The 70,686-nt window shown below is 45.2% G+C and overlaps 2 protein-coding genes, 1 long non-coding RNA gene and 2 pseudogenes across 4 annotated transcripts; 4 read left to right on the top strand and 1 right to left on the bottom strand.

The window, feature by feature from the left end:
* Positions 1-5,019: 5,019 nt before the first annotated feature.
* LOC116558487 lies at positions 5,020-6,447 on the bottom strand (annotated as a pseudogene).
* A 15,107-nt stretch (positions 6,448-21,554) lies between these two features.
* On the top strand, positions 21,555-22,622 carry LOC116558210 (annotated as a pseudogene).
* A 14,898-nt stretch (positions 22,623-37,520) lies between these two features.
* Positions 37,521-39,507, top strand: LOC116558491. Of its 2 annotated transcripts, XR_004272025.1 has the most exons (3): positions 37,521-37,688; positions 38,275-38,306; positions 38,682-39,507. It is a non-coding gene; the product is annotated as an uncharacterized LOC116558491 (long non-coding RNA). The 2 variants fall into 2 exon arrangements; XR_004272024.1 differs by having other exon boundaries at positions 38,275-39,507.
* Positions 39,508-48,548: 9,041 nt separating this feature from the next.
* On the top strand, positions 48,549-57,564 carry LOC116558490 (tumor necrosis factor receptor superfamily member 10D-like). Its single transcript, XM_032288531.1, has 3 exons — positions 48,549-48,857; positions 52,152-52,254; positions 56,723-57,564. The coding sequence occupies exons 1-3, from the start codon at positions 48,798-48,800 to the stop codon at positions 57,013-57,015; spliced, it is 456 nt and encodes a 151-aa protein (XP_032144422.1). The 5' UTR covers positions 48,549-48,797; the 3' UTR covers positions 57,016-57,564.
* Positions 57,212-66,454, top strand: LOC116558209 (tumor necrosis factor receptor superfamily member 10D-like). Its single transcript, XM_032288025.1, has 7 exons — positions 57,212-57,290; positions 57,586-57,697; positions 58,763-59,028; positions 59,617-59,648; positions 60,058-60,240; positions 63,772-63,838; positions 64,026-66,454. The coding sequence occupies exons 1-7, from the start codon at positions 57,212-57,214 to the stop codon at positions 64,157-64,159; spliced, it is 873 nt and encodes a 290-aa protein (XP_032143916.1). The 3' UTR covers positions 64,160-66,454.
* Positions 66,455-70,686: the final 4,232 nt, after the last annotated feature.

Here is a 70,686-nt window from a genome sequence, read left to right as displayed (position 1 = left end):
GGATCTGTACCCCTTGGACTCCAGGGCTTACACCAGTAGCCGCCCCCCTGCCCCCCACCCCCGCCGCGAGGTTCTAAGAACTTTGGCCTTGACCTGAGAATTACACTATTGGCTTGGCTTCCTTGGGTCTCAGGCTTTTGGACTGAATTGAGCCCTGCTTCCAGCATTCCAGGGTCTCTACTGTGCAGATGGGCTGTCGTGGAACCTCTCACGTTCCCTGTCACATGCATTAATTCCTCCAATAAGTCCCATCTCACGTACAGTCGTTTGCCTCATAACAACATTTCAGTCAAGGGAACAGCATATAAGATGGTAGCCATCCAGCAAGCTAAGGTTAATTTATTAATTATGTGTTTACCTTGAGTTCAAGTCACAATTGAAGTACATGTACATTTGGAGATTTGGACGTTTCCGTATAAAAATACTTTTTTTTGGAGGGGGAAGCTCTCGTCCTAAACAAATGTGTTATTTGGTACCTATGCAAAGATTTATCTAAGGAAGAAAAGAATTGCTCCCATAAATGAAGCATTTTCGTAGAAAAATGGGAGCTTACCTAAATGTTTTTCAAGTTCACCTGATCTGAGATAATCTTTAGTAAATAAAAAGGTAGTTTAAGTTTCTTGGTTTAATTAAAACAGACAAATCTTCAGAGTTGTCAGCATTTACAGTGCACACATACAACTTCTACCTGGATTTACTAATCAAAACACTTAACATGTGTTTACGATCATAAAACTGTACATTCAACTAAGGAACAAAATGTACAAGGAAAAGATAAATTTCTTGATGTATATGAAACGCGAGAAGGAAAAAGGGAATTGAAAAGAGCCACATATTTTCAATGTGGTTATTTGTATTTTAAAAATATTTTTGTGCTTTTTATGTGTTATGTGATGTTTGTATCTTTTTGATACAATGTTTATAAGATGTCTATTTTTAAGAATTTTTTATATCTAATATTTGGTAACTTAAAAATCTAAGTTAAATGACGGTTATTTGTAGTAGTCTATTTTCTATTGCTATAAGTGAATACCTCGGAGTGGGGAGTGCGTAATTCTTCTAAGGAATATAAATTCATGTATTGTTTTGTGGGGCCAGGAAGTCCGAGGACAAAGGGCCAAATCTAGGGAGAGCCTTCTTGCTGATGGGGTCTGATACGGTTTGGGTCTGTGGCCCCACAAAAGTCTCATGCTGAATTGTAGTCCCCAGTGTTGGCAGTGGGCCTGGTAGAGGTGATTGGATCATGAGGGCAGGTTTCTCATAAACAGTTTAACACCATTCTCCTTGGGACTGTCCTTGTCGCAGTGAGTTCTCATGAGATCTGGTTGTTAAAAAATGCGTGGCACCTCCCCACTCTCTCCCTCCTGCTCTGGCCATGTGAAGTGCTGTCTCTCCCTTTGCCTTCTGCCGTGATTGTAACTGTCCTGAGGCCTCCCCAGAAGCCAAGCAGATGCCAGCCTCATGCGTCCTGTACAGCTTGTGGACTTGTGAGCCAAATAAACGTCTTTTCTTCATAAGTCACCCAGTGTCAGGTAATAATTTATAGCAATATGACAACAGACTAATGCGGGGTCTCTCTGCAGAGTCCCAAGTTGGTACAGGGCATTATATGGCAAGGGGACACACTAAGAAACAAACAGGCTTTTATAAGAGAGCCACACTGTATTAGTCTGTTTTGCGTTGCTATAAAGAAATACCTGAGCCTGAATAATTCATAAACAACTGACAGTTAATTAGCTCATGGTTCTGCAAGCCGTACAGGAAGTACAGCAGCTTCTGCTTCTAGGAGGCCTCAGGAAGCCTCTGATCATGGCAGGAAGAAAAGGGAGAGTGAGCTGTCTCACACGGCCACAGCAGGAGGTAGAGAGAGGGGGAGGTGCCACACACTTTTAAACAATGATATCCGGGCTTGGTGGCTCATGCCTGTAATCCCAGCACTTTGGGAGGCCGAGGCAAGCAGATCAGGAGATCAGGAGATCAAGACCATCCCGGCCAACATGGTGAAACCCCATCTCTACTAAAATACAAAAAGGTAGCGGGGTGTGGTGGTGCGAGCCTGTAGTCCCAGCTACCTGGGAGACTGAGGCGGGGAAATCGCTTGAACCAGGGAGGTGGAGATTGCAGTGAGCCAAGATCACGCCACTGCCGCACTCCAGCCTGGCAACAGAGCAAGACTCTGTCTCAAAAAACAAAAACAAAAGCTAGATTTCTTTGAAATCTATGAAATATACCGTCTGGATGGCTCATGCCTGTAATTCCAGCACTTTGGGAAGCCGAGGCGGTAGATCCCAGGACAACTCACTCAGTATCGGGAGAACGGCACCAAGCAATGGCGGCAAAGGATTCATGAGAAACCTCCCACCACCCAGTCCCCTCCCACCAGGCCCTACCTCTAACACTTGGGATTGCAATTCAACACACAGATCCAAACCCTATCACGCACAAATTATAACTACTCCACATCCATGACAACGCATTAATCTGTAAAGGATTAATCTGTTCATGAAGGCAGATCCCTCATGATGAAATCATATCTTATAGCTCCTACCCCTTAGTACTGTTCAGTGGGGATTTCGTTTTAATATGATTTGCAGAGCAGGAAAACATTCAAGCCATAGCAATATGTATTGAATATTTAGATCATTTCTAAATATTAATCTGATACTGAAATATTTATTGCTGAACATAAATTTAGAACTTATTAACTCTGGCTACCTATTACAGAAGAAAAAAAGGTAATTGGGGCCTATTAAACATTTCCTCTGCCATTTCCTGTCCTGTGTCATAGGACAATTTTCCAATTGTTCTAGGAATCATGTTTCTAGAAATTATGAAATCATGTACTTGCAAACTTGGAAGAAAACAGTTCATGATTGCACATTTTCTAGTTTTCTAGTGTTCACTAGAAATTAAAGTCACTAAGAGTTAACAATTCTTATTAATTAACCAAATTGGCTGGATGAGGTGGCTCACACCTGTAAGCCAAGCACTTTGGGAGGCCAAGGCATGCTAATCACGAGGTCAAGAGATCAAGACCATCCTGGCCAACATGATGAAACCCCATCTCTACTAAAAATACAAACATTAGCTGGGCATGGCCGCATGCACCTGTAATCCCAGCTCCTCGGAAAGGTGAGGCAGGAGAATTGCTTGGCCCCAGGAGGCAGAGGCTGCAGTGAGCCGAGATCGCACCACCACTGCACTGCAGCCTGGGTGACAGTGAGACTCCGTCTCAAAAAAAAAAAAATATTAACCAAATTAATGTAATTAGAATTTCTAGAAGTAATAGGAAAAGTGACATTTTATGCAAAGCATAACAGAAAAATAAGATGTATTTTTTTCTTCGAAATCTATGAAATATACCGGCTGGGTGTGGTGGCTCATGCCTGTAATTTCAGCACTTTGGGAAGGTGAGGCGGTGGATCACCTGAGCTCAGGAGTTCGAGACCAGCCTGGCCAACATGTTGAAACCATGTCTGTACTAAAAATACAAAAATTAGCCAGGCATGGTGGTGGGCATCTGTAATCCCAGCTACTTGGGAGGGTGGGGTAGGAGAATTGCTTGAACCCAGGAGGTGGAGGTTGCAGTGAGCCAATATTGTACGTCTGCACTCCAGCCTGTGGAACAAAGTGAGGCTCTGTCGAAAAAAGCAAAAACAAATGAACAAAAAACCATGAGACAGAAAAGATGGATTTTTGTTAAAATAAAAAAAATATTGTTCTAGTTTGGAAGTTATTCAAAGGTTATTGCTTCTTGGCCTTTTGGCTAAGATCCAGTGTGGAAGTTATTCAAAAGTTGTTTCAGAATGAATCAATAAATAACAGATAAAGCGGAATGGATATTGTCTTAGTCTGTTTTGTGCTACTATAATGGAACACCCAAGACTGGGCGATTTAGTTAAATATGGAGATTTATTTTTCGCTGCTCCGGAGGCTTGGAAGTCCAAGGTCAAGGGGCCTATATTTGTCGAGGGCCTTCTTGTGGCCTCATCACCTGGTGAAAGGTGGAGGGACAAGAGGGCATGCATGGGGGGAAGGGAAAGCGTGCAAGAGGGGGCCAAACTCACTTTTATAACAAATCTACTTCTGCAATAACGAACCCACTCCCACAATAATGTATTAATCCATTCATATGGGAAGAACCCTTTTGATATAATCATCTCTTAAAGGTCCCACCTCCCCACACTGTTGCATTTGGAATTAAGTTTCCAACACACAAACTTTGTGGGGGCGGGGGAACACATGCAAACCGCAGCAGAGATAAAAAGTTGAAAGAGGAGAAACGAGAGAATCGTACGTGCTCAAGTTGACTAAATGGAATGAATTTATTATATGACTTTTAAAAAGAAGCCTAAATATTGAGACTGAACTGATTCAAAACCAGAATTTGAATTTCTCTGTTAAAAGGACAAAATAGACCAGGTGTGGTGGCTCACGCCTATAATCCCAGCACTTTCGGAAGCCGAGGTAGGTGGATCACCTGAGATCAGGAGTTTGAGATCAGCCTCGCCAACATGGCGGAACCCCGTGTCTACTAAAAATACAAAAATTAGCTGGGCGTGGTGGCAGGTGACTGTAATCCCAGCTACTTGGGAGGCTAAGGCAGTAGAATCGCTTGAACCTGGGAAGTGGAGGTTGCAGTGAGCCAAGATCTCACCACTGCCCCCCAGCCTGGGCAAAAAAGCAAAATTCCATCTAAAAAAAAAAAAAAAAAAAAAAAGGACAAAATGGGTTTTCTTTTTTCTTTAATTAGAAAAAAAACTATGAAAGGTCTTGTTTTACCTATTTTTTTTTTCCAGGTTACCATTGAGTCTTTATCCAAGAATTTTCCATGAAGCACAGTATCTCTACTTTCTTCCATTGATTTTAACTTTAGACACCTCTGTCATCTATTATTTCACTCTGTGACTTGACATTCAGAAATAAAAAAAAAAAAACCAGAATATATTCTATGTCATGCACCACGGGTAATGATTTTCCAAAAATGACTGAATAAAATCAAATGTACATTGTTTTAGTGTTTTCGTTCAACAGAAATAATATTCAGCTTTTTGACATTAGAAGGCAACTAAAGACATTAAATATAAATTATTTGTCCTCTTTGATGAGGCACAAAAAGAGAGCTTCCTGAGATAAAGTTGTTCCCATAGCATGGGGGCACGTTTGTGATTTGTCTCTGTTCAGAAGTGACTACAGCAATGGATAGGCCTGAGAGGAGGTGAGAAGGAGCAATTAGTGATCGTGTGTATAAGGGAACTTTGGTCAACATCAACAAAGCTCACGGTTCTATCTTCACAATTCAGGAATACTCCTACTTGGTTGGTAGGTCTTGGAACATATTGTACCATAAGTGGGGAAGTGGTAAAGAGACTGCAGTGAACATCCTCCTTAACATATCCAAGAAGAAAGAGTCCCTTCTCTTCATCTATCTTGTCATTCTGTCTCTTCTCTTTCCAATAATTGTTACAGACTCCAAAAGCCCAATTGCAAGAGGCCCCCACATGAACCTGCCAGTAATATTTTCCAAATGTGAAAGTCTGAGCACCCCATGAAAGAAAACATCCAGGTGCTGCAGTGATATGGGGATCATCTTGAGGGTCACACCCAACATTCATGCTTCTCAAATCTCCATGCAGGAAGATATGACTATTGGCTCTTTCAGGATGCAGAGTAATATCAACTCCGAATCCACGGAGCTTGTCCACTAGTCCAGTGATGGGCCCTGTACTGAGCTCCAGATTCACAGGCTTGGGTGCTTGCAGCGGCAGGAGCTCACACCTGTATAATATGTCTCCAAAAGCCTGAAGTAGTCCCACATCTGGTTTATAGCCCATTTCCTTCAGCGCCTCATACATTCCTCTTAATATCTCCCTCGAACGTTTCATTCTGGCTTTGCTTTCATTGAGTTGCTGAAAAATGTCCTCGCCGTTTTTTTGCAGCCTCTCCAAATAATGTTGCCCTTCTTCATGGAGAAACGTCGGCATCTTCTGATATTGAGCTCTGATTGCTCCTATCCTTAAACTCACATAATCCTCGCATTCCTCAGCAGCCCGGTCGACGGGACAGTGTCTGTGTGTGATCCTGGTGCTCCTGAGAGTTGGGGCACAGCAAACAGAGTAAGCTCTTGTTCACTTCTCAGAATACCTTCTTTGTCTTCCTGTGAATCCCACACCTTTGCTCCTCAGAGCCCAGGAAATGCCAGAGGCTGGCTTTTCTGACACAGGAAGCCATGTTCTTCAAAGCAGTGTTAGTTCTAAGTTCTCTCCACCGTACCTCCGTCTTGCATATAGAGCACTGAGCAGGAGCTGGGATGTCCGGCCAGCTGACATACAAACAGGGCCTGCAAAAGGTGTGTCCACAGTCTACTGTGACTGGGTCTAGCAAGCAGTTCATGCAATTGGGACAGGCGATTGCCTGGTGCAAGATTTGCAAGATTACAGAATTCATGTTTAAGTATGTCCATCCTCACAGGCTTTCACTCCAAAGACCTTCTGATGGAAACAGGAAATCTGCTTTGGGAACAAAAATGTTATGGCTTTTCAGAATAATTTTCCATGCTTCGTATTGTCCTTTATCAGGTCTTTGGTTACTGAAGAAAAGTGGATTGCTCAAGCAATCCTCCTACCTTGACACAAAGTGCTGGGATTACAGGCATAAGTCGCTCTGCCCCACCAATCCTCCATCTTAAAACTTGAGAAAATTGGCCGGGAGAGGTGGTTCATGCCTGTAATCACGGCTCTTTGGGAGGCCGAGGAGGGTGGATCATGAAGTCAGGAGATGGAGACCATCCTGGAATTACAGGCGCATACCATCACACCCAGCTAATTTTTTTGTATTTTTAGCAGAGATGGGGTTTCACCATGTTGAAACCCGGTCTCTACTAAAATACAGAAAATTAGCTGGGTGTGGTGGCTCGCACCTGTAGTCCAGCTACTCAGGAGGCTGAAGTGGGGGAATCACTTGAATCTGGGAGACGGAGATTGCAGTGAGCCAAGATCATGCCACTGCCCTCCAGCCTGGTGAAAGAGCAAAACTCCATCTCAAAAAAAATCCAAAAAACAAAAAACAAAAAAAAGAAACTTTTCTTATCTGAGTTCTGGAAACTCCTATTGTCCTTATTGGGTGTTTGGCCTTGATTCACAAAGGGCTGGGATTACAGGCATGAGTCACTCTGCCCTGCCAATCCTCTGTCTTAAAACTTGAAAAAGTCACATTTTTCTTATCTGAGTTTCCTTTCCAGGAAACCAGCCAACAGTTCTCCCAGATAGTATCCAGGAGCTGAAACTTTCTGAGATCACTGCGTCTGGACAGTGAGATACCAGATCCCACAGCAGTCATGATTGTCTAATCAACCACCTGCTTCCTGTTGACAGGACAGTGAGATACCAGATCTCACAGCAGTCATGATTGTCTAGTCAACCACCTGCTTCCTGTTGATCGACTTCTCTTCTTTACCCCTCCCTAAATCCTATTTTCTACACACGGTTACATTTCCACCCTGATATATAAACCTCTAATTTTTTTGCTGTGTCACCCAGGCTGGAGTGCAGTGGCGTGATCTCGGCTCACTGAAACCTCCACATCCCGAGTTTAAGCGATTCTCCTGACTCAGCCTCCCAAGTAGCTGGGACTACAGGGGCCTGCCATCATGCCAGGCTAATTTTTGTATTTTTAGTAGAGGCAGGGTTTCACCATGTGGACCAGGCTGGTCTCTAACTCCTGACCTCATGATCTGCCCACCTTGGCCTCCCAAAGTGCTGGGATGACAGGCGTGAGCCACCATATCTGGTCAAATCTCTCATTTTTACTGGGTCAGGGATGTGGACTTAATATTGATGTCTCATCTCTTTGATATTTTATTGTTACGAAGAGTCTATTTTGTCAGTCTTGTGACTTCTCTTTTAATTTTAATGTTGATCAGTTGGAGCCTAAATTCCAAAAAGTTGGGGAAGGTACAGTGAGGCGCGTCATGCCCCCACTTCCTGTCATGTGCTCAGCCAGTGTTTCAGGTCCCTTTCAGATTTCCTTTGGTCAAGAGAAGGTCCATTCAATCTGTCAGGGGACTTAGAATTTTATTTTATTTTTTAGTTTATACTTCCTCCTTTTTGGTCAAGGTATACCAGAGGAGTATCGATAGCCAAGCTTTTATTTTGTTCCATATCAGTGCCAGGATGGTGTGGCTACCTGCCCGAGCCCATCATGTCCCTCGGGATCCTTGTGGCCCAGGGACTGAGTCAAAAGACTTGCAGGCAATTATATATTCCAGTCCAGATGGGAAAGAAGATGGGCGAGCACTCATTAACTTTAAAACCCCTTTTAAGCGGCTTTCAGAGCCAAAAAGCAAAAGTCAAAAGGCAAGGTTATAAAATTGACCTATCTACCAATTCTACACATTAAGGTATAATCATGGCTGGCAGCAATTAGCTATACACAAAACAAGCATTTTGTTTAGCTGTTGAGACATCTGTGTTTGTCCTTGATTTGGAGGCTATGAACTAATTTTATCTCTCAAGAGCGGCCCTTAAAATCTCACACGTATGCCTCTTCTGTGATAGTCCCTGGTTCTGGAGGAAAAGAAAAATTTCAAATTCTGGAGGTAAAGCAAAATATAAAGAATTGGCAATTTTTTTTTTTTGTTGTTTAGATGGAGTCTCGATCTGTCACCAGGATGCAGTGCAGTGGCGCGATCTCGGCTCACTGCAACCTCCGCCTCCTGTGTTCAAGTGATTCTCATGCCTCAGCCTCCCGAGTAGCTGGGATTACAGGTGCACACTTTCACACCCAGCTAATTTTTTTTTTTGTATTTTTAATAGAGATGGGGTTTCACCGTGTTGGCCAAGAGGGTCTCAATCTCCTGACCTCGTGATCCATCCGCCTAGGCCTCCCAAAGTGCTGGGATTACAGGCATGAGCCAGCGTACCCAGCCAAGAATTAGCAATGTTTTAAACAAAAAGCTCATAAGCCCTGCCTAGTTCAGAGAATGACAGGAAAGGCAGCTTATAGGTAACTAAACATTTAAATTATTAAGTATCACGGCATAGAATCTGTTATTTTAGATAGTGGCAAAATTATTAAATGGATCTTAATGGTTTTAAATACAAGCCTGTCCCTGTGTCTCACAAAAGCAGTTCACTTTGTCACCTTTGCCTGGCTCCAAATTATAGGTAGCTAAACATTTAAACTACTAGTATCAAGGCATACAATTTATTACATTGTTTTACATAAAGGCAAAGTGATTAAATGAGTCTTAATGGTTTTGAATACAAGCCTGCCCCTGTGTAACGGAAAGGGGTCCAGATCCAGACCCCAAGAGAGGGTTCTTGGATCTCTCACAAGAAAGAACTCAGGGCAAGTCCATAAAGTGAAAGCAAGTGTGTTAGTAAAGTTAGAGGAATACAAGAATGGCTGCTCCACAGACAGAGCAGCACCGACGGCTGCTGGTTCTCTATATTTATGGTTATTCTTGATGATATGCTAAACAAGGGGTGGATTATTCACGCCTCCCCTTTTTAGACCATGCATGGTAACTTCCTGTCATTGGCATGGCATTTGTAAACTCTCATGGCATCAGTGAGTGTATTGGTGAGGATGACCAGAGGTCATTCTCATTCATGGCTCTCTTGGTTTTGGTGGGGTTTAGCTGGCTTTTTTTTTTTTTTTTTAACTGCAAGCTGTTTAATCAGCAGGGTCCTTATGAATCTTGTGCTGACCTCCTGTCTCATTCCGTGACTTAGAATGCCTTAAACATCTGGGAATGCAACCTAGTGGGTCTCAGCCTCATTTTACCTCGCTCCTATTTGAGATGAAGTTGCTCTGGTTCAAATGCTTCTGACTCCTGTGTCTCATAGAAGCAGTTTACTTTGATTGTTGCCTTTGCCTGGGTCCAAAGACAGGCTTTGGTTACCTTGAGTTTGATGTCAGAGACTGGCAGGAGTCAGTGCCTTCTTTAGATGAGCTATGCGTACCCAGGAGTCAGAGCCTTGTAACTTAACCACACAAGCATTTGTTAACAGCGCCTGAGAAGGACATTTTTAAGGGGCTGGAGACAGTAGCACTGAAGTCTATGACCTGAATGGAAGTTAACCTTGTGGTGATTAATTTTTATAGTTTTGATGAATCCCAGCAATAAGTCAGAGATTTAATTTAGCACTCCATTATGAAGACGTTTGTTAAAGAGGTTAAAAGGCTCAAAACGCACACTGAGACCTGGATAGAAAATCTGCACATGGAGGAAAAAAAATAAAAAATAAAAAAGGCTCCAAACATTTGATTAAAACAGAACCATAGGTCATTGCGAAATAATAGTTACTGATGTTGGAAACAGATGCTCGGTGCTGCAAAGAAAAATCAGCACTAAGACAAAGGATCTCTCAGTAAGCAATTTTTTACTTCCTGGACTGCAGGAAGGGTACTCTCGCTAGCTGTCTGGCCAGGAGAGTACAGTCAACAAAGCGAAAGCAGACATATTTATCCCCATATATTTGGGGTCGTCCTTACTGCTGTGTCTGATCTCCGTTGGCTCCTTGGCTGGAGCCAGACCTCACAATCTAAACTAAAACCTGATTGGCTAACAACTTAAAACTTTTTTAGACCAGTGCGGTGGCTTATGCCTGTAATACCAGAGCTTTGTGAGGCCAAGGTAGGCAGATCATGAAGTCAGAAGTTTGAGACTAACCTTTTAGTAGAAACTCTGGCTCTACTAAAAATACAAAAATTAGCCGGGTGTGGTGCACGTGCCTGTAGTCCCAGCTACTTGGGAGGCTGAAGAGGGAGAGTCGCTTGAATCAAGGAGGCAAAGGCTGCAGTGAGCTGAGACCACGCCATTGCACTCCAGCCTGAGTGACAGAGGGAGACTCCATCTTTAAAACAAAACAAAACAAAACAAACAAAAACCTCTTTTTAAACAGGTAAAAACAATGGCGAGCTGGGACATGCCTGTGAGTGCATCCAACACAGATATGTTGGTTAAAGTACAAAGACAAAGAATGTACTACGTGCCCATAAGCATACATAGGATGTACTACGTGCCTATAAGTATGTCTAATAGCTACATAGGATAAGGCTTAACAAAGAGTTATTAGCACACTTATTCTTCAACAAGAAAGGAAACTTTGAAGAGGAACTTCTACTTTCCACACTCATTTAACCAAAGTGATTATCAAAAGACCTTAAAGGCAATACAGAGGGTTATGTGGATGTAAAAAACCTTTTAGATTTCAGTTTTTCTTTCTTTTTTTGAGACAGACTCTCATTCTGTCACCCAGCCTACAGCGCAGTAGCAGGATCTCGGCTCACTGCAACCTCCGCCTCCTGGATTCAAGCGATTCTCCTGCCTCAGCCTCCCGAGCAGCTGAGATTACAGGCATGCACCACCGTGCCCAGCTAATTTTTTTGTATTTTTAGTAGATACAGGGTTTCACCACGTTGGTCAGGTTGGTCTTGAACTCCTGATCTTAAATGATCCATCCACCTCAGCCTCCCAAAATGCTGGAATTAAAGGCGTGAGCCACCGCACCCTGCCAGATCTGTTTTTCTAAGCAACTAAAAACCTAACAAAGACAACAAATGAGTTGTTAATATTATTACTGAGACAGGGTCTTGCCCTGTAGCCCAGGCTGGAGTGCAATGGTGTGATCATGGCTCACTGGAGCCTCCACCTCTCTGGGCTTAGGCAATTCCTTCACCATCAGCATTCTGAGTAGCTGGGACTATACACATGCGCCACCACACCTGGCTAACTTTTTCTTTTTAGTATTTTTCATAGTTATTAGATTTTGCCATATTGCCTAGGCTGGTCTTGAACTCTTGGGCTTGAGCAATCCACCCACCTTGGCTTCCCAAAGTGCTGGGATTACAAGCATGAGCCACTGCACCTGGCTGGGAATTATTTTGATAAAATGTGAAATATTGTTTCTTAGACTGGTTACAAGAAAGGAAAAGAAAAACCTGCAGTGTGACTGTTCCTCCTTATGGAAAGCCCTTCTAGAAAATCTTATATTTTCTATTGATAGACAGTTCAGGACCTTTTGCTTCCTCTTCTGAAGGTTAATTCTAATTATGGACTTGCAAATGTTATTTATGAAACAAGGTAGAAAGGGAACCAGTAAGTAGGGAAGAGGGATGTGAAGAAAGTTACGGATATCTGGCCAGGCATAGTGGCTCATGCCCATAATCCCAGTACTGTAGGAGGCTGAGGCAATTGGATCGCTTGAGCTTAGGAGTTCAAAATCGCCGTGGGTGACATGGCAAAAGCTCATCTCTAAAAAAGAAAAGAAAAGAAAATTGTGGTGAAGATGTGTTTTTGGTAATCAAGGTTAAAAAGAAAAGAGAAACCTGTAATCCCAGCATTTTGGGAGGCCGAGGCAGGCGGATTACGAGGTCAAGAGATTGAGACCATCCTGGCCAACATGGTGAAACCCCGTCTCTACTAAAAAGACAAAAAAAATTAGCTGGGCGTGGTCACATGAGCCTGTGGTCCCAGCTACTCAGGAGGCTGAGGCAGAAGAATCACTTGAACATAAGAGGCAGAGGTTGCAGTGAGCCGAGATTGCGCCACTACACTCCAGCCTGGCAACAGAGCAAGACTCCGTCTAAAAAAAAAAAAAGAGAATAACTTTGAGAAAGGATCTTATACAATGAAATTTTGTTCTAAAATAAATTGAATGCAAACAAAAAAAGAAAGAAAATTTAGGACAAAATAGAAAGTCCTAGCATGTCATCAATAATTCATGTAAGTACATTGTAATTTTTTTTTTTTTTTTGAGATAGAGCCTCACACTGTTGCCCGGGCTGGGGTGCAATGATGTGATCTCAGCTCACTGCAACCTCTGCCTCCCAGGTTCAAGTGATTCTCCTGCTTCAGCCTCCCGAGTAGCTGGGATTACAGGTGCCTGCCACCATGCCTGGCTATTTTTTTTTTTTTTTTTTTTTGTATTTTTAGTAGAGACTGAGTTTCACCATCTTAGCCAGGCTGGTCTCAAACTCCTGACCTCGTGATCCACCCACCTTGGCCTCCCAAAGTGTTGGGTTACAGGCGTGAGCCACTGCACCCAGCTGTAAAATATTCTTCAAAATCTGATAGAAAATTGAAAAAAAATTGGCTAATTGACATGGTCCATAGTTAAAGCTCTTAGTCTTAATGAAGGTAAAATAAGTATTGTAAAGAAATACACTGGCAGTTTGCCAACTCTTCTTTAATAGTGTTCATTATGAAGCCATATTTAACAAGGAACCACATTTCACATCTATGCTTGCGTTTTTGTTTCCGACTGTACAGCTCCTCTGCAGAGACAGTACTAGTAATTAAGCACTTACTGGCCACATTCCTAAAATGAATTTCTTAATTCCGCAAAATATACGGTAGGATTGTAGACTTAAAGACATTAATTTGTATACCAGGAATGAAATATTCATCATATGTTCTTGTTGTTTTTTAGATAGTGTCTTGCTCTGTCACCCAGGCTGGAGTGCAGTGGCACGATCTCAGCTCACTCCATCCTCTGCCTCCTGGGTTCAAGCTATTCTCCTGCCTCAGCCTCCTGAGTAGCTGGGATACAGGCGCACACCACCATACCCAGCTAAATTTTTACTTTTAGTAGAGGCAGGGTTTCCCCATGTTGGTCAGGCTGGTCTTGAACTCCTGACCTTGTGATTCGGTCACCACAGCCTCCCAAAGTGCTGGGATTACAGGCATGAGACACCACTCCTGGCCTTCATGATATATGTTTTTAGGCTGTGGATAACATTGTAGCCTCCAAGGCAACTGAGTAGGAAAAAACTGGGGTTGGTGTCCTGTTTATTTGGTTTCGCTTTTAATTTGCATTTATCTGCTGTTCTTTTTCCTTGGGTTTGGCTTATATGTACATTTGTAAGTCTATTGTTGTGTTTTTAGATTCTTTTGTTCTTTTTTTCTGAGATAGTGCCTTGCTCTGCCACCCAGGCTAGAGTGCAATGGCACGGTGTCGGCTCACTGCAACCTCTGCCTTCCGGGTTCAAGTAATTCTCCTGCCTCAGCCTCTCCAGTAGCTGGGATTACAGGCACCCACCACTACTCCCAGCTAATTTTTCTATTTTTAGTAGAGACGGGGTTTCACCATGTTGACCAGGCTGGTCTCGAATTCCTGACCTCGTGATCCACCCACCTCGGCCTCCCAAAGAGCTGGGATTACAAGCATAAGCCACTGCGCTTGGCCGTGTTTTAGTTTCTAATGGAAGGCTTGTATTTGGTTCTAGGAACAGCCACTTTGTTTCCTATGCATTTCTGTTCATCAATTTGCTCTATGTAAACTTCCTAAGCTACCTTTGTCACACCTGCAAAAATTGAGAGATGACACCAGCCACTTAAAATTGGATTGGTTTTGCTTACCTCTGGTGATCTCGAGAGCTACAAGAGCTTCAAGCTTCCTGGCAAAATAAATAATTAATAAAAGGCTTAAAGTCCCGAGCAGAAAAAGTACATTGTTGATTTTGTTATCTGGAAAAGCAAGTGAGAGGAGAATGTTTAAATGGTGTTTCTTTTCAAGGAAATTTAATTCCATCGATAATTTAAGTTGGTTTCAGATCCTTTTCTTTAGACAATGAAGAAAAACTGTGATACAGGTACAAAGTTTTAATATTCAGGAAAAATTAACCTTGCCCTTAATAAAATTATATTGACTAGGATTTCTGTAAAATTGCTTTAGTTGTGTCCACCATTATTAAAACTAAGTGACATTCACTTGGATTAAGTAGCAATTTTATTATTTTTTTTTTTACTTTTTATTTATTTATTTTTTTGAGACAGAGTCTCGCTCTGTCACCAGGCTGGAGTGTAGTGGCTCAATCTTGGCTCACTGCAACCTCTGCCTCCCAGGTTCAAGTGATTCTCTTGCCTCAGCCTCCCGAGTAGCTGCGATTACAGGCACCTGCCACCACACTTAGCTAATTTCTATATTTTTAATAGAGATGGGGTTTTGCCATGTTGGCCAGGCTGGTCTTGAACTCCTGACCTCAGGTGATCCACTTGCCTTGGCCTCCCAAAGTGCTGGATTACAGGAGCGAGACACTGCGCCCGGCCAACTTTCTAGTGATTTTTTTATTCCAATCCTTTGATTACATTTAGGCCTTCATGTGCATACTTGAAAATAAAATACGTACAAGTGCTGCACGAGATTGAAGATTCTAGTAGTGAAATTTGCCTAATCAGTTGTCAGTACTGTGTCCAGATTAACAATCTTGGAAAGATGTGATGATGCTGTTTTGAAACAGTTAAAATTTTTCCGTGCTTTTTCTTATTCTGTCCCTGTTTTTTTGTACAGTATTTAAGTGAAAGGAGATTATTTATCCTTATGCTGAATTTCCAAAACTGATATCTGCATTTACCTTATTTTTTTTGTTTTTTTAAGACGGAGCCTTGCTCTCTCACCCAGGCTGGAGTATAGTGGCATGGTCTCGACTCACTGCAACCTCTGCTGCCTGGGTTCAAGAGGTTCTCCTGCCTCAGCCTCCCAAGTAGCTGGGATTATAGGCATGAGCCACGACACCCAGCTAATGTTCGTATTTTTAGTAGAGACAGGGTTTCACCATGTTGGCCAGACTGATCTCAAAGTCCTGACCTCAGGTGATCCACCTACCTTGGCCTCCCAAAGGATAATCCCAAAGTAGAATTACAGGCATGAGCCACCATGCCCGGCTGCATTTACCATTTCTTTTTAAATAATGTAGAGAAAAGTAAGTTGTCCTACTTTGATAAATTTGGCATAAAACCTCTCACATTTTTTATGCATTGGGGCACAGTTCTGTCACTAAATTGCCAGTAATTAGACACATGCAAGAAGTAACCTAACCACTTCAATATAATGGTTTGAAGTGCTTCAGGCAGTAACTACTGGACACGGTTACTTTGTGACATGTTGGAGAGAATATCAGGACTTCCTGCAGTATGAATATCCTAAGCCGGGTGTGGTGGCTCATGCCTGTAATCCCAGCACTTTGGTAGGCTGAGGTGGGTGGATCATGAGGTCAGGAGATTAAGACCATCCTGGCCAACGTGGTGAAACCCCCATTTCTACTAAAAATATAAAAATTAGCTGGGCTTGGTGGTTCGCGCCTCTTGTCCCAGCTACTGGGGAGGCTGAGGTAGGAGAATCGCTTGAACCCAGGAGGCAGAGGTTGCAGGGAGCCGAGATCATGCCACTGCACTCCAGCCTGGTGACAGAGCAAGACTCCATCTCAAAAACAAAAACAAAAACAAAAACAAAAACGTCCTATTAATTAATCCTTGTGTTGTCAAGTTGAAGGACTTTGACTTCCGGCCTGAAAAGGCACCAACTCTTGCTTAATCTTGAACCTTGGCACCTGTCAAAGCCTCGTCTTCAGACACAGGAGAAGGTGACAATCAAAATGAGGTGGCTTCTCAAGACACAGGACCAGAAATGAAAACTATTCAATCCCTTTAGGCCCAGGGACTATTTTGGAAGAGTCCTTACAGGCTTGTGAGATTGTAAGGACTGATTCTAAAGGATGAAATGAATTCAGAGTTTTTCTACAAATTAAGCATTAAAATCAAAAGCACACTGATGCAAGGCCAGCATCTGGGCCCCTGTGCCACAATAACAGAGTTTCCTTGAAAAATTGATGTGTTTTTTAACAGAAAATTATAAAACAGTATAAAGTGTTTATGAAAATCTTACATTATGATCAAACTAATTAAAATTAGATGAGTTGATAAGAGTTTATTAAAATGAATGTGAACATTAATAGTACACCATATAAGGGTAAAAATTTTGTTTTTTCTTTTGAACAAAATATTTGTGTAATATTAACAACAGATGGACTTGCTATGATTCATCTTTGGTGGAAGTGGGGGATGGAGAGAGGAAGATTGTGTTTCAGAAGAAAACTGGAGGATTAGATTAACTTCTGATTCCTGGGTGGCCAAGAGGTTCCGTGTGCCCACAATGCCCCTCCTCAGTGTGAAGCAGCCAGAAAGATCCAAGACCACGTTCCCTAGGATTGAGGAATTAATAAGTAGGAAGGAAGAACTGAAACCGGCCCAATTGTCTCATAGAATCGATCTTGGTTTCTCTGAAAAATCATAGAAATTGACCCTTTCCGTGTTAAAACTTGAGAAAGTTACATTTGTCCTCTCTAAGTTCCTTTCTCAGAAAATGTTGGAAACAGATACTTGGTGCCACAAAGAAAAATTAGCACTGAGACAAAGGATGTCTCAGCAAAGCGGTTTTTACTTTACTTCCTGCATTGTAGGAAGGGTACTCTCACTAGCCATCTTGCCATGACAGTACAATGAACAAAGGAAAAGCAGACATATTTCTTCCTTATGCATTTGGGGTCGTCCTTACTGCTATGTCTGATCTCCATTGGCTGGAGCCAGACCTCACAATCTAAACTTGACTAACAACTTAAAACTTTTCTAAACAGGTAAAAGCAATGGCGAGCTGGGACATGCCTGTGAGCATGTCCAGCACAGAATCTTGATTAAAGTACAAGGACATAGAATGTACTACGTGCCTCTAAGCACGGCATGTCTAGCAGCTACATAGGATAGCACTTAACAAAGATTTACTAGCACACTTATAATTTATTCTTTAATAAGAAAGGAAACTTTAAAGAGGAATTTTTCTACTTCTCACAGAAAACCCACCGTGAAGCCTCACAGACAGTATCAAGGAACTGAAACTTCCTGAAATCATTCCATCTGGACAGTGAGATGCCAGACCCTCACCCACCATGATTGCCTAACCAACCACGTGCTTCCTGTTGATCAAGTTCTCTTCTTTAACCCTCTCTGCTCTTTTCCCACACATGGTTACATTTCTTGTCAGCCTCTAATTCCTGTATTCCTACACATGGTTACATGTCTTCCCTGCTATGTAAACTCCTAAATTTCCCTGGCAATACTCATTGCCTCAGTGCTTGGCCTTCTGTGTTTCAAGCAGCAGGGCCTAGACCCATCCTCAAGTGTTTCAGTAACAGTAACAGTTTGCCTAGGGACAATTTTCATGCCTGTGCTTATATGCGATGCTCAGAAACTTCACTAGAACAGCTGACATAAACCACACAACAGGAAATTCATCAAAATTGCCGTAACTTTTTGTTATTCCACCATCTAAAGATGCTTCAAGCCCAACATCTAGAAATCTCAACTGAGCGTCCTCTGGATTCAAAAACTGGGCTTATATAATTTGCTCCAACAATTAACCTTTACTTTTCTTTCGTTTCCATAGAAATACCTCTTATTTAATACTGATTGTCCACACTACATAGAGGCCTAACCTAGGTGAAAGACCACCTATAACATAACCTCCTAAAATGAGATACAACTGCCTAACTGGACAAAACTATTCTCATGACCAAGATACTTAATAAATAAGATATGGGACACCTGTAATCCTAGCCTTTTGGGAGGCTGAGGTGGGCAGATTGCCTGAGTTCAGGAGTTTGAGACCAGCCTGGCCAACACAGTGAAACCCTGTCTCTACTAAAATACAAAAAAATTAGCACATGCCTGTAATCCCAGCTGCCCGGGACGGTGAGACAAGAGAATCGATTGAACATGGGAGGCGGAGGTTGCCGGTAGCCGAGATGGCACCACTGCACTCCAGCCTGGGTGACAGAGTGAGACTCTGTCTAAAAAAAAAAAGATATGGGACAATATAGACTCTAGTTAGACTCATGTCTTGCTTGTTCCAATTTATGTTCCTGTTTTCTTTTTTTTTTTTTTTTTTTTTTTTTAAGACGGAATTTCACTCATGTTACCCAGGCTGGAGTGCAATGGCGCGATCTCGGCTCACCGTAACCTCCGCCCCCTGGGTTCAGGCAATTCTCCTGCCTCAGCCTCCTGAGTAGCTGGGATTACAGGCACGCGCCACCATGCCCAGCTAATGTTTTGTATTTTTAGTAGAGACGGGGTTTCACCATGTTGACCAGGATGGTCTCGATCTCTTGACCTCGTGATCCACCCGCCTCGGCCTCCCTGTTCCTGTTTTCTTTTATAGATCTCTTGCCACTCAGTATTCCAATCATGGAAGAAGGCAAAGGGAGCCAGCACATCACATGGTGAGAGGGAGCAAGAGAGAGGTGACAGGTCCCAGACTCCTTGAAGCAATCAGCTCTCAAGTGAACTAATAGATGAAGAACTCATTCACTGCTGTGGGGAGGGCAGTAAGCCATTCATGAGGGTCCTTCCTCCATGATCCAAATACCCTCACCAGGCCCATCTCCAACATTGGAGATCATATTTAGTATGAAACTTGGAGGGGACATATATCCAAATTGTATCAGGCAATATAGCTGCATAGACTATTGGCCTCTATTTTGCCAGGTGTGGTAAAGCACAACCCACATTCATCAGGTCCATAAACAAATGGACAGAAATGTCTCAACACATGGTCTCAGTTTCTGGCTTAGGGGTCGTTGCTGCTTCCAGCACTTGTAGTCCCAGTCCTGTGGCCACTGCACCAGGTGGCAGGTGGCAGGAGGGGAGAGTCAAGGTAACACGGTGAAGAAACAAAAATGGCAGTCATTGGCCAGGCGTAGTGGCTCTCATCTGCAATAACGGCACTTATGGGAGGCCAAGGCAGTTAGATCACCTGAGGTCAGTAGTTTGAGACTAGCCTGACCAACACGGTGAAACCCCGTCTCTGCTAAAAATACAAAAACGAGCTGGGCATCATGGCAGCAGCCTGCAGTCCCAGCTGCTTGGGAGGCTGAGGCAGGAGAATCACTTGAACTCAGGAGGCAGATGTTGCAGTGAGCTGAGATTGCACCACTGCACTCCAGCCTGGGTGACAGAGTGAGATTCTGTCTCAAAAAAAACCCAACACCACCACCACCAAAATGACAGTCATTATACTGGCATCCTCCCCACCCCCTCATCCCCAGATCCACTGGAAAATGACGGAAAGTCCAGCAGGGATACTCCTTTAGTCCCACTCATGCGGAGTGGGGCACATACTGGTGAAGGCCCTTCACACCTTTGTCTCCCCTCATTTTAGACAATCCATGTTTCGATTGACTGTTCTGCTTCGTTATCAAATTATCACTCTAAGGAGGATACCTCTCAGCCCATTGCTAAACATTCTGCGCTCGCTGTACGGCGTGCTTCTTGGTCTATGGAAGTGTGGCTTGGTGGTCCATACTAGAATAATACCTTTTTTCAGTTCTTTTCTATTAATAGCACTCTGGGGCCGGGCACAGCGGCTCACATCTATAATCCTAGCACATTGGGAGGCCGAGGTGGGTGGATTCTTGGAGCTCACAAGTTCGACACCAGCCTGGGCAACTTGATGAATCCGACCTAGCCGATTTGGCTTTGCCTTCTTCCATCAGAGGGGTGGTCTTCTAAAGAGGATGTTGTTCATTCACTGAGGAATGACTGTCTACAAATTCAGTAGCTCTTGGTCAGTCAGTGAAGAGCTGTTTATGGGGCACTGTCCAAGTGACCATAGAATACAGCAGCTCATTGCCCAGTTCCAGAGTTAGTCCGAGGGGAACAGAGGCCCTGGCTCATGAGTGTCTCCTCCTTGCCTTCCTCAGACACCAGGATCCCATATCAACCATTTCCATTTTGTAATAGAACTCTTCTGGGACTGCCCTCCCCATTAGAGCTTTTCCAAGATCACTGAAGACCTCATGAGTATTCCAGGTTTCAAGATTATTTTGTCCCTCACTCACAGGGGAGCCTCAGTTAGTGTTCCACTGCAAGGTAGGATGTGCCTCTCAAATGCAAACTTGAGTCCACAGCCCCAGTTCCCAGGAGGTGCTCACAGCCTTTTGCCATTAGCCCGAGTCAGCACTCCAGGTAGGGCACAGAGAATGTGTCGTTACCTGCCCTCCAGTTTCTAGTCTACACTGTGTGCTCCACCCTCCAGGGTCAAGGGGCCTGAGCTGCTCTCAAGACCTTCCTGCAGGCCCTGGTGGCTCTGGTTAATGCTGTCAGTCTTCCTGAAGTCCTTGTCCTCTCACCCCCTGCCTGGATCTGCACCAGCACACATTCCTGACCACACACATTCCTCAGTGCCTGCGGCCTGGCACACATTTCTGGTCCTAACTCAGTGTCTAGGGCCTGGCAGGTGCCCAGGGTGCTCCATCACTCAAATCCAAGCCTGTGGAGAGGATGACATTTCATTCCCAGGTTTCTGGTGAGCCAAAAAACCTTCGTTTCTATAGTGCGATCCTCTTCTATCTACCATGTGTGGGGTCAGGAGCAGACTCACACCAAGGGTCTAGGGGTCGTGCCATTGACCTCACTGCCTAGGGTCACAAGCTGGCACCTTCACTACCACGCCTTGGGTCTGTCCTCACAGCGGCAGTGTGGTTAACTGGATGGGGAGGTCAGTAGCCCAAGGTTAGACAGTTGGACCTGGGTAGACACTAGACTTGGGAGCAGGCTGTGGAAGACACTCCCCTGGTTCCCCTGCCCCCATACTAGAGCCCTCAAGGTCGATCTGGGAGTGTCTGTGCCTTGACCACGCAATGGGTGCCAGTCTGTGGCTAGGGATGCCCCGGGGTTCCTCTCCCTCCTACCTACTCCTCAGCCTCTGCGTGTGCCTGTCATGACCTGTATGTCCTTCATTCTGCCCACTCATCGGTTCACTGGGCCCCTCCTTGGTGCCAAGCCCCTGCCAGAGAAGCTTGGAGCTGGGCGGGAACAGCAAGGGGGCTGGAGGCGGTGGCAGGAGTGCAGTGGTCAGTGAGGCGGCTGTGGGAGGAGGGAGTGGGAGCAGCAGCTAAGTGGACAGATGCGCTTAGGCCAGGAGGGAGCTCAGGGTTTAAGAAGAGGAGGGAAAGTCGTCTCGGGAAGGGAGCAGGCCCCTCTCTGCTCCTTGCCTGTGCTGTCCATAGTCTTGGCAGGACCCGGAATCAAACCACAGAACCTGGGTCACCGCAGCCGGCCAGAACTGGTTTCCATCGGCCCACAAACCCACCGGAGCGACTACAAGGGAACACCCCTCCCCTCCCCCACCCCAGGACATAAAGGCGGACGCGGAGCAGGTGTGGGAAGTTCTCTGCGCGCCCGAACTACGTACGGGGAGGATTTCTGATTGATTTTGGGGCTTTTGACCCAAAGTTCAGGTGGTGGAACCTCCTTCCTCCTCCTTCTCGTGGAATTTCGGGGACAGAGCGTCCTGACCGCCTCGACGGCTTGAGCAGGGCGTCACCCAGGACCCAGAACCCAGGACGGCGTCGGGAACCGGGTCATGGCTCCGGGCCCCAAGACCCTTTTGTTCGACTTCGTCGTCGTAGTTCTGCCGCCGGCGAGTCCCCGCCAAGGTCGGAGGCTGGGGAAGAGCGCGCCTGGAGCGGGCCGGGAGGGAGCAAGGGAAGAGGGGGAGGGGGACACGGCGGGGATGCCTGGCCCGGGTCGCCTGTGGCTGGCGACTCCTGGCAGGACGAACCCTTCGTCGGAGTTCGGGAAGAACTGGGTCCCCGGGCTGGGCGGAGCGACACCGCCGCGACAGAGCAGCGCGCGCGCTCCTCCTGGTTGTCCCCTGCGGCAGGGACCGCGCTGAGCTGCCCCGTAGTAAGTTCCAGAATCAATGGAGGGGTGGAGTCAAGATGGAAACGTCTGAGTGAACCTCAGGAAGCCACAGAGAGGTTCCCTCTTTCTTTAGTTAATAAAATTAACCATTTTATATCTCTATATATGTATTTATAAAATTACACACTCTCTAATTTTTTTTTTTTTTTTTTGAGAGGGAGTCTTTCTTGGTCGCCCAGGTTAGAGTACAATGGCGCAATGTCGGCTCACTGCAACCTCCGCCTCTCAGGTGCAAGCGGTTCTCTGCCTCAGCCTCCAGAGTAGCTGGGATTATAGGTGCCCACCACCACGGCCAGCTAATTTTTGTATTTTTTTTTTCCTTGAGACGGAGTTTTGCTCTTGTTACCCAGGCTGGAGTGCAATGGCGCAATCTCCGCTCACCGCAACCTCCGCCTCCTGGGTTCAGGCAGTTCTCCTGCCTCAGCCTCCTGAGTAGCTGGGATTACAGGCACGCGCCACCATGCCCAGCTAATTTTTTGTATTTTTAGTAGAGACGGGGTTTCACCATGTTGACCAGGATGGTCTCGATTTCTTGACCTCGTGATCCACCCGCCTCAGCCTCCCAAAGTGCTGGGATTACAGGCTTGAGCCACCGCGCCCGGCCAATTTTTGTATTTTTAGTAGCAACGGGTTTTCACCATGTTGGCTAGCATGGTCTCGATCTCTTGACCTTGTGATCCTCCTGCCTCGGCCTCTCTAAGTACTGGGATTACAAGCGTGAGCCACTGCGCCCAGCCGACGCTATGTTTATATTGTTAAACGTTTCTCCTGGTGATGGGGTTAACAGTCAGTGAAAAGGCTTTCCAATGCTGTCTTTTGCAACTTTCTTTTCCTCTGCCCTGAAAGTGGCAGAAAGCACTTAACCAATTTGCTTGCAATTAGTGCCTTGCTCTGCCACCCTTGTGTCCCCTCTGCTTCCCACAGGGGACCAGGGGCTTGCCCCTTCCTTCAGCATAAAAGGTGTAATGTTTTCATTGTGAGTTGTCTTTGGAAACTGAGATTGATCGTGGTGTACACAATAAGGACACATAAATGAAATGTGCACATATCCAGGACTTTTTCAGAGTGATGGAGGTTTTTGCCAACAGCACTTTCTAAGGTTCCTTATATAATATCAGAAAAAAAAAAAAGAAAAAAAAAGATGGAAAGGCAAAACAAGGTTACAGAAACGATAGTTTGCATGTTTTCTTTCAACAAATTAATGCTAAATTCAGAGAAGCAGTAACATTTTCACCTCTCAAAAATTGTACAACTGACTTTTTTTTTTTTTTTTTTGAGGCAGAGTTTTGCTCTTCTTGCCCAGGCTGGGGTGCAATGGCGTGATCTCAGCCCATTGCAACCACTGCCTCCCAGGTTCAAGCGTTTCTCCTGCCTCAGCCTCCCAAATAGCTGGGATTAGAGGCACACACCATCATGCCTGGCTAGTTTTTTATATTTTTAGTAGAGACAGGGTTTCACCATGTTGGTCAAGCTGGTCTCGAACTCCCGATCTCAGGTGATCCGCCCATCTCAGCCTCCCAAAGTTCTGGGATTACAAGCATGAGCCAGCATGCCCAGCCAACAACTGACTTCTAAATTAGTTTATAGTGAGTGGGCCTTCCTTGAAGGCAGCTAGAGGAATGGCTGTGTCAGTTAGGACAGTGGTTCTGAAGAGAGAATGTGTGGGTGACTTGTGTACACAAGGTCAGCAGCCTGAATTTCACAGTTTTGGGAATGTGAGCTCTACATGTCCCAAAGGAGGCTTTAATCCCTCCGTCAGTCTTGCCTTATTAAATGCATTTCAATGCACAATAGCTTTTTAAAATTTTGGAGCTAACATAAATCACATTAGATGTGTTACCGCAGTACATTCAGATTGATCCTTTTTTTTTTTTTTTTTTTGAGACGGAGTCTCAGTCTGCTGCCCAGGCTGGAGTGCAGTGGCACAATCTTGGCTCAGTGCAACCTCTGCTTCCCAGGTTCAAGCAATTCTCCTACCTCAGTCTCCTGAGTAGCTGGGATGACAGGTGCACACCACCACACCTGGCTGATTTTTTGTATTTTCAGCTGAGATGGGGTTTCACTATGATGGTCATACTGGTCTTGAACTCCTGACATTGTGATCCACCTGCATCAGCGTCCCAGAGTGCTGGGATTACAGCAGTCAGCCACTGCACCTGGCCTGGTCTTCTTTTTAACAAGGGTATTGTGTTTTCCTATATGGATAAGCCACAGTTTAATTCACTGTTGCCTCCTAGGGGCAGCTGGTGAGATCCCATCCTGTCATTGCCTTTGCTAATTCCAACAGCATTGTACTAAATACTCTTGTATGTATCTTGTGTCCACATTGTAAAGTTTATTCTCTGTAGGTTTATTGCCGAGTTAAAAATGAGGAAACTAAAAAAAAAAAAAAAAAAAAAAAACGAGGAAACTGAGGCCAGCACAAGAAAATTACATGCCAATTTATTCAGCTCCCGGGCAAGATTCTGTGGTCCTGGGGAGAGGGGCCAGGGAAGTTGTGCCTGACTCCTTTCAGGAGTGGGGTTTTATAGGGAGTGAAGGCGTTTGATTGGATTTGGAGAAAAAGGATGTGGACGGGGTGAGCTGCTATTGGTAGGTAGGTGGGATTTCCGGTGAGCTGGCTAAGTGCTGAGTGCAGAGGGGATTTCCAAGGCAGAGCTAGATGGTGGGCATATCCTGATAGTAATTTTCAAGCCGGGAGGGAGATGGGCGTGTCTGAACTCCCGGCAAGGCAACCAGCCTTACACATGTGTCCACGTGGACCAGTTTATTGGGCAACTCCTTAGAAGTAGAATTTTACCACTGAACATGGTGGCTCATGTCTGCAATCCCAGCATTTTTGGAAGCCAGTGCGGGTGGATCATGAGGTCAGGAGTTCAAGACTAGCCTGGCAAATATAGTGAAACCCTGTCTCTACTAAAAATACAAAAATTAGCTTGGCATGGTGGCATGCACCTGTAGTCCCAGTTACTCAGGAGGCTGAGGCAGAAGAATCACTTGAATCCAGGAGGCAGTGGTTGCAGTGAGCCAAGATCACACCACTGCACTCCAGCCTGGGCAATAGAATGAGACTCCATCTCACACACACACACACACACACACACACACACGCACACACAAAGTTGTATTTTACTTCTACTTTTGTGGGGTAAATGATTTCAGAAGTTTCTTGACATGTTCACAACTTTTCCTCTAAAAGACCATTGAACCCAGCTTACACTCACACCTAGTCCACAGATGTGCCTGTGTCCCTACACCCTGGGTAACCTCAGCTTTCATTCTTTACTAGCCTAAGGAGTAAAACATGATACATCACATTGTTATGCATTTTCATTCCTTCATGGTATTAGGGGTTTTCAAAGATACAGGAGTCTTTTGATACTGGGAGTACATGACCTGGAGACCCCAGATAAGACAGCAGGGGAGGGCGGCAGGGAGACTGAATTCCCAGCTGTGCACTTGGGAAACTGTGGTCAGCTGGGGCCAGTCCCTGCCACCTGCCATGCCTGTGAATGGAGATAAGGTCTGTCCTCAGGCTGTCAGGATGACATCAGGTGAGCCTGGAGCTGAGCTCAGTTCCTGACCCAGGTCCTGGCTCTGTCATTGCTGGTTTGGCCCAATATCTGGGTCAGGTCCTTCCATCCCGCCTGCCTCTCTAAGTAGGAATCTGGAAGTTCTGATGGCTCAGAATCCTGGACTCTAAGGCTGTCAACACCTCCTGGAATTGTTGGCTGGGAACAGCTGTGCCCTGCCGTGCTTCCCTCCAGCTCTGTGACTCTGGTGTGGCCCCAGCTCCTGCCTGTAAAATGAAGAGGAGATAAAAATCTTCAGCAGCCCTGTGTAAACCTCAGAGGGCTGTGTTTGCAGGCGTCGGAGGACAAATCGTATCCTCAGGACTGGTGTCACTCTCTTTCTAAAGACGGGTGGAGCGCCGTGGGGAGGGGCCATGGAGGAACAGAGGAGCCAGACTTGAAGTGAGGGCAGCGATGGCGCTGTAGGGCCACAGCCTGGTTCACCTGCCTCACTTCCAGTTGTCCTCCTGGTAGGCACCCGACCCCGGCTGCAGTTTGAGGAGTGAGCAGGAAGGGTCTCCATCCACATGGCTGCAGATGGCTGCTCACCCAGCCTCTATGGAGGGGACACAGTCCCAGTCCTAGTCCTCTGTCCTGTATCCAGGAGTGGCAGGGCAGCGAAGTCCTAGCTTCCAGGTTGGAGATGGGGACAGTGGGGACAGTGCCAGGCCTCAAGCCTGTGCTGTTGGGCAGCTGGTGTCCTACTCCCAGCCAGAGACTGCACATCTTCATGTGGTGGATTTTCCCAGCAACCCGGGGAGAGGAGGGCAGGTGGTTTTCCGTGTTCTAAAAGTGGCAAAAATGAGATTCAGGAGCAGTGTCTCTAGCATTTTTGGCCTCACCTTCTGCATAGTAGCAGCCATATTTGTGCCTCTGCAGGGCTAGAGTTCTCTGAGCAGCTGCTTCTCCAGATCTCTGCCCTGCACCTGGCCCTCTGGGAGCTCCTATGGTTCCTCAGCACAGTCCACAGGGCCCTTTGGCGTCCCCTCCCTGTGCTGCAGCCTGGAGCCTGTCCTTAGGCGGTGACCAAGACCACGACTGCTCTCACCTTATGGGCTTGGGGGAAAGCGATTCACCCAGGAAGTAGACAGTGAGCCCTCTACTCTGAGAACACCTGTGCCTGGAGTCTGCTGGAGCCAGGGAGGACAAACGAGCCCCATGTGAATCCTGCTCCCTGGAGCCCACAGTGTGGTGGGAGAGGCGACAGCAGGGATCATATCACTAATAGGAGGTAGCATGAGAGAGGCCTGAGGTCTCATCACCCTTGCCTCCCCTCCTCCAGAGAGGCTGTGCTGGAGGGAGGCTGCACTGGTGTGAGGCCACAGGATGTGGTTTTGTTGGCCTAAGGCTGTTGTTTGGGTACAGTCCCCATTGAGAGTCATGGAGGTAAGCTAAGCTTCTCTTTAAAGGTTGGGGGTTTTTTTTTTTTTTTTTTTGGTTTTTTTTTTTTTTTTTTTTTTTTAACCTGAGAATTAAATTGACATAAGACAGGTGCACGGGGGAGAAAAGCGCGCGCGTACACACACACACACACACACACACACACAATTTTTGAGACAGAGTATTGCTCTATCACCCAGGCTGGAGTGCCGTGATGCAATCTCGGCTCACTGCAACCTCTGACACTCAGGTTCACAGGATTCTCCTGCCTCAGCCTCCCAAGTAGCTGGGATTCCAGGTGCCCACCACCACATCCAGCTAATTTTTCTTGTATTTTTAGCAGAGACGGGGTTTCTCTAAGTTGGCCAGGCTGGTCTCAAATTCCTGACCTCGTGATCCATCCGCCTCGGCCTCCCAAAGTGTTGGGATTACAGGCATGAGCTGCCATACCTGGCTGAACACACTTCTAAAAAATCCGTGGTTCAGAGAAGAAACCAAAAAGGAAGGTAAAATATTTCAAAATAAATAATAATGATGGCCAGGAGCAGTGGCTCACTCCTGTAATCCCAGCACTTTGGAAGGCCGAGGCAGATGGATCACGAGGTCAGGGGTTCAAGATCAGCCTGGCCCAGATGGTAAAACCCTGTGTCTAATAAAAATGCAAAAAAAAAAAAAAATTAGACAGGTGTGGTGGCAGGCACCTGTAATTCCAGCTACTTGGGAAGCTGAAGCAGAGAATTGCTTGAACCTGGGAGGCAAAGGTTGCCGCATGCCTGCATCACACCACTGCACTCCAGCCTGGCAACAGAGTGAGACTCCCCCAATTTAAAAAAAAAAAAGAAGAGAAGACTGGGCACAGTGGCCTATGCCTGCAATCCCAGCACTTTGGGAAGCCAAGGCAGGCAGATCACGAGGTCAGGAGTTCAAGACCAGCCTGGCCAACATGGTGAAACCCCGTCTCTACTAAAAACACAAAAATTAGCTGGCCATGGTGCTACGTGCCTGTACAGCTAGTGTTCGACTTATGACCACAATTGGTTCTGACAGACCGGTCGTAACACGATTTGGTCGTAAGTTGAGTAGGCTATACCTATGTACAGTACTGTGAAATGATGTTATAAAAATCTTTAAGTCATATTTTATCATAATTTTCTTTCATTATTGTTATATATCATAATTTTCTTTGTTCATTTTATGCTATTTGTATCATCTCTACACCATTTTGTTTCTTATTTTTACATTCGTCAGGTTTAAGTAAAACACTTCATTACCAGTAGTAAAGGTTGACCTGAATGCTTATTATGAAAGCATTCTTGTCCAATCTCATTTTTAAAAAGCCACCTTAACTTGTGGTAAAGGCGCAACCTTGTGTAAAACTGTGGAATATTCACAGATCACTGATCCACGGTGGTCTATGGTTTGAAGTGAAAAACCACGGCACATGATGAGTTTTGAAAAGCAGAAGAGTGTGAACTATGTTAAGTCTTCGGGTTAAAAAGGACTAGTTGCCAGGTATTTATTTATTATCATTGTAAATAGAAAAGTAAATCATCACAATTTTATGTGACTTTCCATGGGATACAAATATGTAGCATTCATCATAAAAGATGTCATCTGGATATCTTGTTCAAATATAGTTTAAACTTACTATGTTCTAATATTGTTAAAGATATAGGGATAAACCACTCACATTTTAGTAAGAAAGGCAAGAAAATGACTAATAATGGTATGATATAGCATATATGTTTATTGTCCTGCACTGTCGTACACCCAGCTGGGCAACGTTTGCGCTGCCAGACGCGGAGCAGTCATGGCTAGCGATTGTGGTCATAAAGTCGAATGGTGGTAAGTTGCATAGGTCGTAAGTCGATCAATACCTGTAATCCCAGCTACTCAGGAGGCTGAGGCAGGAGACTTGCTTGAACTCAGACCTGGGAGGCAGAGGTTGCAGTGAGCTGAGATCGTGCCACTGTACTCCAGCCTGGGCTACAGAGCAAGACTCTGTCTCAAAATAATAATAATAGTAACAATCATAATGAGAGTAAAACACGAAAACTGGTGGGAAGTGGCTAACAGTGCTAGGGTAAAATATCCAGCTTTCAGTGTTTCTATGAAGAATTGGGGGTTGGGGAGATGGGGAGTTACTACTGAAGGATATGGAGTTCCTTTTTGGAGTGATGAAAATATTCTGAGATTGATTATAGTGATGATTGCATAGCTATGAGTATATTAAAAACTATGGAAATGGGCCGGGCGCGGTGGCTCAAGCCTGTAATCCCAGCACTTTGGGAGGCCGAGGCGGGTGGATCACGAGGTCAAGAGATCGAGACCATCCTGGTCAACATGGTGAAACCCCGTCTCTACTAAAAATACAAAAAATTAGCTGGGCATGGTGGCGTGTGCCTGTAATCCCAGCTACTCGGGAGGTTGAGGCAGGAGAATTGCCTGAACCCAGGAGGCGGAGGTTGCAGTGAGCCGAGATCACGCCATTGCACTCCAGCCTGGGTAACATGAGTGAAACTCCATCTCAAAAAAAAAAAAAAAAAAAAAAAACTATGGAAATGTAGGCTTTAAATGGGTGAATTATATGAATAATCATTATTATATGAATTGTGTCTCATTAAAACTGTCAAAGAAAAAATGTGAAATCTATGGCCAGAAGCTGTACATTAATCAGTTATAAAATATAAGTATAAATTTAAACCAAAGTAACAAGGAGGAACATAAATCAAAGAAACAGAATAAAAACCACAAAAAGAACTGATGAAATGGATTGTGTGCGGTGGCTTATACCTGTAATCCCAGTACTTTGGGAGGCTCAGGCAGGCAGAACACTTAAGCTTAGGAGGTAGACCAGTCTGGGCAACATGGCAAAACCCCAGCTCTGTACAAAATACACAAATATTACCTGGGTGTTTGGGCACATGCCTGTCCGTGGTCCCCGCCACTTGGTGACTGAGGTGAGAGGACCACTTGAACCTGGGAGGCAGAGGAGGAAGAGGTTGTAGTGAGCAGGGATTACACCACTATGTTTCAACCAGATGACAGAGGGAGACCCCATCTCAAAGAAAGACATTAAAAAAAAAAAAAAAGGAATTGACAAAATGAAATGTTGGTCTTCTGAAAGGAGAAGAAGAAAAAAAAAACCTAATAAACCTTTCGCTGGACTAGAGGGAGTAAGACTGTGAGAGCAGAGAAAGGAGACACAGACATTGCCTGAACCTAGAGGGAGCCCAGCTGGAGAAGGAAGGGTTTGGGAAACATGCCTTAGCTTCACTGTCAGCAACTGCTTGATGGGCCTTGATGTGGACTAACACTACATTTTGTCTTGTTTAGATCCAGGCAGTTGAACTGAGACCAATATAAGTAGTTTTTATTGTAACCATTTTGTTTTTGCCCAGAGACAAAGTTAGATTAAATGTAACTAAATTTAAGTTTACAATTAAATTAATTTTGTACTTTAAAAAGCTCCCAAGTTAAAGAAAAGTTACAAAAAATATACAAAAAAACCATTTGAATATTAGCTGTTGACATGATGAAGGCCATTATTGAATTGTTTAGTGTGCACAAGGAAATTAATGTCAACAGATTGCCACCATCTAATACTCAGACTCTTTTCCGATTTCTCCAGTTGTCTTCTGGTTGCCGTTTATAACGGAGATCAAGGCAAGAATCCCTGAATTGCTGTTTCATCTTTTTCTGTGACACTTTCATATTTGGTCAGAACAGCTTGTCAAAGTCCTTCGTAAAGCAGAAATTAATGACTTAATGTTTGATGCTACATCCCGACTTTCATTAAGGTTATAGACATTATAATCTTCATTTGTAAAAATGTGTATGTTTATGTGCGTCTCTGTGTGTTTTTGTGTGTGAGAGAGAGACAGAATTCACCCATTGGTCAGTTAAACACTTGGTCAAACTAAATATATTAGATGCTATTTCTGCTTGAAGATCTCATATGTGGATTTTTAAAAAAATCATGTAAAGTCTTTTCTTGCCAACCAGAGTGGCATGTGCCTGTTATCCACATTACTCAGGAGACTGAGGCAGGAGATCTCTTGAGGCCAGAAGTTCCAGGCTGTAGTGGACTCTGATCTGTGAATAGTCGCTATCCACCTGTGAATAGCTGCTGCATTCCAGCCTGGGCAACATAGCAAGACTCTATCAAAAAAACAAAAATAACTCTTCTTGCTCACATTTTCTAGGGTAAAGGTATTTTATATTATAATATGAGGAAAGGATACAGAGGTGTTTTTCTTTATAGAAAATAGCTGCCCTAATAGGCCAAGGGACAAACAGGGATGCAAAAGAATGAAAGTTTGGAGCTAGAAAAAAGGTTCAAGCTCTGATGGCTTTTGTCACTTGGGGTGAAGGGAATGTGAGACAGAGCCTGGGAGAAGTGAGGTCTGAAAGCCATTCACGCCCACCTATGCTTTGTCCTTGCAGGGCCGAGTTGACGTCTCAGTCCCCAGCAGGATGAAGTTCCCCAGCTGACAGTGGCCCCACAGCAATAGAGGTGCAGCCTTGAGGAGGAGGAGTGACCAGCAGGTGCACTCTTATTTAAAAAAATTGTTTTGTTTTTAATTAACATTGTATATATTTACAGTATACACTATGATGTTTTGAAATATGTATGTATTGTGGAATGCCTAAATCCAGCTAATTCACATACTTATCATGTATTTGTGGTAAGAACACTTAAAATCTCTTCTTACTATTTTTCAGCTGTATGGATACAGAGCCCTGGGATAAGCCCTCTTTGCCCTTTCATCTGTGGGTTTTGTGGCTCTCATCTGTGGTTTCTGCATCCATGGTTGCAAAAAGCCACATATCAAAATATGTAGAAAAAACAATAAAAATGATAATCCATCAATAAAAGTAGATAAAAAGCAATGCAGTATAGCACTTATTTACATAGTGTGCCTTTTGTATTAGTACAAGTAAACTAGAGATAATTTAAAGCATATGTGCCTGGCTTATATGCAATACCACCCCAATTTATATTAGGGACTTGGTATGTGCAGAGTTTGTTCCACGGAATATATTCCCTGTGAGTAGAAGAAAGGACTGTACAGCACATTATTGACGGTAGTCACCGTGCCCCACAAGACATCTCTTGAATTTCTCCCCACCTAACTGAAATTTTGTATCCTTTGACCAACATCTCTTCAACTCACCATCCAACTCCAGCCCTGGTAATCACCATTCTACTCTCTACCTCTTTGAGATCAACTTTTTCAGATTCCACATGCGTGACATGGTGAGGTGTTTGTCTTTTGTGCCTGGCTTATCTCATTTAGTGCAGTATCCTCCATGTTTATCCATGCTGTCACAAATGACAGAATTTCCTTCTTTGTTAAGGCAGAATAGTATTCCATGGTGTCTGTGTATCACATTTTCTTTACCTTTTATTCCATTGATGGACTCTTAGGTTGATTCCTTGTCTTGACCATTGTAAATAATGCTCCAGTGCACATGAGAGGGAAGATATCTCTTCAACATACTGATGTCATTTCCTTTGGATGTACACCCAGTAGTGGGATTGTTAGATCATATGGTTGTTTTCTTTTTTGTTTTTTAAGGAACCTCCATCCTGTTTTCCATGATGGCTGTACTAATTTCCATTCCCACTGACAGTGTACCAGCGTTCCTTTTCCTCCCCATCATCATCAACACTTGTTATCTTTTGTCTTTTTGATAGTAGCCATTCTTACAGGTGTGAAGTGATATTTCTGGTTTTGATTTGCATTTCCCTGATTAGTGATGTTAAGCACTTTTTAATGTATCCATTGGCCACTTTGATATCTCCTTTTGAGAAATGTCTCTTCAGGCCCCTTGCCTGTGTGTCCATTTTAATTGGATTGTTTGATTGCCTGCTGTTGAGATGTTTGAGTTCCTGTGTTTTTTGGATATTAACCAAAATCTTGGATCTTTTGGATATTGATCTCTCATCCTGTAGTTGTTTCTTCCCTGTCATCATTGTTTCCTTTGTTGTGCAGAACCTTTTTAGTCTGTTGTAACCTCACCTATTTTTGCTTTTGTTGCCTGTGCTTTTGGGGTCATAGCCAAGAAATCATTGCCCAGACCAACGTCATGAAGATTTTTCCCTATGTTTTCTTCTAGTAGTTTTACAATTTCAGGGCTTATGTTTAATCTTTATTTTGAGTTGATTTTTACATATGACGTGAGGTAAGGGTCTATTTCACTCTTCTGCATGTCAATATCTACTTTTCTCTATATCATATATTGAAGAGACTGTCTTTTTTCCATTTGTGTTCTTGGTATCTTTGTCACAATCAGTCTACTGTAAATGCATTGATATATATCTGTGTTTATTATTTATTTCCATCAGTTTATTTATCTTTGTTTATACTATGACCATTCAGTTTTCATTACTGTACCTTTGTAATATATTTTAAAATCAGGTAGTATGATGCCTCTGTCTTTGTTCTTTTGTTTGTTTTGCTTAAGAGTACTTTGGCTATTTGAGGCCTTTTATGGTTCCATACAAATTTTAGAATTGTTTTCTCTATTTTGGTGAAAAATGTCATTGGAATTTTAATAGGCATTGCATTGACTCTATAGATCAACATTATTTAATCATAGTATGGACGATTAAACAATGTTGAGTTTTCTAATGCGTGAACATGTACTGTCTTTCCGTTTATTTGTGTCGCTTTCCATTTCTTTCATCAACGTTTCACAATTTTGAGATCTTCCTTGGCTCTGTCATAAATTTATTTAGAACAGTTGCTGCACTGACATCCATTTTTAGGCCTGATGTAAGTTGTTTAAAACCCAATCATACCACAGCCTCTTTTGTCCAATTAATAATTCCTTTCCATGTTCAATTGCTTTTGGTAAAGCACATTTGTTCTTCATCTCCATTACCCAAAACCCAACACATCCCACAGCATCTGACTATGGTAAAACTTAATGGTTCACAACAGAGCAGTGTGAACCTTTTTTTCAGGTGTTGTCTTCCACAATCTCTGTGGGAAAGGCTGTGGTATAATGCCCATGACCTTTTTAAAGGCATAGTCCCACGGATCCTCTCTCTCTATCTTTGCTTCCCACACATTGGTTAGTGTGGTTAGACTGAATGGCTCCCCACTTCCTGTAAGTGCTGCAAAGTGTGCTGTCCTCTTCTCTCTGGAATCTCTAATACCCAACTGCTGTGTTTCCTGTGTTTTGTTGTGTTGTTTTCTCTCTGTTTTCCCTAACTAACACACCTAAACCTAACGTCTTTCCCAATCTTGGCTCTCTTAAAGAGTGACTATCTCCTAAAGAATAGGTATAACTTTAAACAACATAGGTCAGAAAAGAACCACAGAGTCATCTGCCAGAAAAAGTAATTTTCTGGTGGAAGGGACGCCTATAAGATGAATACCTAATTAGGCATTAGACAGTCCATCGGGGTAAAGAAGTTTCTTGTGAACATCCGTGATGAAATCCCCTGGATCCCCATCAGGGCAAACCTACAGTTTAGAGTCATTGTACACAGAGAAACCTCAAGACCAAATCAGAAAGAAACCCAGCTACCAACCTTGCTTGAATTTATTTCTAAGAATTTTTTTGTGGCTATTACAAATGGGGTTTTTCAGATAGTTACTTGTTAGTGTATAAAAACACTACTGAATTTGTATGTTGATTTCATGTTTAACTTTATTTTGTACTGATAACAACTTAACGTTTGATAACATTAAAAAAACTTGACACTTTTCCATCCCTGCCTTATTTTATGTTTTTGACATCATTATTTACATCTTTTTGTGTTTCATATTTGATAACAAATTGTTTTTACTATCATTTAAAAATATTTTTGTCTCTTAACCTTTGTGCTAATAAGTAATTTATACATAATTTTGATTGTATTAGAATATTTTGAACTTGACCATGTACTTACTTTAACCACACTTTTATATTTTCATATGGTTTCATGTATCTAGTTAGTGTTCTGTTCTTTCAGATTGTAAGGCCAGAAATGCTAATGAGATCCCACAGGTTTTCTTTGTCTAATAAAGTCTTCACTGCTCTTTCGTTTCTTTTTTCTTTTTTTTTTTTTTTTGAGACAAAATCTCTGTCACCCAGGCTGGAGTGCAGTGGTACGATCTCAGCTCACTGCAGCCTTCGCCTCCCAGGCTCAAGTGATTCTCCTGCCTCAGCCTCCTGAGTAGCTAGGATCACAGGCATGCAACACCATGCCCAGGTAATTTTTGTATGTTTAGTAGAGATAGGGATTCACCATGTTGGTCAGGCTGGTCTCAAACCCCTGACCTCGTGATCCTCCCACCTTGGCCTCCCAAAGTGCTATGAATACAGGCGTGAGCTGCTGCACCAAGCCACCTCTTTCACTTCTAAAGTACAGACTTGCCAGGTATGGTATTCTTGGTTGACAAGGGTTTATTTCCTTTTCTATACTTTGTATGGTTCCACTCTCTCCTGGCCTGCAGGTTTTCCACTGAGAAGCCTTCAGTAGCTTTATAGGGGTTCCTTTGTACATTCTTTTTCTCTTGCTGCTTTGAGAATTCTCTTTGTCTTGGATTTTTGTGAATTTGTTTATGATTTGTCTTGGTGAAGATCTCTTCATATTTAATCTGTTTGTGGTTTTATGGGCTTCATGACTATGGATGTCCATTTCTATCCAGATTTGGGACATTATCTTTTATTATTTCTCCCAGAATTACACGTTCTGTTCCTTTGACATTCACTGATGCTTCTTGGCCCACCATAATGCATATATTGTTTTGCTCCATGGTAACCATCGGTACTGTTGGCTTTCTTCCTTCTTTTTCTTCCTGCGACTTGGTATTTTCAAATGATTTGTTTTGAAGCTCACTGATTCTTTCTTCTGCTTAGTCAACTCTGCTGTTGATATTCTCTGTGAAGTTTTTTAGTTCAGATATTCTGTTGTTGAATTTTAGATTTTCTGCTTGGTTCTTTAGCATGGTGTCTGTATGTATATGAAACTTCATATATATGTATAGTTGTCTATCTGTATTCTCTAGTAGCTGACTGAGCTTCTTTAAGATGAGTGTTTTTCAATTCTTTGTCAGGCTTTTGTAAAACTTTGTTAGTTTAGGGTAGTTACCTGTGCTTTATTTTGTTTCTTTGGTGCTGTCATGGTTCCCTGATTGCTCAGCAGCCTGTGGCAATGTATTGGAATGTGTGCTTTGAATCAGCAGGGACTTTTCAGGGGACCTAGGAAATGTGATTTCCTTTTGAAATCAGAAGAAAACACTTGAATCCGGGCTGGTTTGTATTTGTCCATTTTCCAAGTTGGTTTAAAAAAAATGTAATTTTTAACATTTTTTATGCAGACTGGGACCCATAAAGACAAAAGTGTCCCCAGCCCACAAAAGTCATGGGTGGAGCTCCCTTAAGTTCCCATGAAGAGCTGAACCCACGAGCGGCCTCACTCCGGTGTCTGATTTCTCAATAAGTACTTTTTCCTACCTAGGTTTTAAGGGCGAAGAGTAATTTGCTCTTCTCTGGCCCTCTGGTGTTTGCTGCGACTGGGAGGAAGTAGCAGACAGGGAGGGGCGAGGGCTCACTTGTATTGTGGGTTAACTGGAGGATGGGGCTCAGCTTTTGGCCACATGGGCTTGTGATTTTCCCCTGGAGTGCGGCTCCTCCTAACGCAGGCCTCCCCTGCAGCCCAGGGAAGCTCAGTGTGTGCCCAGCACAGAAGCCTCCTGGAGCTGCAGCTCTGACCCCAGAGCAGGGAGGCCGAGGGGCTGAAGTGCGCATGCTCAGACCCTTCCCCACCCTCAACCAGGGAGCATGGGGTGGGGGCCTGCAGACACAAGGAGCCTGTCTTTCTCTTGACGCCTTCTCAGGGACGTTGGGAAGGGAGGGTAGCTCCTCTGGCATCCCACCTGGCCAGCTTTCCTTCATGAGTCCCCCCTCTACCTCCCTGTGTGTACCCAGGTGCCCCAGAGGGCTGGTCAAGGTCAGTGATTGTACGCCCTAGAGTGACATCAAGTGTGTTGATGAATCAGCTGCCAGTTCCACTGGGAAACCCCTACCTGCAGAGGGGACAGTGACCTCCAGCCCGGGGACTCCTGCCTCTCCCCTTTCCACCACAGCCATCATAGTGGTCTTACTTCTAGCGTTCATTCTGGTTGTGGCTGGGTTTGTTTGGAAGACTTCACTGTGGAGGAAAGTCCTTTCTTGCTTGAAAGGCATCTGCTCAGGTAGGTGCTGGCTGAGGGCGAAGCACTGGGCACTCTCTGCCCCGCCCTCTCCCATCCTGTTCCCACAGACAGAAATGTCTGTCCCTGCCCCTAGTCTAAGTGTTCCTGACCTGGCTCTTTCTTCTTCCTTGTGATCACCCCATCCCCACATCCTGTGCACCCTCCAGGACCCTGGTCTCATCAGTTCCTCTCCAGGGGTGAGGAGTCCCTCATCTTAAAGCCAAGATCAGGAGGGCAGGGCCAGTTCCTGCCATCTTCAGGTCCAACCTGGCAGGTGGCAGTCAGCTCCTCAATTGGGTGACAAGGGTCAGGATGAGAAGTGATCACGGGAATTATTCAGCCTTGGTCAGAGCAGAACACAGTGCAGAAAACTGAGATTTTCCACGTGTTTGTTTTTACTCTCGTTGTCCTTCTCATCCCCCTTCTCAGGTGTCCCTGAATTGCAAGGTCTCATTCCTGTCCCTAGGCCCGGGGCTTGTTGTCCAGTGTCCCATCCCCCAGCCTGCCCCTGCCCCTGACTGCCCTCTGGGAGGGAGGTGCTGAATGGGCCCCTCCCCGCCTGCTAAGGAGACTCCTTCTCTTCCAGGTGCTGGAGGGGAGCCTGATCATGTGGACAGAGTGAGTTGGTTTCTCCAAAACTGGGGGCATCATGGGTTCACGAAGTGCTTCTCATCTACTGTGGAATCTGGGTGGGCAGGATCCCTTGTCCTCACAGTGGCCCTGAGTCTCTGACATGGCCTGGGGGCTCCGGGCTGACTGTAGGGGACACATGGTCATTTTGAGCGCCATACAGACCGGCCAGCTATGCTGCAGCCCTGTCCCTCCTGCAGCCTGGGTGCCACCGTCATACACAGCCTGCACCCTGGGGATGGGGTGACCCACCTGCCCTGGACCTCATTGGAAGGGGTTGGGGATGGCAGGTCCACCTGTGTGCTGGGGACCCTGAAGCTGAGCCCTGGGTGTGGACTTGAGTGGGTGGTTTGCCTTCCAAAGGTCTTTTCCGGCATTCATGTCCCTCATGAGGTCCTGAGGCTGAGGGCAATGTCTGCAACGAGGACCTGAGCAACAGAGAATCGCAGCACACCCAGGTCCCTGAGCAGGAAATCGAAGGTCGGGAGCTGAGAGGGTCAACAGGTGTGACTGTACAGTCGCCAGAGGAGCCACAGCGTCTGCTGGTGAGCTGAGGATGGACTGTGCCATGCCTGGCCTGCTGCCTGCACAGGGCTTCATAGACAGGGGCAGAGAGCAGTGCCTCTGCTCTCCTGGCCTAGGGGGACATGGAACTTTTGGGAGACAGGAGACTGCAGGGGATTGAGCAGCTGCAGTGAGGTGGCGACTGCACCAGTCTGCAGGACATCTGCCTCTTACTCCCTGCCCTGTCCTTGCTGTGTCCCCAGAACCTGGAGCTCCACAGGCACAGAGTGGGGGTCACAGGGTTCGTTGATGACTGAATGAGGGCTGCATGGTCTCCACTGTGTGCTCCTAACAACTCAGGGAGCCTCTGCTTGAAACAGCAGAAGCTTTAAATTTACTCCAAAATAATTATTACATTGAACATATTTCATAGTAAATCTTCGTCCAGATTTCTGATCAAGTATGGAAGGAGGTTTCCGGGAAGAAGTAGGATTTCTGAGTCAGTGCATAGAAGTGCTTTTGTATCACACAAACACCCATATCCAGATGTTCACAGCAGTTCATCAGTTCTCTTACGATATTGAGTAGGTGTGAAATCTGGACACATATTATTTTTTTCAAGTGTCAAAATTCTTTCCTTCAAGATAAAACAAGATGATCCTATCTAATTTCTTATGGACTTTTAGAAAATGATTTGGTTTGTACCATACATCAATGGAACCTAGGTGTCATTTCTTTTGTGATGCTGTGTGAAGTGAGGAACTCCCTGAATTGTTCTGAGTCACTGTCTCCTTCCTCCAAGCCTGTTTAAGAACTGGTTCCCCTAACTTTCTCTGCTTTTGGCTCCTCTATGATTGCTTGTCAAATGGGTGGGCAAGGATCACTTACCTCCCATTTTCTTCCTTTCCTACGGCTATACCACATGGTGGTGGTGGCGTTTTTTTTTTAAATGAAGAGAAGTATACAAAGGAAAGGAAACAAACAAGAAAAAGTCAACAATTACTCCATGCTGCTGAATCACATTGGACACATGTTTTGTAATTTGCAGAGATCTGATCTTGCTGTGCTGCCCAGGTTGGTCTCAAACTCCTGGCCTCAAGTGATCTTCTCACCTTGGCCTCCCAAAGTGGTGGAATTACAGGCATGAGCCACTGCACCCGGCCACATTACACGTTTTTTGAAAGTGGTAAATGCATAGCCACACATCTACCATACTACAGAAAGGTGCTTAGTCATAGTGGGCATAGTACCCAACAGTTTTCATCCCCTCCTCCTCTCCCTCCCTCCTCTGGCTAGTGGTCCCCAGTGTCTATTGTTACCATCTTTACGTTCACGAGTCCCCGATGTTGCATATAGCTCCTGAATATCAGATCTTTGTCAGATGCATAGTTTGCAAATATTTTCTCCCATTTTGTAGGTCCTCTGGTTATTCTGTTGATTCTTTCGTTTTTTTTTTTTTTTTTTTTTGACACTGAGTCTCACTCTGTCACCCAACTAGAGTGCAGTGGCATGATCTCAGCTTACTTCATGATCTTGGCTCACTGCAACCTCCACCTCCTGGGTTCAAGTGATTCTCCTGCCTCAGCCTCCCTCGTAGTTGGGATCGCAGGTACCATGCCTGGCTAATTTTTGTATTTTTAATCGAGATGGGGTTTTTTCATGTTGGCCGTGCTGCAAACTCCTCACCTCAGGAGATCCACCTACTTTGGCCTCCCAAAGTGCTGGGATTACAGGTGTGAGCCACTGCACCCCACCTGTTGATAGTTTATTTTTGTTGATAGTTTCTTTTGCTGTGCAGAAGGTCTTTAGTTTAATTAAATCCCACTTGACAATTTTTGGTTTTGGTGCATTGCTTTTGAGGGCTTAATCATAAAATCTTTGCCGTGGCTGATGTCCAAAAAGGGTGTTTTCTAGGTTTTCTTCCAGGGTTGTTATAGTTCGTGGTCTTACTTTTAAGCCTTTAATCCACCTTCAGTTAATTTGTGTATATGGTGAAAAGGAGGAGTCTAGTTTTCATTCTTCTGCATGTGGCTAGCCAAATATCCCAGCATTATCTCTTGAATAGGGAGTTGTATTAGTCCTTTTACATACTGCCAAGGAGAAATACCTGAGACTGGGTAATTTATAAGGAAAAAGATTTAATGGACTCATAGTTCCACATGGCTGAGGAGGCCTCACAATCATAGTATAAGGTGGAGGATGAGGAAAGGCACATCTTACATGGCAGCAGGCAAGAGAGTGTGTGCAGGGGAACTGTTCTTAATAACACCATAAGATCTTGTGAGTCTTATTCACTAAAGAAGAATAGGATAAACTCATCCACATAATTCAATTACTTCCCACCGGGCACCTCCCATGACAGGTGGGGATTATGGGAGGTACAATTCAGGATGAGATTTGGGTGGGAATGCAGCCAAACCATATCAGGAGTCCTTTCAGCATTGCTTATTTTTGTCCACATTATCCAAGATTAGATGGCTGTAGTTGTGCAGCTTTAGTTCTGGGTTCTCTATTCTGTCGCATTACTTATGTGTCTGCTTTGGTACCAGTATCATGTTGTTTGGGCTATGATAGCCTTAAGAGTATAGCTTGAAATTAGGTAACGTGATGCCTCTAGCTTTTTTCATTTTGCTTAGGATTGTTCTGGCTATTCAGGCTCTTGGTTGACTCCATATGAATGTAAGAATACCTTTATCCAATTCTGTGGAGAATGACATGGGTAGTTTTATAAGAATAGCATGATATCTGTAGATTGATTTGGTCAGTATGACCATTTTAACTCTATTAACTCTTCCAATCCATGAGCATGGAATGTTTTTCCTTTTGTTCATGTTATCTATGATTTCTTTTAGCAGTATTTTGTAATTGTCGTTCTAGAGATCTTTTACATCCTTGGGTAGAGGTAATCCTAGGTAGTGTGTGTGTGTGTGTGTGTGTGTGTGTGTGTGTGTGTGTGTGTGTATGTGTATGTGTCTGTGTGTGGTAAATAGGATTGTGTTCTTTATTTGGTCCTCAGCCTGAACGTTATTGGTATATAGATATGCTACTGATTTTTATACATTGATTTTGTATCATGAAATTTTGCTGAAGTCATTTATCAGTTTCAGGAGCCTTTTGGTGGACTCTTTAGGGTTTTTAAGGTATAGACTCATGTTATCTGTGAAGAGAGATAGTTTGACTTCTTCATACCTGGATGCCTTTTATTTCTTTCTCTTGCCTGAGTGCTCTGGTTAGGACTACCAGTTCTATGTTGAATATGAGTGGTGAGAGTCAGCATCCCTGCCTTGTTCCAGTTGTCAAGGGGAATGCTTCCAACTTTTGCCCATTCAGTATGATGTTGGCTGTGGGTTTGTCATAGATGGCTCTTAGGATTTTTAGGCATGTTCTAGTCAGAACCTTCTAGTGTTTTTTAATATCCAAAAGAGCAAACACCTTTTCCATACTTTTTCAAAATCTATTATTTTACCCGGATAAAATTTAGAATTATAAGATTTCATCCATCCTCTGCTCTCAAAAATACTCAGTGGCATTTTTATCAATTCACTTTAAAATTAAAAATTAATCTAGAAATACTTCATATCCTATAAATAGTCAGTATTTTCTTATTGAAGAAGATAGCATTTGAAGTCAAGCATTTTATTGTAACTGAGTTGTGATTAGCGTTTCTCTTTGAAGAAGCTATTCCTGTTTCTTCTCATGGCTGTTGAGTATTTTGTGCAGGACAACCTGGGACACACTCACCCACAAACACCACCCCGTGCACACTGCTGCGTCGTCAGGAGAAAACTCCCAGCTCCCAGCTTCTCCCCGAGGAGCCACGTGCTTAGGCCATGCATATAACTTTTACAGCTTGCCTGGAGGGTTTAGCTTTTGTGTCACCTAGATGTGGGAGTGACGGACACCTTTCCCGCTCACTCTTCACACCGCAACCTGGGCCGGGCGCCCACCAGAAGGACACCAGGCTGTGGCCCTGCAGTGCCATCGCTGTCCTCACTTGAAGTCTGTCACTTTAAATTCCAGGGAGTCAGAGGCAGGAAACAGCCCCTCAGCCTCTTCAGCAAGACTGAAGGAAGAGAAGGCTGGAAGGTGTGAGTCACAGGAAGAACACAGCTTGTGATTCAAGACCTGGGGGGTGGGGGGGGGAAGAAAAACAATATAGACAAAAACAAACAAAACTTCCTACTTCCTTTTAGGAAAGTTTCCATTACTAATTTGGCCATTAATTCACACACACCTAAGGCCTTTACCCCTAATTGCCCTCCTTTTATGTTTAATGTTACCAACACACTCTTCAAAGATAGGATCATCTACTGCTTTCTCTAGCGGGAGAGAAGACAAGCAAGGGAAGGTCTGCTGCTGGGAGGCGGCTCCTCCATGCACACCGCACAGGCTGCTGGCCTGTTCGTTCCTCCTGTCTTCAAACGAGCGGATTCTTTCTTCTGCCTGATCAAACCTGCTGTGGAATTTCTCTACTGGATTTTTCACTTGAGCTATTATGGTTTTTCAGTCCCAGGATTTCTATTGGGAACCTTCTAGTAATTCCTCTATCTTTATGAATATTCTCTGTACCTTCAGAGAATCGATACAGGTATGTATCGATGTGTTAGATGCATGGATGTTTCCCCAGAGGAAAGGTGTAGGTGCTGCTCTGGGTTCCCCGGAACATTTCCCTCCACCCCTGCCCATGGGCACCTCAGCCTCACCCTGGAAGCCATGGGCTGCAAGCTTCTGTTTTAATCCTCTGCAATCCTCTACAGTAAACACACACACACACACACACACACACACACAGTGCCCTTAGATATTTGAGCATGTTTAAAACTGCTGATTCAGGCAAGGTGTTAGCTCACGCCCGTAAATCTATCACTTTGGGAGGTGGAGTTGGGCAGATCACTTGAGGTCAGGAGTTTGAGACCAGCCTGGCCAACATGGTGAAACTCAGTCTCTACTAAAAATATAAAAATTAGCCAGGCATTGTGGTGCACGCTTGTAATCCTAGCAGCTCAGGAGGCTGAGGCACTAGAATTGCTTGAGCCCTGGAGGAGTTGTAGGTTGCAGTGAGCCGAGATGGTGCCACTTCATTTTAGGCTGAACCACAGAGTGAGACTCTGACAGAAAAACAAAAGCCCCAGCACAATGGTTGATTGAAAACATTTGCCAAATAAGCCCAATGTCTGAGCTTCCCCAGGTATCTGTCCATTTTTTTTTCTGTACATGGACCATATTTACTTTATATGATTTAGTGGTTTGAATTTTTCACCCTAAAGCTTATTTTGAATCCCTACACTCTGGTATTTGTGAATGTGATGGGTTTTTTTCTTTCTTTCTTTCTTTTAAGACGCTGTCTCACTGTGTTGCCCAGGCTGGAGTGCAATGGTGGGATCTGGGTTCGCTGCAAACCTCCGCCTCCCGGATTCAAGCGATTCTCCTGCCTCAGCCTCCTGAGTAGCTGGGATTACAGGTATGTGCCACCCTGTCTGGCTAGTTTTTGTATTTTTACTAGAGATGGGGTTTTATCATGTTAGGCAGGCTGGTCTCAAACTCCTGTACTCGTGATTTACCTGCCTTGGCCTCCCAAAGTGCTGGGATTACAGGCGTGCACCACCACGCCCAGCGAAGAAAACAAAATTTAAAGATTATATTTAATTTGTTTTGAGGACTTCATGAAACATTTAACGAAATTAACACCAGAACCCACGTTGACAGCTACTGACCCCTGGAAACCAGTAGAGGATGTGTTAGGAAAAAGCGTTCTGCTGGGACCCATCTGATGTTGGTCTAATTACCTGAGCAACACTGGTCCCATAAGAAACACGAGGTACCAGCCCTACTGCTGAGAACTCTGAGTGCTTTAGGCTCACACAAAAAGGCAACGTTCTAGCCTAGAAAATATTAAGAAATTGCACTGATCAATATTTATTATTTATTTATTGAGACGGAGTTTTTCTCTGGCCCAGGATGGAGTGCAGTGGTGTGATCTTGGCTCACTGCAACCTCCGCCTCCCAGGTTCTAGCTATTCTTCTGCCTCAGCCTCCCAAGTAGCTGAGATTACAGGCATGTGCCACCATGCCCAGCTAATTTTTTCTATTTTTATTAGAGATGGGATTTCACTGTGTTAGCCAGGATGGTCTGGATCTCCTGACCTCATGATTTGCCCGCCTTGGCCTCCAACGTCTTGGGATTACAAGCCTGAGCCACTGGGCTCAGCCTACACTGATCAATATGTTAACAATTCAATATACTTCTGTGAACAGCTGTGTGGGTTTTTCCCACTCTGACCAATTCTCCCACCTCACATGAGTATCCCATAAATCAATTCGCTTCTGACGTTAGTCATAGGTGGTGCTGACCCCACAGGTTAAAGAGTCCGTTCCACAAGACGCCCCCTCTTCAGGGGCAATCACAAGTAGGTGGTCTGACATGGTTTTTGGCTCTGTGTCCACACCCAAATCTCATCTAGACTTGTAATCCCCACATGAAAAGGGAGGGATCTGGGGGGCGGTGACTGGATCATTGGGGTGGTTTCCTCAGGCTGTTCTCCTTACAGTGGGTAAGTTCTCCTGACATCTGATGGTTTTAAAGGGTTTGTCGGTTCCTCCTTCACTCTCTTCTCTCCCTCCTGCCACCCTGTGAAGAAGGTGCCTGCTTCCCCATCGCCTTCCGCCATGACTATAAGTTTCCTGAGGCCTCCCCAGCCATGTGGAACTGTGAGTCAATTAAACCTATTTCCTTTATAAATTACCCAGGCTCAGGTCATTCTTTATAGCAGTGTGACAAAGAACTAATACAGTGTCCCATGCTTCCTGGAGGGGACACATATCCAAACCATGTCAGGCAATATAGCTGCATACACTTTTAGCTTCTATTTTGCCAGGTGTGGCAAAGCACAACCCACACCCATCAGGTCCATAAGAAAATTGACAGAAAAGTCTCAACACATTGTCCCAGTTTCTGGCTTAGGAGTCACCACTGCTTCTAGCACTTACAGTTGTAGCCCTGGTCCTGTGGCCACTGCACCAGGTGTCAAGTGGGAGGAGGGGAGAGTTGATGTAAGGTGGGGAAGAAAGACAAAAATTACAATCATTGGCCTGGTATGGTGGCTCACGCCTATAATCCCAGCATTTAGGGGAGGCCAAGGTGGGTAGATCACCTGGGGTCAGGAGTTTGAGACCAGCCTGACCAACATTGTGAAACTCTGTCTCTGTTAAAAATACAAAAATTAGGTGGGTGTGGTGGTGGGGGCCTGTAGTCCCAGCCTCTTGGGAGGCTGAGGCAGGGGAATCACTTCAACCCAGGAGGCAGAGATTGCAGTGAGCTGAGATTGTGCCATTGCACTCCAGCCTGGGCGACAGAGCAAGACTGTGTGGCAAAAAAATCCAACACCACCACCACCACCACCAAAATGACAGTCATTATAATGGCATCCTCCCCACCCCCTCATCCCCAGATCCACTGGAAAAATGAAGGAGAGTCCAGCAGGGACACTCCTTTAGCTCCGCTTGTGTGGAGTGGGGCACACACCGGTGAAGGAGTGGAAGACAGCCCTTCATGCCTTTGTCTCCCCCCATTTTAGACAATCCATGTTTCGATTGACTGTTCTGCTTCCTTATCGAATTATTACTCTAAGGAGGATACCTCTCAGCCCATTGCTAAACATTCTGTGCTCACTGTACAGCGTGCTTCTTGGTCCACAGACGCGTGGCTTGGTGGTCCAAACTAGAATAATAGCTTGTTTCAGTTCTTTTCTATCAATAGCAGTCTGGGGCATTTGCAGCCTCCACCGGGTAACCAAAAGACAATCCGTCAGGTTCTCTTCCTTTAGAGACTCCTCTGTAGGCCCCAATGGAATTGCCCCAGTCTCACCTTCCAAGTATGTGCAGGGCATCCCCATCAGGGATTCTGCCTCATAGTCATAGGCAGCCTGTGTCTCTCCCGCTCACAGACAGAACAGCTCTTATTGATGTTATGTTCCTGAGAGGGAGCAAGAGGAACATGTTTAGATTCAGCCCATCTCTGCATCGCTGTTGTTCCCCATGCCCGCTTATTTTACTTCGTGGTCTCTAGTGACCACCTCAAGGGAGTACACGGGGGTATGTCTTGCTGACTACAGTCACTTTCCACACCTGAGGCTGGTTCTACTGGCATGGGCATATCCTACTTTAATGCAGTCCTCAAGTCCCCCTAGAGATTTCCACAAGGTCGGGCCCCATATGGACATCCCTTCAATAGGTCAGTTTTCCATTGCTCTTGGAAACAATGGAAAATATAGAGACAAATATCCAAATTTAATACACTTTATTTGGAAGGCAAGGTTGAAATTCTTGGCATACAAAAACACCAAGTTGTCTTTGGTGTGACCAAAGACAGAAGAGACGTTTAAAGGTTTTTAGCCATAGTCAGCACTCCATATAGGGCACAGAGACTGTGTCGTTACCTGCCCTCCAGTTTCTAGTCTACACTGTGTGCTCCACCCTCCAGGGCCAAGGGGCCTGAGCTGCTCTGAAGACCTTCCTGCAGACCCTGGTGACTCTGGTTAATGCTGTCAGTCTTCCTGAAGCCCTTGTCCTCTCACCCCCTGCCTGGATCTGCACCAGCACACATTCCTTACCACACACATTCCTCAGTGCCTGCGACCTGGCACACATTTCTGGTCCTAACTCAGTGTCTTTGGCCTGGCAGGTGCCCAGGGTGCTCCACCGCTCAAATACAAGCCTGCAGAGTGGATGACATTCATTCCCAGGTTTCTGGTGAGCCAAAAAACCTTCTTTGTTTCTATAGTGCGATCCTCTTCTATCTACCATGTGCGGGATCAGGACTAGACTCACCCCAAGGGTCTAGGAGTCGTGCCATTGACCTCACTGCCTAGGGTCACAAGATGGCACCCTTCACTACCACACCTTGGGTCTGTCCTCACAGCTGCAGTGTGGTTAACTGGATGGGGAGGTCAGTAGCCCAAGGTTAGACAGTTGGACCTGGGTAGACACTAGACTTGGGAGCAGGCTGTGGAAGCCACTCCTCTGGTTCCCCTGCCCCCATACTAGAGCCCTCAAGGTCGATCTGGGAGTGTCTGTGCCTTGACCACGCAATGGGTGCCAGGCTGTGGCTAGGGATGCCCCGGGGTTCCTCTCCCTCCTACCTACTCCTCAGCCTCTGCAGGTGCCTGTCATGACCTGTATGTCCTTCATTCTGCCCACTCATTGGTTCACTGGGCCCCTCCTTGGTGCCAGGCACCTGCTACTAAGGGGTGCCAAGCCCCTGCCAGAGAAACTTGGAGCTGGGTGGGAGCAGCAAGGGGGCTGGAGGCAGCGGCAGGAGTGCAGTGGTCAGTGAGGCAGCTGTGGGAGGAGGGAGTGGAATCAGAAGCTGAGTGGACTGAAGGGCTTGGGCCGGGAAGTAGTTCGAGGTTTAAGAGGGGAGACAGCCGTCTCGGGAAGGGAGCAGGCTCCTCAGCTCGTTCCGCTTTTGCTGTTCGCAGCCTGGGCACGACCCGGAATCAAACCACAGTCCCCAGGTCACCGCTGCCGGCCATAACTAGTTCCAGGCTGAGCCGTCGGTTCACGCCCCGACCTCCCGGGGACCACGCCTCCACCTCCCGGGGACCACGCCTCGCGGGGACCAAGCCTCCCGGGGACCACGCCCCCTAGGGGGGACCACGCCACTGAGGCCACGCCCCCGGAACACGCCCCTCCCACCCGAATATACCCCTCCGCCCATCCCAGCAGACCGGCAGACGAGCTTGGGTTCACGTAGAGCAAGAGTGGGAAGTTATCAGCGCGCACGCACTACGGGGAGGATTTTCGGCCGATTTCTGATTGATTTTGGGGCTTTTGACCCAAAGTTCAGGTGGTTAAGAACCTCCTCCCTTCACCTTCTCGTGGAACTTCGGGGACAGAGTGTCCCGGCCGTCTCGACAGCCTGAGCAGGGCGCGACCCAGGCAGGAGCCAGGACCCAGAACGGTGGCGGGAAGCGGGTCATGGCTACGGGCCCCAAGACCCTCCCGTTCGTCATCTTCCTCTTCGCGGTCCAGCTCCTGGTGAGTCACCGCCGCGGTCGATGGCCTGGGAAGAGCGCGCCTTGCGCGGGCCGGGAGGGGCCGAGGGGAGAGGGGGAGGGGGACGCGGCGGGGATGCCTGGCCTGGGTCGCCTGCGGCTGGCGATTCCTGGCGGGACGAACCCGTCGTCGGAGTTCGAGAAGAACTGGGTCCCCGGGCTGGGCTGGAGCGACACCGCCTCGAGGGAGCAGAGCGCGTGCTCCTCCTGGCTGTCCAGTGTAGCGAGGACCAGGCTGAGCTGCCCGGTAGTAAGTTCCAGAATCAATGGAGGGGTGGAGTCAAGATGGAAACTTCTGAGTGAAACCTCAGGAAGCTACAGAGCGGTAGCTGGGATTACATGCGCCTGCCACCATGCCCGGCTAATTTTTGTATATTTAGTAGAGACGGGGTTTTGCCATGTTTTTAATACAGCTTAAAAACACATGATGCAAAAGTAGATTGAAAAGGAGATTAAATCTCCGCTTTCTCTGCATTTGATAGAACTATCAGATGAAAACGCCAGCTAAGCGGCAAGCGATTTGAACGCTGTCAACCACCTAGATTTAACTGACATTTAAAGAGGAGGAGTAGAACGTCCACTAACACTCATTCCTTTCTATGCTCATGATACTTTTGCCAAGATAGACCAGGTTCTGGGCTATAAAGCATACAATATGATCACTAAACTTAATGAAACTAAACTGGAAATCAGTAACAGTATCTACAGAGAATTCTAAAATTTGGTTATTGAACAACACACTTCTAAGAAATCAGATAAGTAAAAAGGGGAGAAAAATATTTCAAAATAAATAATAAGGACAATATAACATGAAAACTGGTGGGAAGTGGCTAACAGTGCGGGGGTGAAATATCCAGCTTTCAGTGCTCTGTGAAAGAATTGGGGGTTGGGGAGATGGGAATTACTACTGAAGGATATGCAGTTCCTTTTTGGAGTGATGAAAATATACTGAGATTGATTATAGTGATGATTGCATAGCTGTGAGTATATTAAAAACTACTGGAGTATAAAATTTAAATGGGTGAATTATATGAATAATCATAATTATTAATTATGTAAACTGTCTCATTAAACCCGTCAAAAAAAGAAAAAAACGTGAAACCTATGGCCTAAAGATCTACATTAATCAATCATAAAATATAAGTGTAAATTTAAACCAAACAGGCCGGCGCAGTGGCTCCTGACTGTAATCTCAGCATTTGTGGGAGGCTGAGGTGGGCGGATCACAAGGTTAAGAGATTGAGACCATCCTGGCCAACATGGTGAAACCAAGTCTCTATTGAAAATACAAACATTAGCTGGGCGTGGTGGTACACGCCTGTAGTCCCACATACTTGGGAAGCTGAAGCAGGAGAATCACTTGAACATGGAAGGGGGAGGTTGCAGTGAGCTGAGATCATGCCACTGCACTCCAGCCTGGCGACAGAGTGAGACTGTCTCACACACACAAACACGCACACACAATTAAACCAAACAAAGTAACAAGGAGGAACATAAATCAAGAAAATAGAATGCAAATTGCAAAAACAATTGACAAAATGGACTGTGTGTGGTAGCTTACGCCTGTAATCCCAGTACTTTGGGAGACCCAGGCAGGCAGAATGCTTGAGGTCAGGAGTTAGACCAGTCTGGGCAACAAGGTGAAATCCCAGATGTACAAAATATACAGATATTGGATGGGTGTTGGGGCACATGCCTGTCTGTGGTCCCCACCACTTGGGGGACTGAGGTGGGAGGACCGCTTGACCCCAGGAGGCAGAAAAGGCAGAGTTTGTAGTGAGCAGAGATTATGCCACTGCTCTTTAACCAGATGACAGAGGGAGACCCCATCTCAAAGAAATAATAAAAGAAAAGATTTGACAAAATGAAAAGTTGGTCTTCTGAAAGGATTTTAAAAAAAAACCTTATAAACCCTTCATTGGTTTCTATAAAACCCTTCATTTTATAGAAAATAGCTGCCCTAACAGGCCAAGGGACAATGTAAGAGCAGAGAAAGGAGACGCAGACATTGCCTGAACCTAGAGGGAGCCCAGCTGGAGAAGGAAGGATTTGGGAAACATGCCTTAGCTTCACTGTCAGCAACTACTTGACCGGTCTTGATGTGGACCAACGCTACATTTTATCTTGTTTAGATCCAGGCAGTTGAACTGAGCCCAACATAAGTAGCTTTTATTGTAACCATTTTGTTTTTGCTCAGAGGCAAAATTAGATGAAATGTAATTGAATTTAAGTTTACAATTAAATTAATTTTGTACTTTACAACAATCCCAGTTTAAGAAAAGTTAAAAAAAAGAAAACAAAAGAAATTTGAATAATAGCTGTTGACATGATGAATGCAATTACTGAATTTTTAGTGTGTACTTTCTACAAACAAGGAAATTAACATCAACGCATTACCACTATCTAATATGCAGCCTCTATTTCTATTTCTCCAGTTGTCTTCTAGTCATCATTTATAACACAGAGATCATGGCCAGAATCCCGGAATTGCTGCTTCATCTTTTTATGTGATACTTTGATATTTAGTGGGAACAGCTTGTCAAAGTCCTTTGTAAAGCAGAAGTTAATGACTTAATGTTCGATGCTATATCCTGACTTTCTTTAAGGTTATATATATTATAAACTTCATTTGTGAAAATGTGTGTTTATGTGTGTGTCCATGTGTGTTTATGCGTGTGAGAGAATTCACCCATTGGTTAATTAAACACTTGATCAAACTAAATATATTAGATGCTGTTTGTGCTTGAAGGGCTCATCTCTGTGTGTTTGTGTGTTTGTGTGTGTGTGTGTGTGTGTGTGTGTGTGTGTGTGTGTGTTTATTCTTATAAAATGTTTTCTTGCCAACCACAGTGGTGAGTGCCTGTTATCCAAGTTGCTTGGGAGACTGAGGCAGGAGGATCACTTGAGGCCAGAAGTTCCAGGCTGTAGTGGACTATGATCACACCTGTGAATAGCCGCTGCGTTCCAGCCTGGGCAACATGGCAAGACTCTATCAAAAGAAAAACAGAAATAACTCTTCTTGCTCACATTTTCTGGGGTAAAGGTATTTTATGTTATAATATGAGGAAAGGATACAGAGGTGTTTTTCTTTATAGAAAATAGCTGCCCTAACAGGCCAAGGGACAGACACACATACAAAAGAATGAAGGTTCAGAGCTGGAAAAAAGGTGTAAGCTCTGATGGTTTGTGTCACTTGGGATGAAGCAAATGTGAGACGGAGCCTGGGAGGGGTGAGGTCTGGAAGCTGCTCACGCCTGTCTATGGTTTATCCCTACAGGGCCAAGGTGCCCCTGCCACCATAGCCTGGCAGGATGAAGTTCCCCAGCAGACAGTGACATCACAGCCACAAAGGCCCAGCCTCAAGGAGGAGTGTCCACCAGGTGCACTCTTATTTTTAACAATCAGTTTATTTTATTTGACAGATAAACATTGTATATATTTATGGTGTACCTCTTGATGTTTTGAACTGTGTATGCATTGTGGAATGCCCAAATCCAGCTAATTCACATACTTATGTATTTGTGGTAAGAACACTTAAAATCTGCTCTTAGCAATTTTCAGCTGTATGGATACAGAGCCCTCTTTGCCCTTTTTATCTGTGGGTTCTATAGCCCTGCTTATCTGTGGGTTCTGCATCTGTGGTTGCAACAAACCACAGATCAAAAATCTGTGGATAAAACAATAAAAATGATAATACATCAATAAAAGTAGGTAAAAGGCAATGCAGTATAGCACTTATTTACATAGCGTGTCTATTGTATTAGTATTACGGGTAATCTAGACATGATTTAAAGCATATGTGCCTGGCTTATCTGCAGTACCATCCCAATTTATATCAGGGACCTGAGTGTGTGCAGTTTGCTCCGTGGAAGATACTCCCTTTGAGTAGAAGGAAGGAATGTACGATACATTGTTTTATCAACTGTGGTCATCATGTCCCACAAGACATCTCTTGAATTTTTCCCCCTAACTGAAATTTTGTATCCTTTGACCAACATCTCTTCAACCCAGCATCCAACTCCAGCCCTGGTAATCACCATTCTAGTCTCTACCTCTGAGATCAACTTTTTCAGATTCCACCTGTGTGAGATGGTGAGGCGTTTGTCTTTGTGTGCCTGGCTTATTTCACTTAGCATAGTATCTTCCAAATTTATCCGTACTGTCACAAATGACAGAATTTCTTTCTTTGTAAGGCTGCATAGTATTCCATTGTGTCTGTGTATCACATTTTCTTTACCTTTTGACCCGCTGATAGACACTTAGGTTGATTCCCTGTCTTGACCATTGTAACTAATGCTCCAGTGCACATCAGAGGGAAGATGTCTCTTCAGCAAACTGATGTCATTTCCTTTGGGTGTATACAATGTGTTATACACTCCTTCCTTCTACTCAAAGGGAATATCTTCCGTGGAGCAACTGCACATACTCAGGTCCCTGATATAAATTGGGATGGTACTGCAGATAAGCCAGGCACATATGCTTTAAATCATGTCTAGATTACTTGTAACACCTAATACAATAGACACGCTATGTAAATAAGTGCTATACTACATTGCCTTTTATTTACTTTTATTGATGTATTATCACTTTTATTGTTTTTTCCACAGATTTTTGATCTGTGGTTTGTTGCAACCACAGATGCAGAACCCACAGATAAGCAGGGCTATAGAACCCACAGATAAAAAGGGGATGACTACATTATATAGTTGTTCTATTTTTCATTTTTTGAGGAACCTCCATCCTGTTTTCCATAATGGCTGTATTAATTTTCATTCCCACCGACAGTGTATCAGTGTTCCTTTTCCTCCCTGTCATCATTAACACTTGTTATCTTTTGTCTTTTTGACGATAGCCATTCTTACAGGTGTGAAGTGATACTGTATTGTGGCTTTGATTTGCATTTCCCTGGAGATGAGTGATGCTGAACATTTTTTTCATGTATCTGTTGGCCACTTCTGTGTCTTCTTTTGAGAAGTGTCTATTCAGGTCCCTTGCCCGTGTGTCCATTTTAATTGGATTATTTGATTGCCTGCTGTTGAGATATTTGAGTTCCTGTGTAGTTTGGATATTAACCAAAATCTTGAATCTTTTGGATATACATCTCTGTCTCATCCTGTAGGTTGTCTCTTTACTTCATTCATTGTTTCCTTTATTGTGCAGAACCTTTTGAGTCTGTTGTAATCTCATCTATTTTTGCTTTTGTTGCCTGTGCTTTTGGGGTCATAGCCAAGAAATCATTGCCCAGACCATCACCATGAAGATTTCCCCCTATGATTTCTTCTTGTAGTTTAAAATTTTCAGGGCTTATGTTTAAACTTTGGTCCATTTTTAGTTGATTTTTACATGTGATATGGTGTCTTATATCGTTCTTCTGCACGTCAATATCTCGTACGGCAAGAAATGCTAAAGATGAACTCCCACAGGTTTTCTTTGTCTGATAAAAGTATTTACTGCTCTTTCATTTCTAAAGGACAGACTTGACAGCTGTAGTATTCTTGGTTGGCAAGGTTTTTTTGTTTGTTTTTTTCCTTTCTATACTTTGTATGATTCCACTATCTCCTGGCCTGCAGGTTTTCTGCTGAGAAGCCATCAATATTTTTATAGGGTATCCTTTGTACATTGCTTTTCTCTTGCTGCTTTCAAAATTCTCTTTGCCTTTGATTTCTGGGAATTTTTTTGTGGTGTATCTTGGTGAAGAACTCTTCATATTTGATCTATTTGGGGTTCTTTGGGATTCATGAATATAGATGGCCATTCCCATCCAGATTTGGGTCATTTTTTGTTATACTTTCTGTTCCTTTGACTTTCTCTGATGCTTCTTGGACCACCATAATCCATATATTGTTTTGCTCCATGGTAACCATTGGTACTGTTGGCTTTTTCCGTCTTTATCATTCTTTATTTTCGTTTTCTTTCTGTGACTTGGTAATTTCAAATTATCTGTTTTCAGGCTCACTGATTCTTCTGCTTAGTCTACTCTGCTATTGACGTTCTCTGTGGAATTTTTATTTCAGCTATTCTGTTGTTTGATTTTAGAAATTCTGCTTGGTTCTTTAGTATGGTGTCTATATGTATATGAAATTTCTCATTTGCTCATGTATTGTTTTTCTGACTTCATGTAGTTGTCTGTGTTCTCCAGTAGCTAACTGAGCTTCTTTAAGATGAGCATTTTCAATTCTTTCTCTATTAGTTTAGGCTAGTTACCAGTACTTTATTTTGTTTCTTTGGTGCTGTCATGGTTCCCTGATTGCTCAGGAGCCTGTGGCAATGTGTTGGAATGTGTGCTTTGAAGAGGCAGGGACTTATTCTAGTCTTTACAGACTGGCTTTGTGAGGGAATGCCCTTCACCAGTCAGCCTGTCCACAGATTCTGGGCAGGCCATGTGTGATTCAAGGGTGGTCAGTGGCTGTATCCAGAGAGGAGACCTGAGGCCTGTGTCCATGGGGGCTGAATTGGCACTGGAGTGGACCTTAAACTTGAGTTTGCAAGTGTCAGCCAGGTGCTGTGATGGGTTCCATCACTAGGTCCACAGGGAAGGTCCTGGAGCGTGAGTTAATGGGGACTGATGTGATACTAGGGCAGACCTGGAGGCTGAGTCTGTGGAGGTGGGCCAGAATGCTGGGTCTGTAGTGCTAGCCGGAAGGCACAATCTAGGACTGCTGTCTCACCCTTATCATGCCCTTGTCTCTGTGTGCCTCCAGACTTCAGTTTCCTGCACTCTCTTTTTCTTTATTCCATAGGGATAGGTTGGCTGATTTCTGTGAGTCAGGCACCATGCTAATGCTGTTTATAAGAGGCCCTGTCTTCATGGAACCTTTTTCTGGGGTAGTATTAAGACATACATATCGACATAACACTCAGAAATTTCTGATAGGAACCATGAAGAATAATTAAGTGATGGGTGAGACAGAGATGAGGTTGGCAGGGTGTCTCAGGGATGGTGATGTTCGTCAGTATCCAAAGTTGGACAGGTCTAGTGTTGCAGAGAGCCAGAAATAGTGCTCCTGAGTAGCCTCCCCAGGAATGAGAGGCCCAGGGTGCAGGGGTTCGGGGATACTGAGCAAAGACAGGGCCACTGTAGTGAGTGGACAGCAGACAGGTCAGGTGGGCAGCGTGGCAGATCACATGTCGAAGAGGTTGGATTTTATTTTGTTATTTTATTTTATTGTTAAAAAACAAAACAAAACAGTAGACTGGGCATGGTGTGGTGTGGTGTGTTGGCTCACACCTGTAATCACGGCACCTTGGGAAGCCGAGGCAGGCTGTTCACTTAGGTCAGGAGTTCAAGACCAGCCTGCCCAATATGGGGAAACACCGTCATGACTAAAAATACTGAAAATTAACTGGATGCAGTTGTGGGCGCCTGTCATCCCAGCCACTTGGGAGGCTGAGGAAGGAGAATCACTTGAACCTGGAAGATGGAGGTTACAGTGATCCGAGACAGTGCCACTGCACTCCAGCCTGGGCAACAAGAGCAAAACTCCATCTCCAAAAAAAAAAAAAAAAGTAAATATTTCAAAGGTTTATATTGATTACATATTGAAATGTAGTGTTTTAGACACTTTCGGTTAAACATAGATTTTTAAACTTAATTTCACCTCATTTCTTTTACTACTGTAATATGGTTCTCATAGAATTCGAATTTCTTATGTGGCTTGTATTATATTTCTGTCAGCAGTACCAGTCAAAAGTATGTAATAGATACAGAATTGATGAGAAGACCAAGCCTGGAAGAGTGGATTTCTTTGTCTGGATTCCACTGAGGGCCAAAAGAGGAGTTTCCCAGCCACTGTCAGCCTCTGGGAATTCTCTGGCAACTCACTAATTGGCTTTTCTCTCTCTTCCCAGGATTTTATAGATCACCATATAATGGAGCCTGTACCGGGTGCACAGAGGGTGATGATTACACCAGTAGTTTCAACAATTTGCCTTCTTGCCTCTCATGTGCAGTTTGTAAACCAGGTACAGAATGTGTGGACCCCTTGCCCAGAGGTGGCGTGCGGAGTGATGAGGCGGGAGTTGTAGCCGATGTGAGTCAGGGAACCAAGTTCCAGTCCAGCTTGGTGTTCATCATACCCTGTTCCGTGATTGTGACTTCGGTTGAATATAAACAAAAAAAGAGAAAGAAATCTTTTTTATAATACATGCCACCTGGCTGGGAAATCTTCTAAACCATCAGCTGCAAGTGGGTGAGGGAATGATAAGAGCACAGAGAAGTCCTGGCTGAGTGGACAGGGCTGAGTTTCAGTGGTGGCACGGATCTGCTCCGGTGCCCAACTCTACCCCTGGCTCTGTTCTCCTGGCAAGTGCTCGGCCTCACTCGGCCTTCAGGTTCTCATGCCCCTTCCTCCTCCCCAGCAGGGCCAGGGCTTTTGGGAAGTCACGCAAGGACTCCTCTCCTTGCAGAGTCCCTCAGGTGATGCCCCTGCACCTCCCTTGCTACTCACCATGTGATCTAAGTGATGCTTTCCCCCTAATCTGATGTAATAAATAATGAATCATGGTCCTTTTGTATGACTCTGAGTATTGGTGACAGCCGAACGGTGGGTGTTCTGTATCAGCCCCAAGTGTGCTGGTGCAGAAACTGGCCCTCAGAGCTTCTTGGTGAACTGAATTGAGCTGAACTGAGTGGGAGGGGGTTTGGGTGGTAAGGAAGGGTCGAGGGATATGTCAGGGAAACTCATTTCCAAAACCTTTTGCTCTGTCTTCAGGTGAAGATCTGAAAAGTCCCTGCACCACGACCACAGACACAGTGTGTCAGTGCAAAAACGGGACCTTCAAGAATGAAAACTTTCCTGAGAAGTGCCAGGAGTGCAGCACAGGGTGAGACAGCAGCCAGGGGGCCCCTACAGCTTTCAGGAACCCAAGAAGACCCGAGTCACCTGGTACCCCTTTCTCTCCCCTGACCCCATGGAGCCTCCAGCCCCATGAGGCATCCCTGAGCCTGTGGGGTCTCCTGAGCCTGCGGTGGCCCCTCCTGGTCCATCTGCCTGTCCCCACCCCTGCCCCCTGCAGCAGCCCCTTCCCCCTGCAGCAGCCCCTTCCCGACCCTCTCCAGCACGAGTCCCTTTGGGCAGGCCGAAGTGTTCATTGGGCAAAGGAGGTGACTTTCTAGATTCTTTGATACTTTTCAGGGGACCTAGGAAATGTGATTTCCTTTTGAAATCAGAAGAAAACACTTGAATCCAGTGTGTCTTGTATTTATTTGTCCTTATTCCAAGTTGATTTTTAAAAATGTAATTTTTGATATTTTTTATGCAGACAGGGACCCATAAAGACAAAAGTACCCCTGGCCCACAAAAGTCATAGTAAGGCCGTGGGTGGAGCTTTCTTAAGTTCCCACGAAGAGCTGAGCCCACCCAGCCGGCCTTGCCCCTGACCCCTGATTTCTAAATAAGTCCTTCTTTTTCCTATTTGACTTTTAGGGGAAAACAGTAATTTGCTCTTTTCTGGCCCTCCAGTGTTTGCTGTGACTGGGAGGAACCAGCAGACAGGGAGGGGCGAGGGCTCACTTGTATTGTGGGTTAACTGGAGGATGGGGCTCAGCTTTTGGCCACATGGGCTTGTGATTTTCCCCTGGAGTGCGGCTCCTCCTAACGCAGGCCTCCCCTGCAGCCCAGGGAAGCTCAGTGTGTGCCCAGCACAGAAGGCTCCTGGAACTGCAGCTCTGACCCCAGAGCAGGGAGGCCGAGGGGCTGAAGTGCGCATGCTCAGACCCTTCCCCACCCTCAACCAGGGAGCATGGGGTGGGGGCCTGCAGACACAAGGAGCCTGTCTTTTCCCTGACGCCTTCTCAGTGACATTGGGCAGGGAGGGTGGCTCCTCTTTCATCCCACCTGGCCAGCTTTCCATCAAGAGTCCCCCTTCTTCCTTCCTGTTTGTACCCAGGTGCCCCAGAGAGATGGTCAAGGTATGGGATTGTACGCCCTGGAGTGACATCAAGTGCATCAACGAATCAGCTGCCAGTTCCACTGGGAAACCCCCAGCTGCAGAGGGGACAGTGACCTCCAGCCCGGGGACTCCTGCCTCTCCCCTTCCCACCATAGCCGTCGTAGTGGTCTTACTTCTAGTGTTCATTCCGGGTGTGGCTGTGTTTGTTTGGAAGCCTTCACTGTGGAGGAAAGTCCTTTCTTGCTTGAAAGGCATCTGCTCAGGTAGGTGCTGGCTGAGGGCGGGGCACTGGACACTCTCTGCCCTGCCCTCTCCCATCCTGTTCCCACAGACAGAAATGTCTGTCCCTGCCCCTAGTCTAAGTATTTCTGGCCTGGCTCTTTTTTTCCTCCTTGTGATCACCCCATCCCCACATCCCGTGCACCCCCCCAGGAACCTGGTCTCATCATTCTCTTTCCTGGGGATGGGGGACCCCTCATCACCCAGCCAAGATCAGGAGGGCAGGGCCAGTTCCTCCTGTCTTCAGGCCCAGCCTGACAGGGGGCAGTCAGCTCCTCAACTGGATGACAAGGGTCAGGATGAGAAGCAGTCACAGGAGTTATTCAGCCTTGGTCAGAGCAGAACACAGAGCTGAAAACAGATTTTCCACGTGTTTGTTTTTATTCTAGTTCCCCTTCTCATCCCCTTTCCCCAGGGTGTCCCTGAATTGCAAGGTCCCATTTCTGTCCCCAGGCCTATGGCTCCTTGTCCAGTGTCTAGCCCCCAGCCTGCCCCTGCCCCCCACTGCCCTCTGGAAGGGAGGTGCTGCATGGGCCCCTCCCCGCCTTCTAAGGAGACTCCTTCTCTTCCAGGTGCTGGAGGGGACCCTGAACGTGTAGACAGAGTAAGTTGGTTTCTCGAAAACTGGGGGCATCATGGGTTCAGGAACTGCTTCCTGTCCACTGCAGCGCCAGTGTGGGCACAATCCCTGGTCCTCATAATGACCCTGACTCTCTGAAGTGGTCTGGGGACTCTGGGGATAAATGGCCATTTTGAGCACCACACAGACTGGCTGGCCATGCTGCATCCCTGTCCTTCCTGCAGCCTGGGTGACACCCTCACCCACAGCCTGCACGCTGGGGATGGGGTGACTGCCTGCCCTGTCTCAGCAGTGGGTCCCAGATGTGCTGAGCCTCAGCTGCCTGGGGTGACCTCGTTGGAAGGGGTTGGGGATAGCAGGTCCAGCTGCATACTGCAAACCCTGAAGCTGAGCCCGGGGTGTGGACTTAAGTGAGCAGTTTGCCCTTCCCAAGGTCTTTTTCAGGTGTTCACATCCCTCACGAGGTCCTGAGGATGAGGTCAATGCCTGCAACGAGACCCTGAGTGATAGAGACTTCCAGCCCACCCAGGTCCCTGAGCAGGAAATCAAAGGTCAGGAGCTGGCTGAGCTGACAGGTGTGACTGTACAGTCGCCAGATGAGACACAGCATCTGCTGGTGAGTTGAGGATGCACAAGACTCTGTAGGCAGTGGGAGTGGGCAGTGCCTCTGCTCTCCTGGCCTAGGTAGTGGGCATAGTACTAGTAGTCCCCAGTGTCTTTTGTTGCCATCTTTATGTTCATGAGCACCCGATGTTTAGCTCCCTTTTATAAATGACAACATGAAGTATTTAGTTTTGCGTTCCTCCATTAATTTGCTTAGGATAATGACCTCCAGCTCCATCTATGTGGCTGCAAACTACATCATTTTATTCTTTTTATGGCTGTGTAGTATTCTGTGGTGTATTCCATGGTATATATACTGTATTCCATGGTGTATATATACAACAGTTTCTTTATCCAGTCCACTGTTGATGGGAACCTAGGTTGATTCCATGTTATTGCTATGATGGATAGTGGTGTCTTTGGTAGAATGATTTGTTTTATTTTGTTTTCTATATCTGGTGAGTTTGCTGGGTTAAATGGTAGTTGTTTTAAAATTATTTGAGAAATCTGTAAACTCCTTTCCACGGTGGCCGAACTAATTTACATTCCCACCATAAGTATATGAATGTTCCTTTTTCTTCATAGCCTTGCCAACATTTGTTGTTTCTGGCTTCTAATAATTGCCCTTCTGACTGTGTGAGATGGTATCTCATTGTAGTTTTGATTTGCATTTCTCTGATAATTCATGATGATGAGCATTTTTTCATGTTTGCTGGCCACTTGTATGTCTTCTTTTGAAACATGCCTATTCATGTCTTTTGCCCATTTTTAATGGGGTTTTTTTTGTGTGTTCAATTAAGTTGCATATAGTTCCTTAATAGTAGACCTTTGTCAGATGCATCATTTGCAAATATTCTCTCCTATTCTGTAGGTTGTCTGTTTACTCTGTTGATATTTTCTTCCTTCCTTTCTTTTCTTTTCTTTCCTTTTTTCTTTTTCTTTCTTTTTTTTTTTTTTTTTTTTTTTGAGATGGAGTCTCTTTTCGTTGCCGGGATGAAGTGCACTGGTGCAAACTCAGCTCAGTGAAACCACTGCCGCCTGGCTTCTAGTGATTCTCCTGCTACAGCCTCCCAAGTAGCTATGACTACAGGCATGACACCACACCAAGCTAATTTTTGTATTTTTAGTAGAGAGACAAGGTTTTACCACGTTGGCCAGGATGATCTCGATCCCTTGACCTTGTGATCCATCCACCTCAACCTCCCAAAATCGTGGGATTACAGTTGTGAGCTACTGTGCCCAGCTCTTTTTTTTAAATTTTTTTTTTTTTTAAAGACAGAGTCTTTCTTGTTACCCAGACTGGGGTGCAGTGGCATGATCTTGGCTCATTGCAACTTCCACCTCCTGGGTGCAAGCGATTCTCCTACCTCATCCTCCCTAGTAGTTGGGATTGAAGGCATGTACCACCATGCCCAGCTAATTTTTGTATTTTTAGTAAAGATGAGGTTTCATCATGTTGGCCATGCTGGTCTCAAACTTCTGACCTCAGGTGATTTGCCTGCCTTGGCCTCCCAAAGTGCTGGCATTATAGGTATGAGTGACTGTGCCCAGCTTGTTGATAGTTTCTTTTTGTTGACAGTATCTTTTGCTGTGCAGTAGGTCTTGAGTTTAATTAGGTCCCATTTGACAGTTTTTGCTTTTGCTGCATTGTTTTTGAGAACTTAATAATAAATTCTTTGCCATGGCTGATATCCAGAAGGGTGTTTTTCTAGATTTTCTTCTAAGATTCTTATAGTTCATGGTCTTACTTTTAAACCTTTAATCCACCTTGAGTTAATTTGTGTATATGGTGAAAAGTAGGAGTGTAGTTTTCATTCTTCTGCATATGGCTAGACAAATATCCCAGCATTATCTGGTGAATAGGGAGTTGTACTAGTCCCTTTTCATAGTGCTATGAAGAAATACCCAAGACTGGGTAATTTATAAAGAAAAAGAGGTTTAATGGACTCAGTTTTACATGGCTGGGAAGACTCACAAAGGTAAGGTGAAGGATGAGCAGAGGCACATCTTACATGGTGGCAGGGAAGAGAGCATGTGCAGGGGAACTGCTCTTTATAAAACCATCAGATGTTTTGAGTCTTTTTCACTACACAAGAACAGGATAGGAAAAAACTCACCCACATGATTCAATTACTTTCCACATTTTTTCAATTCACTTTAAAATTAATGATTAATCTAGAGGCTGGGCACAGTGACTTACAACTGTAATCCCAGCACTTTGGGATGCTGAAACAGGTGGATCACGAGGTCAGGATATCAAGACCATCCTGGCTAACTGGGTGAAACCCTGTCTCTAGAAAAAATACAAAAAATTAGATGGGCATGATGGCACATGACTGTAGGCCCACATACTCAGGAGGCGAGACAGGAGAATCTCATGAACCTGAGAGACAGAGGTTGCAGTGAGCCGAGATCCTGCCACTGCACTCCAGCCTGGGTGACAGACTGTCTTAAAAAAAAAAAAAATCTTATAAATATTTAGTATTTCCTTATGAAAGCAGATAACATTTGGAGTCATGTATTTTGTTGTAACTGAGTTGTGATTTGTGTTCCTCTTCCAATAAGCTATTCCTGTTTCTTCTCATGGCTGTTGAGTATTTTGTATCCATATGAGTTGGATAGCCCTGTCATTCTATTAGAAACTTACTGCATCTGCTATGTTCTTAACAGCCCTCCAGACATACACTTATATTTCAGTGTTGTAGTTTCATGCTTAGGGATTTTAAATGACATTGAAAATGATTAGTGTGTCTGCCCCCTTCCAAGAGTCTTGCCTCATTTTTGTTTCCCATCTTGTTGCCTAGACCAGACCTTTTGGAACAATGTTCAGCTGTGCTTAGGAAGGCAGGGTTTGGGTCCTGATTTGATTTCTGGGGAAGGCCTCCAACGTGTCACCCTTAGGAATGGTGTTCACTTTTGGTTTCATATAGAAATTCTTCTCATCAGGAATGCAGCCAACTATTCTAAAGGTTTAGAAAAAGATCAAAATTGGTGTGTAATTTTACCAAATGTCTTTCTAGCCTCCATAGAGATTGATGTTTTATTTAATTACCCTATTGATATAGTACAGTATTAATGATCCAAGATCATTTACAGTCTTGGAATGAATCATTTTGTTAGGTTTTCCTGGGTGCCCTCATATATAGTCTTCTGCTGAGACTTCTGCTGGTAAAAATTCTGTAAGGAAGTGATCATCTCCTGTGAAGGTGGGTGGGAGTTGATTAGATGGGGCGGAAGGGGACTTGCTGGGGTGGTGGGAATGTTCTCTGTCTTGATCAGGGGATGATTACACCAGTGTATACAGTAGTCAGAGCTGGGCAGAACACTTACACAGTGAGCATTTACTGCATTTCACTTATGTCTCAATGAGCCACTGTCACACAGAACCTGAGAGCTATGCAGAACTAGAGGGTTATCTCCATCTCATGGAGACACCAGAGGGGAGGTGCTGCTGGTGTCAGGGCTGGCTGGTGGTTGGGGTCAGTACTGGACTGCAAGACTCCTGACTGATCACAGCCTTCCCCACCGTGTGTTTCATGAACAGGCAGAAGCCGAAGGGTGTCAGAGGAGGAGGCTGCAGGTTCCGGTGAATGATGCTGACCCCACTGAGAGTAAGTATTTTGTGGCTGGAGATGCAACAGGAGAGCAGGGAATAGGGACAATGTCATACCTGCTGTCCCCATAGCTGAGAGGCCTCTTCTGGAGCACTCGCTCCTGGAAGCGTGGGGTCCTATGCTGATCCTGGGCTGATTGTCCCTGGAGCATCAAGACCGTCAGTCTCCTCTTCTGTCTTCTCAGTCAACACATTGCTGGGTGCCTCGGTGACACCGGGAGAACGACATGCAAAGGAAACATTTCAAGACCAACTGGTGGGCGCTGAAAAGCTTCTCTATGAAGAAGGTGACGGAGGCTCTGCTACGTCCTGCATGTGAAAGAATCTCTTCAGGAAACCAGAGCTTCCCTCATTTACCTTTTCTCCCACGAAGGAAAGCAGCCTGGAGGAGACACTCCAGTGCTTGACCCACGCCTCAGCAAACTACTGTCCAATACGGTGCAGCTTACCTGAGGTCCTACAACTTTGTCCATGCACTTGGAGTCATTTTTAAGGAATATTGACTATGATAAGCAAATTTCAGAGATTTATATAAGATCCTTGGTGGCATAGAGTTATACGATTGCATATTAAGGGTGGTTTTAGGCCACATGCGTTGGCTCATGCCTGTAATCCCTCCAATTTGGGAGTCTGAGGCGGATGAATCACTTGAGCTCAGGAGTTCGAAACCAGCCTGGACAACACAGTGAAACTCAGTCTCATTTAAAAAGAAAAACGGTGGTTTTAAGATGTCATTATTTTCAGTTCTTCATCCTGAGACAAGTCTTTTTTCTATTTCTTATATTGTAGGCTCCATCTCGGCTGGTGTGTGCATTTAATTACATCTAACTACAGATGCCACACAGCGACAATGGTTTGCCTTACAGTTTTTTAACTTTGGAACTGGATGATCTGGCTATTACCTATATTTTTAGTTTAGGATATTTTCGACTTGATGAGATTTTCAAGACATAGCCCCATAGTAAGTCATGAGCATGTGGAGTTATGAGGGTTCGACTTCGAGTTTTGAGTTTTAAGATACGATTATTGGGGCTTGTCCCCACCTTAGGTGGAGAATAATTTGTATTTCTGAGTATTATATGATATACATCTTTCTATTTTCCGATTTTTTATAATGACGTAAGCATGGAAAAACTCTTAAGAAATGCACTTATTAGGCTGTTTACCTGGGTTGTCTGTATGCAAACCAGCAGTCACAAATGACTAGAAATATAAGTAGCTACGGAGGGAGAAATCCTCCCTCTTTGGGAGGCAGTGCCTGTGTTCCAGATCTCCTCCTACGCCCTGTGACCGGACCAGGGTTTGATGGCTGGCAGTTTCTCAAGGGGCCTGTCTTATTTGATAATTTTAGAGGTATATAGCAGTATTTATTTATAAATAAATATTTATTTATTTATAAGTAGATGTTTACATATGCCCAGGATTTTGGTGAGCGTGGGATCTACGGGAAGCCATGTGTCTGGTCGGTCCTGCTGGGACAGGCATGAGACTGCATCTTCCTGCTTGTCCACAGCAGATGAGGACAGTGAGAACTGGGTGAGATCTGAGACTGCGAATAGCTTCTCTGTCAAGTGCCCTTACAGCTGAACAGGAGTGAATCTTGGGCGTCCTTTGGGCTCAGAGCAGAGCGGGTGTTCATCTGCCCGAGCATCTGCCTTGTCATCGAGAGGGAAGAGTAGACGGTGTTTGGGAATGGTATGAAATGGTTGCTGACTCAGGCGTGGGCAGCCCCTCTCGCTTCTGGTGCTTTGTGATGCTGAGCCCCTGGACAGCATTTAAGGGTACAGATTCCTGAGCTGCATTTTAGGGTACAGATTCCTTATTTGAGGGGCTTGGTCCCTTTGTAAGCATCTGACAGATTTCAGAAATACTAGTTCTTAAACACTGTGACAACGGAATCTAGAATGGCTGATGCAGTAATGCTTCGTTCTTGTGTCCCATTCTATTATTTTACTTAAAAGCCTCAGTAATCATTTTGTCCTCTTTCCAGCAAACTCTTCTCCACAGTAGTGCAGTCGTGGTAGGATAATTTACAGTTGTAGTCATTCTAGGGGTTTCCGTGTTTGCCGTCTCAAGGCATTGTCTGTTGTCCTGCTCCGGGACTGGTTTGGCTGAGACAGTTAGAATTCCCTGAAGATTTCAGCACATTGACAGTATTGTATCCATGATCTTTGGGAGGGGGTGGCCTTTCTGGTCTTGGCACTTCCATCCTCCCCCACTTCCATCTGGCATCCCACGTGTTGTCCCCTGCACTTCTGGAAGGCACAGGGTGCTGCTGCCTCCTGGTCTTTGCCTTTCCTAGGCCTTCGGTGCAGGACGCTCGGCCTCAGAGCTCAGAGGGAGCCAGTCTGGTCCCAGCTCCCTTGTCCCTTCTGCAGTGGCCTTCCTTGAAGATGCATTTAGAATATCAGCCTTATCAGTGTTGGTTAAGCTTATTTTTGTAAAGTAAGCTTCTTGACAACATGAAAATTGTTGGGAGTTTTTAGTGTTAATTTGTTTGTTTTGGTTTTGCTGTATACCCAGGCCAAATAGCACATAACACCTGGTTATATGTGAAAAGCTCATATGTTCATGAATTTTGTCCAAAATAAACATGAAACCTTATATAAAAAGAGATGCGGCGTTTGTTTATTTCCATCCTTCCCTCCTCCTGTGAAACAGCTTTGAGTGACAGGAGGCCAGGGCTTCATTCCTGCTGGGACTCCTTACTTGTCCCCTGTCTGCCTTCAGGCTTGGCCTGCCTGGCGGGGTTGGGGGGTGGGGTATGGCGGGGTGGGTTGGGGAGGTTTCTGCCCATGACTCCCTGGATGTTAAAGTGCCAGGTTCTTGGGTCCTGGAATTCACACCTCCTCCCTGTCTCTCTCCTGTCTGCTCCTCCCTCTGGGGAGAGGGACACCAGCTCTTCCCTGCATCCCCATCAGTGGACTCGGGTGGCTCAGCCCAGCAGGCACCTCAGAGACCCATTTTCTGCTGCCCTTGCCCTGGAAGACCCACTCTCCATCTCGCCCACAGCTCCAGGAGGCCCAGGTGTGCCCTACGCTGACTCCTGATCTCTAGGCCAGTTACCCTTTCCCTGACCTTTGACTCCAGTCTGGTCCACTCCCAACACACAGTATCAAGTGCCCCTCTGAAGGTGAGGAAGGGAGTCTGCAGTCCCCAGATGGACTTAGAGCCCAGAGTTTGTGTGTGCATTTGAAAATCAATCTTGGGCAACTTTCCGACCAACGGCATAGGATGGCTTCCTGAAAGAAATAGAACTACTGTGTTAATATGCAGAGGTATTTTCTTCTGCACACACACACACTCACCCCTGTGCACACCACACACATGCACAGTTTTGGTTCCAACAACACTTCATTAATCTTGATCTGATGTGCTTGCTTTTTTGTTTTCTTCAACTAAGAAGAAATTAACTTAAACATGCATTTGCTTATTTTGGGACTTAGGTTTCACACATTGATTAGGTGTTTGATTCCCTTTTCAGGATGGTTTACAACTTGCATCTGCCTATTGAGACATGCGTCCCTGCCCATGCACATTCTTAAATGCAGATCATAGGTTCCTGCTTGCTTGTTTGCCTTTTTATTTGGTCAAATGTTTTCATGTGCAGAAATTTTAAAGAAATGTAATCTACTGTTGTATTTATTTTGTCATTGATTATAATCTTATGAAAGTCACCTCCTAGACAAAAGGTAATGTACACTTCTTTAGGTGGTTTTTTTTTTTTTTTTTTTGAGACAGGGTTTCACTCTGTTACCCGGGCTGGAGCGCAGGGCTCACTGCAGCCTCCACCTCCTGGGTTCCAGCTTCCTGCTTTTGTCAAGGGTGTATTTTATTCTTTGTAGTTATCATGAATGGGATTGTCTTATAGTTATGCCATTTCTCATGAAACCAATAGAATCCTGAATCCTCTTCTCCCACCCTCTTCTCCCCCCTCTACTGTATCCAACCTTGTCCCCCAACAACACCGTACACCTGTCCGTCTTCCCTTCCTCTTTCACCTTCCCTCCTTGCTGGAGCTCAGGGCCTAGGTCAGCTTGCCTAGGGCCTCCGGAGGGGCTGTGTAGTCCTTCCTGTATGACAGGCGCTGGCCCGTGGACTACTGAGCACTGGACCTGCGGCTAACCATTCACAGGCATGTGGGTGGCAGGGACTGGCCCCAGCTGACCACGGTTTCCCAAGTGCACAGCTGGGAATTCAGTCTTCCCTGCCACTGTCCCCGGCTGTCTAATCTGGGGTCTGCAGATCATCTAAACTCAGAAAACTCCCGGACCCTTGAAAATCCTCTAATAACGTGGAGAAAACCAAAACACAACAGTGAGATGTACCATTGTTTACTTCTTAGACTAGCAAAGAATGAAAGTTCAGAGTAGCAAGGGTGTAGAATGCGCTTGTGTATTCTTGGTGTGAGAGTAAACTTGTTACAATGTTCTTTTGGAGGACAATTTGTCAATATCTAAACCATTTTAAAATAATTACTGACTTCACAATTTTGCTTTTAAGTAGTGCACATGGCTATCTGGATACCTGATTCCTACAAGGTGATTTGCTACAGTCTGTAAGAATTCAAAAACAAATGCAACTATCCACAGAAGGCAACAGTAAAATGAGCCATAGTTCAACCATGAAAGAAAATACTATGCTTTTGTTAAAAAGAATGAGACAAATGAATATACTGACCAAAACATCTAATATATTAGCTTCAGAATTTAAAAAATAGTTACACCTGTAAATACATTTTTCTGACAGTGTTTCCAAGGCATCCTGCAGGGTGTGGACTGCGGGGCCCCGCCTGGTTTTGCTGACCCATCTCACTAGCATCCGCACAAGACATCCCCTTAGGCTAGCTGCATCAGCTCTGGCCAGGAGGATCTCATTGTGAGGCTCAGCTGCCTCATGAGCAGGTTCCAGGAGTTAAAGGGCAGGATCTGTGCAAAGCCGTGGAACAACATCCACTGAGCCGGGTGGAGAAAGCCACCGAGACATCCAGGTGAGTTGGGACTCAGTTCAGAAAGGGCAGAAGATCCCACATCAGGACCAGAACCCAAGGGGGGAACTCGGAGAGCCCCCTGTGTGGGGAACCTGCCGTTTCTTCGCCCACCAGGTTCCCATCCACAGACAGCCCACCCATGCTGCCTGGCCTCCCCCGCACCCAAGGCACTGTGGGAAGTCAAGGTCATCAGAGAATCAGCCCTCACACAGGGCTGAGTACCTACCTGGGGAGGCTGGATGGACGCTACAGAGGCAGAAAGCAAAGTGGGTGAGAGCCCGAGGGAGGGAGACAGTGTGGCTGCAGCAGGAGCTCAGAGGAGGGAGGCTGCCTCGGCTGCGCTTGTCCTGGGAGCAGGTCCCAGGGTGGCCGTGTCTCCATCTGTGGAAAGCACAGGGCCTGGGGCAGGGGACCTTTGTTTACACCCAACTCAGCCTCATTCCCTGAGGCTGGGACAGAGGGAGGTGGGGGGCAAACAGGCCCTGAGCCAGAAGCGCACCCCAAGGGGCAGCAACACCCCTCCCCCCAACCTTGGGACTGTGAAAGTGTGAACACAGAATATCTGAGACGGGTCTTAATTAAGTTAGAATGTTTATTTTGTGACCAGGCAAAGTGGCTCCTGCCTATAATTCCTGCTGTTTGGAAGACCAAGGCCGATGGATCACTTGAGGTCAGGAATTGGAGACCAACCTGGTCAAAACTTGGTCTCTACCAAAAAGACAGAAATTAGCTGGGTGTGGTGGCGCACACCTGTAATCCCAGCTACTCCAGAGGCTGAGGCACAAGAATCCCTTCAACCTGGGAGGCGGGGATTACAGAGGGCAGAGATCCTGCCACTGCGCTGCAACCTGGGCAGGAAAGCCAGACTCTGTCTCAAAAATAAATATAGAAATAAATTTTAAGATTTTTTTTTGAGACTGCTCTCTTGCCAGTCTGGAGTGCAGTGGCACAATCTCGGCACACTGTCACCTCCACCTCCCAGGTTCAAGCGATTCCCCTGCCTCAGTCTCCTGAGTAGCTGGGACTATAGGTGCATGCCATCACGCCCGGCTAATTTTTTTGTATTTTAGTAGAGACAGGATTTCACCGTTTTGGCCAGGATGGTCTCGATTTCCTGACCTCGTGATCCGCCCACCTTGGCCTCCCAAAGTGCTGGGATTACAGGCTTGAGCCACCTGCGCCCAGCCCATAAAAATGTTTTAAAAGTTTATTTTCCCGAGGTTAAGGACATGCCCGTGACACAGCCTCAGGAGATCCTTGGGACATGTCCCAAAATAGTTGGGGTCAGCTGTGTTTTATATATTTAGGGAGAGATGAGACATTAATCAATAGGTGTAAGATGTACATTGGTTCTGTCCAGAAGCGAGGGACAACCGGAAGTGGAGGCTTCCAGGTCATAGGGAGATAAGAGACAAAAGTTTGCATGCTTCTGGGTCTTTGATCAGCCTTTCACTGAATACACAACTTGTACGTAAAAGGGTAGAGGTAGAGGAATAGTCACTCATACCTTAGTCTGGCTCAGAGAATCTGCGTTTTTCATTAACAACAGCGTGGCAAGGCAATCAGATAAACATTTGTCTCAGGTGGGCAGAGGGATGACTTTCTGTCCCGCACCTGTGAAAATCAGCTATCAAGGTACATTGCCGGGGTGAAATTCGGCAGAACTGTTTTAGGGTAAGGATCTTGAGGCCCACAAAGAATTGCCTCATGGGGGAATTGTGAGGGCGGTATGTGGCTTTTTATACTTTGTAGCTATGTTATTTAGGAATAAAATGGGAGGCAGGTTTGCCGGACACAGCTCGCAGCTTGACTTTTCCCTTTGGCTTCGTGATTTTATAGTCCCAAGATTTATTTTT

Source organism: Sapajus apella, unplaced genomic scaffold, assembly GCF_009761245.1.
Source record: "Sapajus apella isolate SASKATOON/1434 unplaced genomic scaffold, GSC_monkey_1.0 scaffold21, whole genome shotgun sequence".
Taxonomy (NCBI): Eukaryota; Metazoa; Chordata; class Mammalia; order Primates; family Cebidae; genus Sapajus; species Sapajus apella.
This window is presented reverse-complemented; position numbering and strand designations above follow the sequence as displayed.

Bases quoted from the DNA above. Each gene is read 5' to 3' on its own strand.
- LOC116558209 (XM_032288025.1), top strand. From the start codon at position 57,212: ATGCCCCTTCCTCCTCCCCAGCAGGGCCAGGGCTTTTGGGAAGTCACG. The intron at 59,029-59,616 runs GTAGGTGCTGGC...CTTCTCTTCCAG, and splicing joins CTTGAAAGGCATCTGCTCAG to GTGCTGGAGGGGACCCTGAA. The intron at 60,241-63,771 runs GTGAGTTGAGGA...TTTCATGAACAG, and splicing joins ATGAGACACAGCATCTGCTG to GCAGAAGCCGAAGGGTGTCA.
- LOC116558490 (XM_032288531.1), top strand. From the start codon at position 48,798: ATGGCTACGGGCCCCAAGACCCTCCCGTTCGTCATCTTCCTCTTCGCG. The intron at 48,858-52,151 runs GTGAGTCACCGC...TTATCCCTACAG, and splicing joins TCTTCGCGGTCCAGCTCCTG to GGCCAAGGTGCCCCTGCCAC. The intron at 52,255-56,722 runs GTGCACTCTTAT...CTCTCTTCCCAG, and splicing joins CAAGGAGGAGTGTCCACCAG to GATTTTATAGATCACCATAT.